This window comes from Caretta caretta, chromosome 6 (genome assembly GCF_965140235.1).
Source record: "Caretta caretta isolate rCarCar2 chromosome 6, rCarCar1.hap1, whole genome shotgun sequence".
NCBI lineage: Eukaryota > Metazoa > Chordata > Testudines > Cheloniidae > Caretta > Caretta caretta.
Genome location: NC_134211.1, coordinates 120250285 through 120321527, shown reverse-complemented (window position 1 = coordinate 120321527; position 71243 = coordinate 120250285). Strand labels below are relative to the sequence as shown.

The 71243-nt window shown below is 47.4% G+C and overlaps 1 protein-coding gene and 1 long non-coding RNA gene across 4 annotated transcripts; one reads left to right on the top strand and one right to left on the bottom strand.

The window, feature by feature from the left end:
- The first annotated feature begins 14386 nt into the window (after nucleotides 1–14386).
- LOC125637526 (uncharacterized) lies at nucleotides 14387–47147 on the top strand. Of its 2 annotated transcripts, XR_012669106.1 has the most exons (5): nucleotides 14387–14605; nucleotides 40601–40762; nucleotides 41327–41404; nucleotides 42450–42610; nucleotides 46058–47147. It is a non-coding gene; the product is annotated as an uncharacterized LOC125637526 (long non-coding RNA). The 2 variants fall into 2 exon arrangements; XR_012669105.1 differs by lacking the exon at nucleotides 46058–47147 and having other exon boundaries at nucleotides 42450–42819.
- On the bottom strand, nucleotides 29027–50044 carry LOC125637520 (potassium channel, subfamily K, member 16-like). Of its 2 annotated transcripts, none has more exons than XM_075129960.1 (5): nucleotides 49617–50044; nucleotides 46137–46257; nucleotides 42426–42592; nucleotides 40533–40617; nucleotides 29027–35111 (listed from the first exon to the last, which is right to left on the bottom strand). In XM_075129960.1, the coding sequence occupies exons 1-5, from the start codon at nucleotides 49809–49811 to the stop codon at nucleotides 34786–34788; spliced, it is 894 nt and encodes a 297-aa protein (XP_074986061.1). In that variant the 5' UTR covers nucleotides 49812–50044; the 3' UTR covers nucleotides 29027–34785. The 2 variants fall into 2 exon arrangements, with proteins under 2 accessions (XP_074986061.1, XP_048707964.1); XM_048852007.2 differs by having other exon boundaries at nucleotides 40533–40701; nucleotides 49617–50043.
- Nucleotides 50045–71243: the final 21199 nt, after the last annotated feature.

Sequence of the window (71243 nt, the reverse complement as noted above, 5' to 3'; positions counted from 1 at the left end):
TAGGGAACCTAGCCCACGGAGGAATGAGGACATGAGAAAACTGAACTCACTCATGAGGCAGCAGGGTGGGATATCCAAATCAAAATGTTTTAGTTTTTGGATGAAATATTTCAATTTTCATTTGGTTTTTCAAGGAAAAATGAAAAAAAAAAATGCAGAGAACGCAAACAATTTTTGCACATTTTGTTGAGTAAAAACCCCAGTTTTCCACTGAAGTGGTTTTGACAGAAAAGTTGAGTAGGCTGACCAGGAACTCTGAGGTGTGTGCATGGAATGGACTGGATGGGTGGGCCTTGAGATGGGGATGGGGACATGCTCACTCTTCATGTATCACTTCCTAAATCCTGACCATTTTTTCCCCAACCTAACTTGATTTGAACATGTTGCTTAGGATTCAAGCTCTCTATTTGCTTTTTAAAAAATCAAGTAATTAAAATGTGAGTTGGCGTGATAGACTAACAACGATAAGAGATCCATTGCACTCTATTATTTATGACTCTCCATAGAGCAAATATATAATTACAGTCCTAAGTTATAACATTATGTGATATTTCCTTGATGCAAGCAATTGCAGTCTATTGTGCAGGGAAGTAATTATAGCCTGGGTTAGTTTAATCATTTTTGAGGGGGTGTGTGCAATGCATGTGTAGAAAAAAAAACTCTGGGAATTGTTGGGTTCTCAGCACATCTGGAACACACACAGAAGTATGGGATTTTGAAAGGATAATAACTCATCGTATTTCTAAAATAGCAAAACATGTAATCAATTAACTACAAAACCTTTTGTTTTTAAGAGCCAAAGAACAACAAATCAAATGTTTTCTAACAAAAAAAGTGTGTGTGTGTAAATACACTTTGCATATACAGACATATAGGTGTAATGTACATTTTCTCCTGGGCTAAGACTTTAGATGTCATTTTTTAATCCAGGAGCAATTTCTTTTTTTGTTTGGTTGAGGGTTTTGTTTGTTTATTATGTCATTAAATCTTAAAACTAAGGGCGTGTCTACACTACAAAATTATGTCGCCCTAAATTGCATTGGAATACAGCTGACACAGTAATTAAATTGCTCTTATGAGTCCATGCTGTGCTCCTTGTATCAGCAGTGCACGTCCTCTCTAACAGCACTTGCATTGATACAGAGAGCAGTGAACCGTGGGTAGCTATCCCACTATGCAACTCACTACTATCCGGCGCCGGATGTTTTGGGAAGGTTTAGCAATGCCTCATGGTGCTGAAATGAGTTGCTCAGGGGTGACTGGGAACATGATTTTAACATCCCATAATGTACTGTTCTCCATCCCATAATTTCATCTGCAGCTCATAATGTTTTGTGCCTCTTTTCAAAATCCCTGCAAACCCGCACATCTGTGTGAGAAGCTTGGATCCTGCACAGTTCTGCACTATTGTGATGAGCATTGCGAGCATAGGGCTCCTGATCCTGCAGTATTTGCAGAGCAGCCGTGGGGAACATGATGATTCCTTGGAGGCTAGATTGCTGTGGGACATAGAAAGAAACAGTGGAAAGTTGTTGGCAGCATTCATGGAACAGCTGCAGATGGTGGAGTGCCGGTTCTGGGCCTGGGACGTTAGCACTAATTAGTGGGATCCCATTGTCATTCAGGTTTGCAATGATGAGCAGTGGGTACAGAATTTTCAGATGCACAAGGCCACATTCCTGGACCTGTGTACAGAGTCACCCCAGTCCTCCAGCGCGGTGAAAACCAGAATGAGATCTGCTGCACAGAGTGGAGAAGCAAGTGGTGATTGCTCTGTGGAAACTGGCAATGCCCGATTGCTACTGATCAGTCGGGAATCAATTTGGAGTTGGGAAATCCACTATGGGAGCTGTTGTGTGCAGGGTCGTTAATTGCCTCCTGGTACACAGAACTGTGACTTTGGGAAATATGCAGGATAGTGGATGGTTTTGCAGCAATGGGGTTCCCAAATTGCAGTGGGGCGCTAGATGGCATGCATATCCCTATTTTGGCACCAGATCAGCTTGCCACAGAGTACATCAATAGAAAGGGCTACTTTTCTATGGTAATGCAAGCATTGGTGGATCACAGGGGATGCTTTAGTGAGATCAACAAGAGTCTGCAGCATGTCTGTTTGCCGCTTGAGAGGCGGCAGCATCTCCTGCTGCACGTCCCTCTCCTTTTCCTGCCCCTTTCTCCTCTCCGCTCTGTCCCTGGCCATGCTGTCTGCGAGGCTGATCCTCCAAGCCCTGTGCTTGGTATCTGAAGCAGCAGAGGCCTGCAGGATCTCTTGGAACATGTTATCCTGCATCCTCTTCCTTCTCCTCCTTATCTGTCCACACCACTCGACTGGTGTGGATGAAGAGACCCTCAAAGCCACATTTCCAACTGCAAAAGATACAGTGCGACTCTTGTGAGTGAATTCACGAGATAAAAGGAAACTTGGTATACTGAACTCACTCCTCTTGATCCACCCAACTTGCAATCACTCCATTCTCACAGGCAAGAGTGTACGTGTGTAAGGCAATTGAACTGCATACTGGCCCCATTTCCCACAGCTGTGGTGATTTTTAGCTGATATCTCATTCCTGCGGGTAACGGAGGCTGAAAGGGAACAGCTCCTGCAGGCATCTAGCTGCAGACCAGGCCTGTATGCTGCTAGCCTGTGTGGGCTGCAATGGTGCCTGCTGAAGTAATTGCTGAGTGGCATGAGAAAGTGTCCTACCGTGGAGGATGAAATAAGGCAGCCCTCCCCAGAAACCGTCAGCAGAGGATTGCAGAGTACCTCCAGAAAAGTTTCCTCTATCTACATGGAGGATGCACGGGACATCCCAGTGCACATAAGCAAACTGTTCCACGGGGTCCCCTCTGCCTAACACTGCAGGGGAATGAAAAGAAGATAGCAACTTTACCTCTACTGGCTATTTCACTACCTCTTCTACCATAGGTAAAAAAAAGCATAAATCAACAGATGTGTCCTGGTACTGTGTGGGATCCATCCCAGCTATTTCAAAGCCAACTGCATATGGGGCCAGGACAGGCAGGGAGCTTGCCTTAGTGTGGCTGGGATGCCACCCGGGAACCGCCCGAGGTAAGCGCCTCCTGGATGGAGCCCACACCCCTCACCCCCTCCTGCACCCCAACCCCCTGCCCCAGCCCTGAGCCCCTCCTGCACCCAAACTCCCTCCCAAAGCCTGCACCCCCTCCTGCACCCCTGCACCTCCTCCTGCACCCCAACCCCCGGCCCCAGCCCTCAGCCCCCTCCCACACCCATATTCCCTCCCAGAGCCTGCACCCCACACCCCCACCTGCACCCCTTCCCCAGCCTGGAGCCCCCTCCCACACCCAAACTCCCTCCCAGAGTCTGCACCCCGCACCCCCTCCTGCCCCTAAATTCCCTGCCCCAGGCTTAGTCCGGATCCCTCTCCCACGCTCTGAACCCCCTGGCCCCAGCCCAGAGCCTGCACCCCCTCCAGCACCCCAACCTCCTGCCCCAGCCCAGTGAAAGTGAGTGAGGGTGGGAGAGATTGAGCGACAGAGGGAGAGGGGATGGAGTGAGTGGGGTGGGACCTTGGGGGAAGGGGAGGGGCCTCAGGGAAGGGAGCAGGGCAAGGGGGTTTGGGTTTGTGTGATTAGATAATTGGCAACCCTAAAGTAATGCAGTGTCTACACTGACACTGCATCGCCCTAACTACATTGACCTAAACCCTATGCCTCTCGTGGAGGTGGAGTTAACTTGGCATAGCCAAGCAGTTACGTCGGCAGGAATAAAATTTTTAGTGTCTACACTAACATACTGAGGTCAGTGTAAACTGCCTTGTGTCAGCCTAACTCTGTAGCGTAGACCAGGCCTATTTTTTGTAACTTAAGTGTTTGAGACAACCTCAACTCTAGTGATAGTGCACTAATTGTCATGAAAGAACATATTAGCAGTAGTTGGGGAGGCGGGAAACAGCTGAAGAGGGAATGAAAAGCAGACTGTTAAAATGCAGTCTAATTGATATTTTTATTAAGGTGGCTCTAAACTGGAAATATCCAGTCTTCTTCGCATTTATCTAGAGATGATAAAAGTTACCCTCCTCTCAGATATTTGATCCAGTCATTAACTACTAGCAGAAATTTGAGATCGGATGTGTGATGGTTTGACTCCTTTATTACCCACTAGAGATTGTTTTTAAAGGGATTTCCTGGAGAGGGATATGAGATCTTTGGGGAATATTCTGAAGCTTGAAAGCAAAACTTAAAGTTTCCGTTCCTGCCATGAACCATGTATGTCTTTCATCAAGTGCTTACAAGACTGGTAAAGGGTCAAGGAAGTGAGATGAAGAGGAGAAAAGATCAGAAAGATGCCAATGTTTATTGTGAAGGGATGGGGTTGATATATACATAACAAGCTAATGGGTCATCTTATGACACAGTCTAGAAAATAAGTCAGTACATGTTAGAATAAGATTTCTATGTGTTAGCATTCAGAAAGTTAGTTAATGTTTGGTTTTGTTGGTTTTACCTTTCCACCTCCTTAGCAATAGCTCAAGAGCTGTTGTTCTCAACTCTCAGCTATTGGAAGAAGAATCTGGGGCAATTTCCATTAGAGCTGAGGGTCAAAACTGAAACATCTTCTCAACTCAGGGGACATTTTGCTCTCGATACAGATTTGGAGCCAAACTTTGCAACTTGGGCTCCATATGCTTACAAAGGATAATTTCTGTTTTATCAAACCTTACCATTGCTTTTCCATTACTTTTTTTTTCTCTCTCTCTCCCTCTCTCTCAACTTCCACACCATCTCTGCTCCCCGATTTGGGTTCCTGAACTGTATTCAATTAATGTCATTTAAGCACTAATTCAAAGGAAACAAGATTAGAGGGAATTCTAAATCCTGCTAATCAGAGGGAATATATTTTAAAAATGAGGCAATCCCATTTTAACACTCTCTTTAAAGACAGCGCCTACAGGAACTTCAAAGTCAGCATTTCCTTAACAAATCCCCATTTCCGAGAGCCTATAACACATGTATAAAAACATGATTCAGTTGAAACTCAACATGCACAGATTGTGGGGTCTGGTCAGGAGACTTGTTCGACCATGAATGGAAGTTTCACTGTTAAATCACTGGGCACCACAATGAGCATCCAAAGGGGTCCAAACATAGGAGTGAGGGAGTCTGACTTTATAATGGTGACTTCTTTAGTGCTCTCATTTTATTGTGCCAAGACCATGGCTCAATGAAGGACAATCTTGCCATAAAGGAATTTCTTTAACTTTGTCCAGGCTTTAAATCAGAATTGGGATTACTAGGTGATAATTCTCTTGTTCAGATTTCATTTTCTTTAGAGATAAGTGTCCAGATCCTCAGCTGAGGTAGATCAGCATAGCTCCATTGACTTCAATGGAGGTTCACTAGTGTATGCCAGCTGAAGACCTGGCCCTTAATTTCATTTTCTTTTGCTTTAGATAATATAGTACAGGCATGTTTTCCAAAACATTGCCCAGGTCCTGCAAAGACTGGCATGCTTTCTGTCTGTGCATTTCCTGCTTAACACTTTGAAAATTTACCCTAACATGAAGAAATCTAGGGTTCTTCCCCCACTGATCCCCTATCACATCTTTGGTTGTGATTTCCTGCATTTATATCAAGTGAGACAAGGTCTTAGTTAGACGACTCTGAATACGTTTCCTTAATGCCATTACTGCTCTAGAATTGTTCTCTAGTTTATTACTAGAGGGGGCAGTGTAAGCAGGGCAACAGGCAGGGTGTTCATGATCATTTGTGTGTGTGTGTGTGCTTGTACTTGGTTCACAAATACACACAAATTATTTATATCCATACATCACCATAAGGTTTTAGTGAGTATGTAGCATAGCTCTCGGACTCTGAACATAGGAAGGCCATTTCTTTTCGAACAAGTTACATGAGCAAATCCGTATACTTTTTAAGAAGTAACCCTTGGAGTATTTTTCTGTAAAAACAAAAGGTGATGTGGCTTTTAAAAAACAAAACAAAACCACCACCAGTCCATCCAGAAGTTAGTTAATTGCTAGGAAACAATTTAAGTTGGATACAATAGAATGGAACTTATTTTATATCAACATATTTGCTTCACATTTCGATACTTCAGCTATTTTCTAAGGAGAGGCCACTGCCTCAACGACTTCGTCGGCTGATATTCCTCAGAGCCAAATTGTAGGATGGTGCACATGTTCCTGACTCTTGCATGTCAAGCAGAGGAAGGAAGCCCTGACCACAGGCACCAACTTTCATTTTTCTGGAGGGGGTGCTCCGCCCCATCTCCCCAGTGCCTTGCCTTTGCTCCGCCTCTTCCCACCTCCATTCCACCCCCTCCCCCAACACCTCCCACCCGCCGCCAAACAGCTGATCGGCGGGTGGCTGGTGGGTGCTGAGCACCCACTTCTTTTTTTCTTCTGTGGGTGCTCCAACCCCGGAGTGCCCATGGAGTCGGCGCCTCTGGCCCCGACTGTTTCACTTCACAAGGGACAAAATTTGTCATGCAATTTTGGAAAAAGCTTCTCTACCAAATGAGCCCAGAAAGCGATTGATTAAAGAGAATTCCCATTGGCTGCGAGGAGAGTCAGAGCTACACCAATACTGAACATATTTGCAAATCCCACCCTTATGCTCTTGTGTAACTTCACTCATGTAAGTAGTCAACCCTTGATTCCCGTTCCAGTGTCTTGACCACAGGACATCCTTCCCCTATGTAGATTTAATGCTGAGAAAGAACTTCTGAGACTTGGATTGTAGTGGTTCATAATCCTCAGAAGGGACTGTGGATTATGAAACATTACTTACCAGAACAGTTGTGTTTTATGGTTTCAGGAAGAGTATTTCAGAAAAAGATTCAGGAAAAGAAGTTTTAGGGCTGGTTTAGCTGTAGAATCACTTAGAAGTAGCTGAAGAAGCAAAATGTGAAGCAAATATGTGGCTGTAAAATACAGTTCAATTCTATCCTATCCAATTTAAGTACCGTAGCTTATTGATGATGATGTATTTAGATTCAAGTTCCATTTTAAAGGCTATAATTTAAACAATCTTGGTTACATTGTAGCTGTGGAAGGTTTCTTGAATTATTCCCTATCAAGTAGAAATTTCTTTCCTGCTGTAAAGGCTGATGTGGACAAGTCAGTTCTAACGAGAATGATTGCTGCACCTACAGTCATAAAACAATTAGCTTTCTGCAAGTATAGAATGAGCTCAGCATTTTAATGTCAACTGGGGCAGGTCCATCAAGTTATTATTGGTCCCACCATAATGAGCATTGTAATATCATTTACCTGGAGACGAATGGCACTCCATTCTCCACTGTACTCAGAGAGACCTTTTGGTGCAAATGTTGAATAATTTGGGCTCTCAGTAGGTGAAAGGAAAGTTTTCTGTAATAATTCAGGTTGAAAATACTGTTTCGGTGCCAAGAAATCAAAGCAATTTTATGTGAAGCAATTAGGAAGCATTAGAAAGGCAGCAATTTCCTGCCTGAAGGTGGTAAAGTCTGTGTCTCTTATTATGATTTCTCTGGGGATGTGAGTAACAGGCTATCATGTTAGTAATTCCACAAAACCAGCAATCTTTCAACTGCCTGCCAATTTCATAGAATCATAGAATATCAGGGTTGGAAGGGACCTCAGGAGGTCATCTAGTCCAATCCCCTGCTCAAAGCAGGACCAGTCCCCAATTAAATCATCCCAGCCAGGGTTTTGTCAAGCCTGACCTTAAAAATATCTAAGGAAGGAGATTCCTACCACTAATAGATATGACTGATGATCTGAGTGTGAAATGAAGTCCTTACTCTTTTCTGATGGCTCAAGTACCGTCTGTAACTAAAAGTCAAGTACATGTATTTCTTATTAATTGCGTAGAAGCATGTGGTTTTTTGTGGGGTTGTGGGCGGGGGTTGGTCAACTAAAAACCATTGCTTCATCTAGTCACCACTTTTGGGATCAGACACTGAGGATGGTACAAAGTTGCTTGCTTTAGAATAAAAGTTATTCGTTTAGGCAGAGCTGTCCCTTGGGTACGGCGAATCGGAGCAACTGCCCTGGGCCCTGTGCTTTGGGGGGCCCCGCACTTTGATAAAATTGGGATGGTCCTGATATTTAGCCCTTTGTCCCGCATCCCAGCCTATGTACGATCAGGACCGCATTTGTCCCAATATTCAGGTGAGGAGGCGAACGGGGAGGCGAGCGGCAGGTGGGCAGGTGGATGGTGAGAAGGAGAGCGGCAGGGGAGTGGGTGGGAGTGGGGAAGGTGAGGAGGTGAGTGGTGGCCAGGCAGGCATGCCAGGTGGACAGCAAGGAGACTAGCAGGGAGGCTGATTTGTCCTGGGCCCTGCACCCGCCCTAGGGACGGCCCTGAATTTAGGGGACGGGAGCAGCAATTTTGAAGAGAGAGAGAGAGAGAAAGAATGTGGCTTGTAGCGCTGGCTCTGGTTGTGGTATTAGGGGATGTGTCTTTAAGGGCCGAGCTTCGCGGGGGGACCAGCCACAGAATGCGGAAGTCTCTTGCAAGCACCGTGATCACTGAACACCACATTGGATTGTGTAGAGAAGGAGGCTGTTGTTTGTAGGACCCCTGTCTCATTTGTTGCCCAATTTGGAAGGTGTGTGCGAAATGAGGCAAGGATTGTAGGAAGAGAAAGGCTGGTGACATGGTTAAGCCGTGGTGCTGGAACTAGGGGTGATGGGGGTGCTGCTGCACCCCCTGGCCTGAAGTAGTAACAAACACCAACATATGGTTTCCATCACTGGCACCTCCACTATCAACATTGTTCCAGCACTCCTGTGGGTAAGGAACTAGAGCACTACCCCGGAGAACTGGATCCTTTCTGTGCTTCTGTTCCCCATCTTCTAACATGGAGATAATACCGTCCTTGCATCACAGAGGTATTCAATCCTTTCATGTTCGGCACTAGTGAGGCTACGTCTGGAGTACTGCATCCAGTTTTGGGGCCCCCACTACAGAAAGGATGTGGACAAATTGGAGAGAGTCCAGTGGAGGGCAACGAAAATTATTAGGGGGCTGGAGCACGTGACTTATGAGGAGAGGGAACTGGGGTTATTTAGTCTGCAGAAGAGAAGAGTGAGGGGGGATTTAATAGCAGCCTTCAACTACCTGAAAGGGGGTTCCAAAGAGGATGGAGCTAGACTGTTCTCAGTGGTAGCAGATGACAGAACGAGGAGTAATGGTCTCATGTTGCAGTGGGGGAGGTTTAGGTTGGATATTAGGAAAAACTATTTCACTAGGAGGGTGGTGAAGCACTGGAATGGGTTACCTAGGGAGGCGGTGGACTCTCCATCCTTAGAGGTTTTTAAGGTCAGGCTTGACAAAGCCCTGGCTAGGATAATTTAGTTGGGGATTGGTCCTGCTTTGAGCCGTGGGTTGGACTAGATGACCTCTTGAAGCCTCTTCCAACCCTAATTTTCTATGATTCTATGAAGGACTCAGACCCAACAATGAGAAGACAGAGAAAAGTTCAGTCAAGGGATGATGTGCATTAAATAAGGCCTGGGGAAAAGGGGCTCAATTACGATTGAAATATAGATACGTAAAATGAAAGAAATGATCAGTTCTAATGTGGATGGCAGCAATTGTGAGGCAGTGATTTAGTGGGTGCGTTTAACAATGAGTCTGCCAAAAGGAGGTCTCCTGATGATTGTGATGTAACATAGGCACTTGTGATACTGATGCCCATATTTCCCATACAGGAAATAAAGCAAAATGATAAAGGGAATTTTCGAATCTGTTTACAAAAGTTGCCTGTGCTGCTAAAAGCCACAACAACAAAAGCCACAACAACATCTCTAGTAGACAAAATTGCAGGGCACACAGCCCAGCACAGGACAGATTCCCTCCAGTTCCTGACTGTTACATGATGACAGTAACTGAAGTAGTGAAGGTCAAACTGCTAAGTTTCAGAAGTTCACACAGGCATCTGAACTTCTGCGGTGTATCTGTCCTGACCATCTGCTCAGAGAAAGACACCCTCAGTACATCAAAATCCCAAGTTTTGGGATAGGTCTTTGTCTTTGCTTGGCCTAACTAGTATTTTACTAGCAACAGCATCACTATTCAAGCATAACGTTATAATATCACCTTCATTAATCAGCGCTAAAAGGACAAAACTGAAATATTGCCAACCCCAAGCATGCAAAGATCATGAGTCAGGCCCTGCAGATCATGAGATTGCCTTTAAAAATCATAAGTTTTGAAAAATAATACATTGGGTTGTTTTTCTTTGCCTTCTGGGTTTTGAATCTCCAATTGAAGTGCCCATGTTTGAAAATTGGATCCTGTATCACTTCAGTCGTTCTATATTTGCTCCACTGTCTTTCTGTCTACTATAAGTCTTTCTAGAGCCTGGTTGCTCCTGGTCACCTTTCCATTAGGTCTGGCTGATCCCTGTTTAAAGATATTTAAAAGTGATGGTTGGTATGTGTTACCTACACCCTGTCCTCCTGCCTTCAGTAATGTAGATTTAAAGACTCAGGAAGCTGTGACCTTGAAGGCTTTATATGTATTTCATCTTTCCACAGATACAGGGATTTGCTGTGATTAGAGCTAGTCAAATTATCTGATGATTTTATTCATTTTTTTTTCTGTTCCCAGACCATTCAGACTAATCCTGATTTCTGTGACTCTGTATTTACTGAACAGTTTGGAAGAATAGCTTTTCACTGTGTGGGTTGATCTTTTACTATTTGCAGTGTGTGGACTCATCATAATTTAGGTCACATGTCTCAGGTTCTGCTTTCTGATTGGTGCCTGAAACTTTTAAGAGGAGAATAACAAATGACCAATAGTAAATTACGAATATGATTAGCAAGTACCATAGATCACACATGGGTGTCCTGTTTGCATGCAAAATTAATATATTTGCACCGTGGGCAGCCATTCTCCAAGCATTGACACCTCGTAAAATTCCATTTATATGCATATTAGCAAATAGTAAAGGCGGTACAAACAATGGTTGAACCTCAGAACCATTCAGAATTCAAGTGAAAGTTCATGAACACTGTTTTTTCCAGTATTTAGTCTGTTGGACTTATGCTGTCGGCTGTACTGCAGTGAGCGTGGACTCTGCGCTAATGAAGCTTGTAGGAGCTTTCGATACTATGGGCGTAAACAAAAGCTGCATTCGATTTTAGCGGCTTCTGAGTAGTTTGGGCTTTTCAGAAATGCTGAGCATCCTCAGCTGCAGTCGAATCAGGTGTACGCTGGGAACTTTTGCTGCTAGAGCAGTGCTGGTTAAAGAGGTGATTGTTTTGCATCAGTTTATATCAAGAAAAGCCCCGGGGGGGGGGGGGGGTTAACTGACATAAAAGTGCTTGTGCTGGTGTAGCTTATTTCACTAGGGAACTGGTATAAGTGATAACAGCAAAAGCACTTTTTTGGTCAGCATAAGGTGCCTCTACATTAAAAGGATTTGCTGGTGTAGCTGAACAGGCAAACCTTTTCTAATGGAGAAGAGGCCAAAATCAGTGGGAGCAGATAGGGTTTGGTACTCCAAAAATCAGTCACTTGGTGATTCAGTGTTTCAGAGAAATGCTTTGCAATGCTGTATCTTTTTTTTTTTTTTTAGAACTGAAAAGTAAGATTATTTTTTTGGCCCTGAACTTTGTAAATAAAATCCCGATTGCAGAATTAATGGAGAAGGCAATGGGCTGCCTCAGCCGGCAAATAGTTTCATCAAATGGTTTTGGATCAACCTATTGAAAATTATTGTTTTTACATTCTTTGTGCCCCCAAAATATATCGCAGCAAATTAGGTTACATCATCGTTTGAACTCTTCACATAAAATGCTAACATAACTAATCGTGGGAGAGACTATTACGCTACGTCAGGCTCTCCATAGCCAAAGGCAAGTCAGATCGCTGGCAGATCTGGGTAACATTTGCTTGAAACATGTTTAAGCCTGGTCACCACTGACCTTGCTAACCAAATACACAAAGCTAAAAATAAATGTGAGATGATGTAGACAAATGGGAGCTTTTTGGAAAAGCAAGAGAGTGCTTCTGCTGGGTTCTGTTTGTCATAGGGAGATAAGATCTAGCATCAGACTGTTTGAGTGGGGAAATTTTCTGGACTCACTCTTCCAGACAGTAAGTACCCCATCCACGTCCTCTCAAAATCCCTAGTGTTCTCTCAGTTCACATTTCCCAAATGCTCAAGGCCATTATGGGTTTTACAGCTACATAAGAAGAACGGACCAAATCTGCCATCTGATCTTTGTGCTAATGTAGTACACGCATTGCCTTAATCAGTTTAAACAGGGATTTGAAAACTCTTTGTGATCTCTACAGCCAATGGCTGGGGATAGAAAACTTCCTTTTCAATTAGATCTAAAGCCATGGCCAATGCTGTGGGCTTGTCTGTTGTGCTGTATGGGTTCACTTGAAAATCAATACTACAGTGCTAAGTGCTTGAGTTCAGCGCAGTAATAAAGGACCCAAACAAAATAAATTAGTCACAGAGAGGAAATTAATATTCATGACTGCTTTCAAAAGCAAAACGGTCATGCTACAGAAATGATACGCAGCTTTGACATGTGTTTTACGTTCAGCATTGTGATTTTTTTTTTTTTTTAAATCAAACTCCCGGTGAATAAGGAGTGGTTAGATGTACTACACTAAGGAAGTTAGAGATATTGCTGGATGATCTACCAGAGATTTGGATAACCTTGTTTTATAATGCTACACAGAGCTGAAACAGGATAGTGGAGGTCTTGGACCCAAGTCTAGGCCAACTTGGAAGAAATCATAGAGCTGGAATGCCTGACTTCCTGGGGTTGATCTGTGTCCTAACAACAATGAGAATCTGATCCATATCTTTTCATATACTGAAATAATGGAAGGCCTGCGACATTCCAGGAGAATTTGTAACCTTGGCAAAATATCCCATCTTGATTAGGCCTTGCCTTTCAGTTGCCAAGCTGTCAGATGCAAGTAAAGATCCTGTGACAGGAGACCCTGTGTGCTGGGAAGGTAGATCGGAGCTCCACTTGGGCCCGAGAGGCAGTGCCGCCTTGGCCAGTTTGGGGTGGCTCGTATTAACGTTTCCTTCTCCTTTTTTATTTTAATTATTCTTCCTAGACATTCTGAGTAGGTTAGACCCTTCCTGTGCCACTTTGCCTGCTCCCTGTGGCCCCTGGCATGAATTTCCTTGTGAAGAAGAGCCTTGTTTTTGTATTTTGACTGAGTCCACCCTAGTTTCCTGGCTATCAGCTGGAAAACGTCCTAATTCAGGGATCACTTGGAGTTCTTTCTTTACAGCTTAGCCAATGTGCTCTTGTGTTTAGTGCCCCTTTTGTGTGAGACTAAATGACTTTCTGCATTTGCTTCTATGTTTGGCCTTGAACTTCTTGCACCCCCTTGTCAGTTTACAGATGTAGCTATCAAATTATTTCAGTGCCTCATCACATGCTCTTTCCTTGGGTGACATTGGAATTCTTCAAATGGCCAGTGATCGGTTCTGGGATGTGCGTGTTTGGAGAACCTGATGCCTGCTTGGAGGGGCTGCAATTAAGCCTCAGAGCCTGCGGACAAGTCTGACTTGTCTCTGGGATTTCTTTGGGCTGTACTGCTCCAGGCTGGCCCAGAATGAGGGGGAGTTCAGGATCCAGAAACACGACATCACCCTTAGCATGCCTGTAGGGCCAAAACTCTAGAGTTTGTGCAAATGATATAATGCACTCATGTGCATATTTAGAATAGACTCATAGAATTTTAGGTTTGGAAGAGACCTCAGGAGGTCATCTAGTCCAACCCCCTGCAAATAAGTCAAGGCATTTATCCTCTCTCTGTCTGTGCCCCAGAGATTTCTCCTATTCTTCCCCTCTTTCTCTCTGGTTTCTCTCCTGGAGTTGCCCCATACCCCATCCCTCTAACTGGCTCACCCTTCCTTGAGTTTTCCCTGACCACAGATACCCTACAGCATGGCCCCCAGCCCCCTGTGGCCATAGAGATATGGCTAGAGTGACTTCCTACATAGCGCCACTCTATCCATCACAGTGTCCAGTGCTCTAATGGCATCTGTCTGTAGGAAAATTGGGAGCTAAACTCCATAGTTCGAGGGGACTCCTTGATGTCTCTATGGTTGGGAGTCCCAGGGCAGCCCCCCTCCCCCCTGGACAGAGATGCAGTCTGAGTGCCCCCATAGCTCAGCTGGGCTGTCATGCTTGTCTAATGGAGCTGCAGTTTGGAAGCCCAGGAGAGGTTGTGAACGGCCCTTTGCAATTTGGCTTCTCCCAGTTGACTGGTTTCCCCCTCCCTGCATTGATTTACCCGACCTGCCTTGGTGCTCAGCCTGTGCTAGGGGACAAGCCTCAATGCTGGCATTTCAGGGGCTGGTAGCCCTTCATACCCTGACTCTCCCGAGCCATAGCTCTGTGAGGCAGGCTCCTGCAAGGGCCTTGCTCTGCAGCGCCTACGTCCGAGGCATGCAGCTTGCTCTGCTTTGTAGCAAGCCAGCTTTGTTTTCCCTTCCCTAAGCTGTGACCCGGAGCAGGGTTTTTTTTTTTGCTTGTCTCCCAGCCTGGGAGTCTGTAGCTGTGGAAATGAACAGAGGAACAGGCACATTGTGGCAGAGCTCCAGAGAGCTGTGGTGGAAATGAAGGTAGGGGTGTGTGTGTGTGTCTTTTTCTTTCCATGCTGAAATGGAATCTTAATCATTTTACCATCTGCTCCTTTCTGATCCATTTCATCTCAGCTTTACGGTCCACCCCCAGTGGCAATGTTGCTCTGGGCAGCATTCATAAAATATCGCCATTATATTCCTAACCCCGCTGCCTGTAAAAATACTGGCGGGGCTGCGTGGGCCTGTGCGCACCGCAGCTGCAGCACCAGGGAGGAAGAGGCCGTACACTTCAATGCTGCAGGAAACAAACGTGTTCTCTCCAGGGGAGAATGTTTGCATTAGAAATGGGCTGCGGAGGCTGCATTTTGGTTTAGCAAAATCTTGCAGTGGGGGTGGGGTCAAGGTCTGGTTTTTACGAAACCAAAGCTAGGGGTGGCTGGGATCCAGCTTCCATTTTTCTCCCCGTTTCTGAGGGTGGCAAGTCAGAGCAGAGCGTCCTCTCTTCAGCTTAAATGACCGAGACGGTGAATAAGTCAGAGAAAACAGTGTAGCCATTTAGAGGGAGGAGGGCCCAGTGGTTAGGGGCATGTGGGTTCAAGTGTGTGCTCTGCAGCAGACTTCTTGGGCAGGGTCATTTAGCCTTTTGGCGCCTCGGTTTCCCCCATGTAAAATGGGGATAATAGCATTTCCCTGCCTCGCCAGGGATGGTATGAGGAAAAACACATTAAAAATTGCAAGTTGCTTGGATACTGCTGTCATGGGGGGCATGTCAATACCGAAGATAGCTAGACTATGCCCACATTTGCTTACCCTTATAGCCAATAACTTTGTCTATTGTAGTGGCTCTCTACGTTTAACCTAACAGTACATAAAATCGCTTTACCCCTGCACAAAGGCCATCCAGGGCCAAAGAGAGGCTGTTCACATGTTTAGTGTGGCATGATTAGGCCAGGCTTTGTGAGGGGAGCGTGCCTTTGTGTAACTAACGCTGATGTGTTGTCCTCAAATCTAGTTCCCTTCAAGTAAGCCAACACTAAATACACTTGAAATTGCATCGTGTCATACGGCACATAGATCACTAGGGTGTTGTGAGGATAAATTCATTCAAAGATGGTGAGACATAGATACTAGGGTGATGGGGGGCATATGATACCAGAGATACAAGAGATTAAATAAGCATAATGAATCCTTAGCAGTGACGTTCCGGCCTGGCATTGGAGTATAGCCTGTTGCTGCTTCCTGTTGAAGGTTATCGTTCCATGAAAGCAATAGGGAAGAATGCATCCAGTATTATTGGTTAGCTCCGACCTCCTACATAGGATGTGCTGAGCTGCTTTAAAATGCCCAAGATAACTAGAGTGATGACTGCGTTGTCAATGCTCACAGTTAGGCAGACTTGGGCCGGATTCTGGCCCGTGCTAAGGTCACGCTGTGTCACTGGCATGGCACACTGATTTTAAAGCTGCCTTCAATGATCAGCAAAGGATGCCACTGGCAAGAGGCCATCCTTGGCTTGGAGTAAAGGTAAGAATAGCTAATTCTACGCAGGCCACTCCTGGTCCTCCCTGTTATAGGGCTGGGAGGGCACATGTCAGGAGTGGAGGGGGCAGCATCAGAGAGCACAGCCTGGCTTACTGGCATAATTGCCTGGCCCTACAGGTCAGAGGAAGATACAGCAACACTTAGGTTATTCTAAGTTTGGCTGGGGGCTGGTCTGCCCCCTATGCAGCCCCAGGATTGAGGAAGGTAGAAAGAGGGTTTGGAGCCACCTTTTCCTCGCCTTCTTCAAACATGGGCAACCAAAGACGGGATTGGCAAATTGCAGATGGTCTTTTCCTGCCAGTGGGAAAAGAACGGTGGTGGAGCTTAGTCTGAGGAGAGACTCCGGTGATGAGCGCGGAGTTCGAACCTGTATCGAATACAAATTGGCTAGGATAGGAGAAGAGGGTGGAAGCAATCAAAGAGCCTTGAGTGGCAGGTGCTCAGGTGAGCTTCCATTTGTTCCTGTTCGTACACTTGATGGGCTTTTCTGGCTCCAGCCCTCACCCCCTCCCAGACCCCAACCACATGAGCCAACCCAGTGAAAATGAGTGAGGGGGGGGAGAGCGAGTGACAGAGGGAGGGGGGATAGAGTGAGCAGGGGCGGGGCCTCAGAGGAGGGGCACGGCCTTGGGGCAAGGGGTTTGGTTTTGTGTCAGTAGAAAGTTGGCAACCCTACCCACAGCCTGAGACCTGCCTGCAGTATTGCTAATTGTACTGAGCCCACTCTGCCTTTCCTCATTGCCTCACAGTGGGACAGTGGCTATCCAGGCTAATTCAGTTAGGTTCTACGTTTATTCAAGGGTCAGCAGGGACAGCAAAGGGTCTTGCACCATATTAGGGATGGAGCAGGCAACTCTGGTCAAATTTGACAAAGACTGGTGCATGGTGCTCTGCAAGAAACATAGCGAGCATGTACTCCAAGAGAGACCTGTTCTTCTGCATGCAGGCTTTGTAAGAAACATAACGATTCCTCTTAATATCCTGGTTGCAGATTGAGTGTTTTTACAGTGTACATCTGCTCCTGCAATGGATCATCCAGAGGGCCAGGAGGATGACTGATTCTCAATGAGTGGAATTTACTCTCTTTTGAATGCTGCCCCTCGGGGCTTAAATTCTCAGAGATTATTTCCCGGAGCCTCCAACATCTTCCGCATTCAGAGCTCTGGGCTTCAGCTGCAGGGCTGGGGGTCTCAGGGCTTTAGCCCTGCAGGGTGGGGGTGGGAGAGATGAGCTGGGGGGGTAAGCCCCCGGGGATTAGGGTTTCTGTGGGGGTGGGCTGCCAGGGCTCGGGGCTTCTGCCCCGAGGCGGTGGGGGGAAAGGAGTGCGCCACCGGGGCTCAGGGCTTCTGCTTTGAAAATATTTACCAGAGCTCCACTCCGGACAGCTCTGGCTTAATTTAAGCCCTGCTGCCATTCAAAATGAATCCGTGTCCTGAACGGATGGTGTATCTGCTAATGCCCTCTTATAACACAGTGCTGGATGAGACCCCCCTGATCCTTCTCCAGCCCATGCCATGTGCTAATCGCTGAATTTGGTGGGCTTAATACTCCTCTAGTTTACACCTGTGTAAGCCAGGAGCAACTCCACGGCAGCCAGTGGAATTCCACCCCTCTCAACCCAGCATGCAAATGCAGAATCAGATCAAGAGTGTTAGAGTACCAGGGCCTGATCCAGAGCCCATTCCAGTCAATGAAAAGATTCCTATTGGTTTCACTGGGCTTTGGATCAAAGTCCTCAGCACAGCTATGACACTGCTTCTGAACTCTGCAGGAGGCAGTCCCTGATCAACGCCCAGTCGTCCTACTGGATCTCTGCACGCCATGCTCCCAGCCTGCAGCTTTTAGAAACTAGGATGGCCGTGTTACTTGGCCACATCTGGCTATTGTAGTGGCAGCTGAGCAGGTTGGGCCTTTCAATCATGGCCTGTCTCTAATGCATATTATATGCAGATTCTGTCAAATATGCAAACGAGTTGCTGAGTTCTTTCCACCAGAGCTGGGCTGATGTCACTGCCGACTAACACTTCTACTCCCAGCCCATCTGTGCCTGGTGATAGCTTCATGCATCATACATGGATCATTTGCAACGTGGAAAAAAGTCAGCACTTTGTCTAGCATCTGAATCCGAGCCACGTCTCTGCTAAATCCTAACCTGCCTTCAGCTTCACTGACGTTCCATCTTTGGCCTGACAGACACAATGCCAGAAGATGTCGGGCTTCCTGTCTGCAAAGATACCACTGTGCTTTGAGAGACTGACAGGCCCAATCCTCAGCTGGTGTGACACAGTGCAGCTCCACCGATGCTCAGGGAGCTATACCTCTTGGCCTGCATATATTTGTTTGTGTAGCCTGGGCTTTTGAGACACACTGGACCTGATTCTCCTCTCACTTCCCTCAGTTTAACACCCAGGAACCCCCACTGATTTCAGTAGAGTTACTCCTGGTTTACAGTCGTAACCAAAAGAATTGGACCTATCCTTCTGGAAAAATAGCTCTGTGTCCAGGAACACACACTTTAACCACTAGCTTTTTAGACTCTCTCAGGAAGGCTTTGAAAACAAAAGCTCGAATTCCATAATAAGCAGAAAGTCCTTCTTTCTTGGTGGTGAAAGCTTCCTCCCTGTACTAGTCCCAGATGCAGTACAGACTCTGCATTCTGCCTCCTCTAAATGCATTAGGCACGGTATTAAATTTCACATCCCCTGCATGTTGATGTAATGCTCCTGACACGTCTGTTTGCACCATTATGAAATAAGGGATTTTCTTTCTCTTTATTTCCACTTTTCCCCGCGTCTCGAGGGAATTTGAAGATATGATCCGTTGGCATATAAGGATTAGGCCTTTTACACAGAGGACTTAAAAACAGCTCCATCCTGGTGCTAATAGTGCTCTTAGGACAGCATCCGGCGCTACTAATGCTTGACGTGACAGAAAACTTGTGGGTGAAATGGATCAATTCATCTTTTGTGCTGTGGTGTAGCTAACACTCCCAGTCCCGTCGCCGTCGGAAAGCCTGAGCCTTGCTAAACAGAATTCTCTTAGGTGGGTCTGGACCAGCACTTTAATAAACCAGTACAAATGTGTAACGTTTTGTGGTTCATTTCTTTTGAGTGAAAAGTGCTCCGATGGAGCGGTGAAATTTCAGCAAATGGCCTCTGATTTTCCTGAATTGCTTTGCTGCTTATATCAGCAGGTCCAATAATAATGTTATGCCGAAAGGTGCTAATGGCTGACAGCAGATGTGTCTGATCCAAAGGCCAATCACAGACCACATTTAACGCCAATGGGTGCCAAGCACTCTTTTGCAGCCTCAACAGAAGAAGCAATCAGACCCTTTTATGTAATAGAAACAGCTGCATCCCTTGGGGGGACTGCCTATGGCATTAGGTTCTATGGCGGGTCAGAACTGAGTCATGCAGACTTGCGGGTTTCCCTAGTTGCAAACACAGGGGTGAGGGGGCTGGTTGATGAAGGCAGAAAGCCAGTAGCAGGAGTTGTGAGTGTGACCCTAAGAGGAAGCACAGGGACACTGCTTCTTGGGCACAGAACAGGAGTGGCAGACCTAGAGATTTCTGAGCCAGGCTGTTGCTTGTTTTTGCTGTGCTCAGGGAAAGAGGACTTTGTGGACTTTTTGTAAACAAACAAGATGACACCAAGGATATATCTGACATACAGTAGAACCCCAGAGTTACGAACGCCTCGAATGGAGGTTGTTCATAACTCTGAAATGTTTGTAACTCTGAACAAAATGTTGTGGTGGTTCTTTCAAAAGCTTACAACTGAACATTGACTTAACACAGCTTTGAAACTTTACTATGAAGAAGAATATGTTGCTTTTAAACATCTGAATTTAAATGAAACAAGCACAGAAACAGTTTCTTTACCTTATCAAAAAAATTTTAAACTTTACCTTAATTTTTTTAGTAGTTTACGTTTAACACAGTACTGTACTGTATTTGCTTTATTCCCACCACCACCACCCCACACCCTCTGTTGCTGCCTGATTGTGTACTTTTGCTTCCAAATGCAGTTTGTGGTTGACTGGTCAGTTTGTAACTATGGTGTTTGTAACTCGGAGGTTCTGCTGTATCCATGATTTCTCATCCTGATGAAACCAAGCCTGCAAGGCTAACCCTTGGGCCAAAAGGGCCAAGAATAACATGTTGCAGTTTCACAGAGCTTTTCATATAAAAATCTCAGCTTTTACTATAATAATAAATATATAGCTCTTTTCACACACTTTTCATCAGTAAATCTCAAAGCTTTTTACAAAGTAGGTAAACATACAAATATAATTTAATTTAACTTCCTAGCTCTCCTGACAGGTAGAGAACTGACGTTCCCACATTGTAAACGAGTAAATTGAGACCTGGTGCTAGGAGTACTCACCATTTGACCAGTGGCTCCTTCATCTCAAGAGCCCCATTTTGCATAAACTTTTTGGAATGAATTTTGAATGTCTCCAAAAACTGGGTGGGAGGACAGGTGGAAGAAACACCCTAAAAATGGGGGAGGGCACTGGCACCTGAACCATGGCCCCACCCTCCCATCACCCCTTCCATCCCAAGGCCCCGCTCCTAAGCTGCCTCTCACCCCCCCCCCCAAGATCTTGCCCCCAGCTCGCTCTTCTCTCCTCTCCCCCCATCAGTCTCCCCAGTAAACAGAGGAAGGGCATAATCCCCCCCTCCACATTCCAGTACCCCTGGGGGAAGAGGAAGGTTTGGATTTTGTCTTTTCAACATGCACATTGACACTACCATTAAAAAAAATAATGAAAAGTGAAAATTTGCCAGATTAAATGTAAATATAGAAGCGGGCCAGTTCATCTGCTGCTGACAATAGGCATTGTTACATTGCTGTCGGCGCAGCTATGCTGCTGTGCACCAGCTGAGGATCTGGCCCAGAATATTTCCCCCTGTGCTTTAAAATCCTTTATCCCCTGGGCTCATCCTCCATCTCTTAAATGGCACAATAGGAGTGAGTGTTGGGAGAAATGTATGGAGCCGGAAATGGGGCTTGAAACTATAAAAGCCTAGAAACACTTTCCTGTAAGGCTGCTGGAAAATATCCTTGTTCTTCTATGCTGAAAAGCCAGAGCAAAGCATGTGTGCTTGTATCCCATATGGTTTTGTCTGAACTGAACATTGTTTCTGGGTTAATCAGAAGCCATCTATTTATTAATTACAAAACCAGATAGCAATAACTGTAATGCATAATTTTAAGAAGAAAAAGTCAAAGGGGTCTAATTATTCTACATGTCAGAACATTCATTCTCAATTACTTGTCTGTACTGACATCTAGAGGCAAAGCAGTGGCATTGTGCAACTGAATCCCAGCTGATCTGTGAATGAGGGTGTTGAACAAACCAGTCTCTGCACAAAGTTATGTCACTTTTTGACACAGCCACTTTAACTCCATCTGGTATTCCTTTTTATTACTCAACTCTAAGGCAGACATAGTAATCAAGATCGATTTCCAATGGAACCAGTGTGAGCTGTTAGTGATTCAAGTAGCACCATTATCCCCCTTCTCTCAACCAGTAATTCCCTCTTTTCTCTAGAAGTCATGTCACAGAATCATAGAATATCAGGGTTGGAAGAGACCTCAGGAGGTCATCTAGTCCAACCCCCTGCTCAAAGCAGGACCAATCCCCAATTAAATCATCCCAGCCAGGGCTTTGTCAAGCCTGACCTTAAAAACTTCTAAGGAAGGAGATTCTACCACCTCCCTAGGTAACGCATTCCAGTGTTTCACCACCCTCTTAGTGAAAAAGTTTTTCCTAATATCCAACCTAAACCTCCCCCACTGCAACTTGAGACCATTACTCCTCGTTCTGTCATCTGCTACCACTGAGAATAGTCTAGAACCATCCTCTCTGGAACCACCTCTCAGGTAGTTGAAAGCAGCTATCAAATCCCCCCTCATTCTTCTCTTCTGCAGACTAAACAATCCCAGTTCCCTCAGCCTCTCCTCATAAGTCATGTGTTCCAGACCCCTAATCATTTTTGTTGCCCTTCGCTGGACTCTCTCCAATTTATCCACATCCTTCTTGTAGTGTGGGGCCCAAAACTGGACACAGTACTCCAGATGAGGCCTCACCAATGTCGAACAGAGGGGGACAATCACGTCCCTCGATCTGCTTGCTATGCCCCTACTTATACATCCCAAAATGCCATTGGCCTTCTTGGCAACAAGGGCACACTGCTGACTCATATCCAGCTTCTTGTCCACTGTCACCCCTAGGTCCTTTTCTGCAGAACTGCTGCCTAGCCATTCAGTCCCTAGTCTGTAGCGGTGCATTGGGTTCTTCCGTCCTAAGTGCAGGACCCTGCACTTATCCTTATTGAACCTCATCAGATTTCTTTTGGCCCAATCCTCCAATTTGTCTAGGTCCCTCTGTATCCTATCCCTGCCCTCCAGCGTATCTACCACTCCTCCTAGTTTAGTATCATCCGCAAATTTGCTGAGAGTGCAATCCACACCATCCTCCAGATCATTTATGAAGATATTGAACAAAACCGGCCCCAGGACCGACCCCTGGGGCACTCCACTTGACACCGGCTGCCAACTAGACATGGAGCCATTGATCACTACCCGTTGAGCCCGACAATCTAGCCAACTTTCTACCCACCTTATCGTCCATTCATCCAGCCCATACTTCTTTAACTTGCTGACGAGAATACTGTGGGAGACGGTGTCAAAAGCTTGCTAAAGTCAAGAAACAATACATCCACTGCTTTCCCTTCATCCACAGAACCAGTAATCTCATCATAGAAGGCGATTAGATTAGTCAGACATGACCTTCCCTTGGTGAATCCATGCTGACTGTTCCTGATCACTTTCCTCTCATGTAAGTGCTTCAGGATTGATTCTTTGAGGTCCTGCTCCATGATTTTTCTTGGCACTGAGGTGAGGCTGACTAGCCTGTAGTTCCCAGAATCCTCCTTCTTCCCTTTTTTAAAGATTGGCACTACATTAGCCTTTTTCCAGTCATCTGGGACTTCCCCCGTTCGCCACGAGTTTTCAAAGATAATGGCCAATGGCTCTGCAATCACAGCCGCCAATTCCTTTAGCACTCTCGGATGCAACTCGTCCGGCCCCATGGACTTGTGCACGTCCAGCTTTTCTAAATAGTCCCTAACCACCTCTTTCTCCACAGAGGGCTGGCCATCTACTCCCCATGCTGTGATGCCCAGCGCAGCAGTCTGGGAGCTGACCTTGTTCATGAAGACAGAGGCAAAAAAAGCATTGAGTACATTAGCTTTTTCCACATCCTCTGTCACTAGGTTGCCTCCCTCATTCAGTAAGGGGCCCACACTTCCCTTGGCTTTCTTCTTGTTGCCAACATACCTGAAGAAACCCTTCTTGTTACTCTTGACATCTCTTGCTAGCAGCAGCTCCAGGTGCGATTTGGCCCTCCTGATTTCATTCCTACATGCCCGAGCAATATTTTTATACTCTTCCCTGGTCATATGTCCACACCTTCCACTTCTTGTAAGCTTCTTTTTTATGTTTAAGATCCGATAGGATTTCACCTTTAAGCCAAGCTGGTCGCCTGCCATATTTACTATTCTTTCGACTCATCGGGATGGTTTGTCCCTGTAACCTCAACAGGGATTCCTTGAAATACAGCCAGCTCTCCTGGACTCCTTTCCCCTTCATGTTAGTCCCCCAGGGGATCCTACCCATCCATTCCCTGAGGGAGTCGAAGTCTGCTTTCCTGAAGTCCAGGGTCCGTATCCTGCTGCTTACCTTTCTTCCCTGTGTCAGGATCCTGAACTCAACCAACTCATGGTCACTGCCTCCCAGATTCCCATCCACTTTTGCTTCCCCCACTAATTCTTCCCGGTTTGTGAGCAGTAGGTCAAGAAAAGCTCCCTCCCTAGTTGGCTCCTCTAACACTTGCACCAGGAAATTGTCCCCTACGCTTTCCAAAAACTTCCTGGATTGTCCATGCACCGCTGTATTGCTCTCCCAGCAGATATCAGGAAAATTAAAGTCACCCATGAGAACCAGGGTGTGCGATCTAGTAGCTTCTGCGAGTTGCTGGAAGAAAGCCTCATCCACCTCATCCCCCTGGTCCGGTGGTCTATAGCAGACTCCCACCACTACATCACTCTTGTTGTCTAGAAGAGACATTAGAATAGGGTGACCAGATGTCCCGATTTTCTAGGGACAGTCCTGATATTTGGGGCATTGTCTTATATAGGCACCTATTACCCTCTACTCCCCGTCCTGATTTTTCACACTTGCTATCTGGTCACCATACCTAAGAAGCATGTGCTATATCAAACCATACATGGGTGGAACTGGATACAGAATCCTCCACACTGGGACAAGCCTGTTGCTCCTTGAAGGCAATGACAAAATTCTTTTCAGTGTCAATGGAAACAGGCCCCAATGCCAGGGAAAATGGGTTCCATTTCTACAGAGGGGGTGAGGATTTGAAGTATTTAAATGCCTGATTTCCCCCTCCTCCTTACTGACCCAGCCCTGCCCCCTATTACCTCACAACATCTCTTTTGCTTAACAGTGATACCAGCATCGGCACCATCAGAGAAGAGAGAAATCACAAATGGGGCAATGGGAGGTGAGCCCTTCAGTGGGGGACAGAGAAAGCAGTTGGGATGGGGGAGGGGAAAGGATGAGAGAAGGAAAGAGAGACCTACTCTTGGGGGAAGGGAAGGCAAAAGGGGAAGGAGAATGAGCCCCAAAATGGGGGAAGTGGGTGAGGGGAACAGAATGGTGCACAGAGTAGGGGCTGAAATTTATCTAAAATACCTAGGGTTAATACTGATGGAAGGTTTCTATTCTGGCCCTCTCTGATATGTCATCTAGATCTCTCCAGTTTCTCCTGATCTCTTCTGGTTTCCTCATCTCGCTATTCCTTACTTTTCCTCTCTAGTGCTTGCCTATCTTTGCCTGACCCTCACTGCTCCCTTGACCCAGCCTGTTATGAGCTTATGAAAATTTGGAGGGGTCACCGGCATTCACCTCTGAAAGGCAGCTCACTGTACTGTGGATATGTCTTATCAGTAAAGACCCCAGGACAGACGTGTACTGCTGTCAATATTCACTTCAGGAAGACTGCATCTCCTCAACTGATTTTGCAGATTGCAGTTCCACATAACCTTTGTTCACCCTTTCATCACTCTGATTGATAGATAGCTCTGGTGACTGTGTGATGGTCTTTCAACTTGCAACCTGGGAGTTTCTCCCTGGGATCCTTGTGGTGACAGTTTCAGAGCATTAAGTCATTGAAACTACTTCCATCCATTCTCAGTATTCGGTGCAGAAGCACCTTTAGCTGAGGGAGAGGTGCTGGGGTGGAAACTTCCAATTGCACATTTCACATCACACAAGTAAGCATAACAATTTTCCGGACATAGCAATAGCCTTGTTTACCCTGACAGTGTACAATGTATGTTCACACATGATCAACTGTTGACACACTAGTTTCCTTGCACAGAAAAGTATGCACCCCTGGAGTGGGATTTAAAATAAAGAGCTTGCACCCTGCCAAGCCTGGTTTCCAAGCTCTCATGCTAAAACAACTAACCAGAGGTGTGGATCCAATTCCCATTGACTTTAAAGGGTGTTGGACTGAGCCCTTGATCTGTACAAGTGACCCCAACTCACCTGGTATTTTGGAGATTGATGGTGGATGCTTTCCTGCACCTCACAGGTCTGTCCTTGAGTAACTTCTCAGGCACAGAGTATGGCTGAACCTTTCCCTTTCGGCCTGTGTTCAGAAACGTCCTCTTAGCTGAATACACCTCTCTCCCCATTCTCTGCTGGGGCATTTCCTCGGGCTAGTTCTTCTGCTTCCCGGTCTTAGTGAATTCTGATTGCCTTTGTCCCCTAATAAATCTGTCTTTGTTTTATATGCATACATGATGCTTGTGGGCAGGGAAGTATGGCCTGTTAAGTATGGCCCAGGGAAGGTATTTAGTTTTTCCCAGGTTGCTAGGAGGGGGTTTGAGGTGGTGGTGGTGGTGGTTGAAGCTGAATGTAAAGATGATGCGTAGGCTCTTGCTGGTACAGAATGTGACCACCCACCTATTCCATGGTTTAGGTTGGAGCAGGCCTGTGCTCATGTCCCTTCACTGGTTCCCAGTCAGCGTCTGTTCCCAATTTAAGACACTGATCCTCACTTTCAAAGCAATTAATAGATCAAGCCCCAGCTATGCCAAAGACCAAATTTTGATATGTGAACCTCTGAGCTCTCTGGGACGATGCGGATCTCAAAGCTCAGGATGAAACTTGGGAGAGCTGGGAGCAAAGCATGCTCTGTCAAGGAGATCCAGCCATGGAACAGGCTTCTGGAGATCCAGTGAAGCCAAAATCTGACCATCTCTAGGAGTTATTGCCAAGCCTTCCTCTTTGAAAAAGCCTTTCCACTATAAGGGACACTCCCAATTCAATCAATCTCTTCTACTTCCAAAACCTTAACAAGTCCCGCCCCCCCACCCCCCCCCCCAAAAACAATCCCAAACTCCTACCCCAGCAGAATTTTGACCCCTGAAAGGGAGAACAGCCAGCGTCTCCATGAAGTCCTATTGCTATCGACTACATGGAAGGCACTCCAACACTACAGTGATAGGCTGCAGTATAAAACCCTAAGCTAGATAGCTAATATGGAGGTCTCCTAATTGGTTGAATTTCCTATTTTTAGTACAGTTTTAAAATTTAAAAAACCTAATATATTGGGGCAGGGAAGGGAAATGTGGTGTGACTTTTAAGGGGGTTTCAGCTAAAATGCTGACTTTTGTGTTTTGCCATAGCAAAGCCATGGTTTTTCCAACCTTTTGCTCTGGCAAACAACCAGCCTTTATTTTGTCTGGGACTCAAGGTTCATCTCAAGCAACATTTGTTCTCTCTGCGATTTTTGGCATCCTTTCCGTCTAATCCTTCTTATGTAAGATGTTATCTGAATCATGGGTCGTACCTCCCGTCAGTTTTCAATGGCATGTGATTTTTACTCCTTATCATTCTACTTAATTAATGTATTGGCTCTCTTTCGGGGGGGGGGGGGGTTATTTCATGCTCTGTTGCCTTGCTGCAAAACTACTTCCATGTCTTCCAACCACATTTGTGAGAGCAATTGGAAGAAAAATCAGGATTTTGCAGGAAACATGGCTCCCAAATTGTATTGAACTGGCAATTAAATGAATGCAGTAATTGCCTTGATTTTTAACTCAAATGAGCCACTCTGAAGTTTTTGGTAAAGGATTCCTACAGTACTGTCCAGAACCCTCCAGGAAAGAAAACCTTCAGGATTTCTAAATGGATTTGTTCTGGTTCACATTCCAAGTTAAAGGTGCAGTTAACCACCGGGATTAGATTCTGGCAAGAGTATATTTCAGAAGCTAGAATCGTTTATCATCTTAAAACCCTGTAATGTACCAAAGTTGCCAGGGCCAATTCCAAACTGTATTAACCTGTCCCTCCATAGGGGCTCTGTAAGTGGGTGAGGGCGGGCAGGGCTGGGGCCAAAGGGACACCTGATCTCCAGGGCGACCCCAGACTCTTCAAGGGATCCAAACATAAGTTAATACTTACACTTGCCATCATTAACCTATGAAATTTCCCTCATTGCAGAGAAATCCTCTGCTGCACAAGGTGGATACTCACAGTGGCAACCTGACTCTTGCTGCCCTGAGAGGGGATAGGCCGGGGGTTGAGAAAACAGGTGGAGACATCATCTTTTGCAGATTTCCCATGGCCCTGTGCTGAGTGCAGCCATCTAATGGAGCAGCCATGCAGAACTGCTGTTTGCGGAGTAGCTGTAGTTGTGTGGGTCCCAGGACATGAGAGAGACGAGGTGGGTGAGGTAATGTCTTTTATTGGACCAACTTCGACTGGTGGAAGAGAGAAGCTTTCGAGCTCCACAGAGCTCTTCTCCAGGTCAAGTCGTCTTCTTCTCACCCACCTTGTCTCTCTCACGTAGATGCTCTGCAAGCTCAAACTCCTGGGTTTTCTAGCCCCTCTCAGGGGGAATAACCTGCAGGTGAGACTTCCCTAAATGATCATTACAAACATATTGTCTGAGATTTAGCATCCACCTAATAGAGCCGCATGTAGGGCCAAGGTACATGATAATTATAATGATAGCCATATAGTAGCCTCCTGCTACAGATGGACGTTTGAACAGTGGGGCCCTAACCCTGAAGAAGGGGTTTCTTTTGCAAACAGGCCCCGGACAGTTTGCACCCATCTCTAAACATAGCCAGGGTGCAGGCGACTGGTTCTAGTTTTTTTCGCTGATGGCAATGACTCTGCTTGGTGTTTCTAATATCCCAGGCTCTGTTCCAGCTGTGGTTCGGTTTCATGGAGAAGCTTGTCGCAAAGTAAAACCAGAGCGAACTGTGAAATATATTTCAGCAGCCACGTGTTTCATCTGGTCGAATCAAAGCACTCATGCCAATGATTCTTTTAAGCCAAACAAAGTATTAAGAGCATGAGCCTGCAGGCTGCTGACCGTCCCCGAGGGTACATCTACACTACCCACCTGGAAATTACATCTCCAGCTGCAAAGGTACTTGCGCTAGCTTTGATCAAGTAACCGCACCTAAAATAGCAGTGTAACCACGGTAGGGTGGGCTAAGCACCTGAGTATGATCCTATCTGAGACTCTGAGTATGTACTCGGGTGGCTAGCCCACGCCACCACAGCGCTCTAGCTTAATCAAAGCTAGCGTGGGTCCATCCACCCGAGGCGGAATCTACACCTCCAGACTTCAGGGGGAGCTGAGTGCTCAGAACCTACTAAGACCAGCCCCAAATCCGTTCAAACCCACTGAAGGATAAACCTACTGTATTCAGTGTGTCTCAGGGTGTGAAGCAAATAGCCCTGTTGAATGGATGAATTGCGTGCATGCAATAGCTCGATGTAAAAATAGCAAGCAGTAAAACTGTGGATGGGACAATCGCTTTATATAACATTTCACTTGCAAACTCTCCCAAGGAAGATGACAGATAAACTTGGTTCCAGAGGGATCAGTCCCAGCTGGTGCAAACTGGAGCAGCTCCAAGGTTGCTCTAATTTAAGCCAGCCCCATAGGCACCATTCTGCCAGTTGGAGATCAGTGCGATTTTGCGCCAGCCAGGCCCCCGGCTCCTACAACTGACCCACACTGGAATAGCCTCTTTAGGGTTGGGAGCAGTTGGCCTAAAGCCAACAGGGGAATTTCTGGGACAGCTTTAAGCCCTGTTGGACTGGGCAAGGAGGACTTAATGTAGGCCAAGGATCTGGCCCTTCAATGTCTTTGGTTGTGACCTAAAGGCATGAGGAGCAGGTATCTTGGATGCTGGGTTTATATATCGTTTGTTTTTTAAACCAAAGTAAAAAAGATTTTCCTCTTTGAATTCCATGTTTTCTAACATGAGTCCAGCAGAGAATGCACATCTCAGTGTGATGGAGTGTGTGGCCTCAACTTGGAAATAACCGCAATGCCTGGAGTTAAAAAATGATACCCCTGGCTATTTGGAGTGTGATGTTGCATTAGCAAAGAACACATCTCAGCTGTTTCACTGCTTTAAACAGTCCTTCCATTCCACGTGAAAATAAATCCTCAGCAATTAACAGGCTATTAATTGAATGAGACCTCATGAGATCCCCAAACAATCACCTGTTTGTCTGCCATGTACTAATTACAACTGCTCAAAGTGCAGGTCTGGGTCTCTCAGGAGGAAGATCTATTAAACAAAACATGGTGGCTGCTTCCAAAATGTGCAGGGAACCGTATTGTCTGGACTGTTTATTTCCAAGTGCAGGTATTACACAGTGTGTTTGTGTTAGCACACAGCAAAGACTTGGTGGGCAGATGGGAATTGTAATTGCAGCATAGACTCAATGCCGTGAGACCTTGTTGCCATTTACTCTGTGATAATATTGTTCATGATCCTTCTCCTAGGGTATTGCTGGAACTGATTTCATGGATGGGGAAGTGGTTGGCCAGCCTTAGAAATGCTTCCCTTTGAAACTGAGCAGCAGTGGGAGAGCTGGAAATTGCATGGGAGGCTTGCCTATGAAAATTGGATTCCATTAGCTGTGCTGGGGCATCGGGTTGGTAAGGAGATTTTTGAACTGTTCTTTGCCACCACTCCAGCCAGCAGAGATCCCTCAGTGGAGAAACCACTCTACTGGTCGCCTGGGGAACTCCTGCTGCCTCGCATGATTGGTTTTTAGGATGGATTTGATTCCTGCTTTCCGGGCTTTGGGCAGGTAGGTCCCTTCAGTAGAAGCTGCTTTAATAGTGGAATCTGGATTGCATTTGTTTAATATTTCAGGACTGTTTCAAAAAGCCTGTGGCACTGAGGCGAAGCCTAGGTCTAGTTTTGATTTTGAGTAAGATTTGCTGTCAGAAGGAAATATCGCAAGACTCCAAGGGCTATTTATTGTGATCCACTTGATTCCTGAACAGCGGAAGGGCAGATGGGTCTGTTACCCAACTGCAAGATAGGGGTCAGGTCCTCCCATCTCCCAGGGGCGTTATGAGGATGAAATCCATTAATGACTGTGAGGGGATGAGGGCAGTATAACTTACCTGGATAGAAACAGGGAAGAGGGGTAATTTCCTGATGATAAAGGTACTGTGGGACTAGCAGCTCACAGCCACAAGAAGGTGCAAGGGGGGGAGGATGAAATACCAAGAGGTAGCTCAAAGAAGCCACAGTACAGCCCTATAGTGGCTTATGAGAACTACATTTTTCTGAGATATTTGTTATAATTCCCTTTTGAGAAATTCTTATTATGCCCACAGCAATCTTTTTGTCAGATAACATCCTGAGCAGGCCAGGATTTGGGGGAATCCAATGATAAGCAGAAAGGAATAAACATTCAGCAACGTCACCTAAATAAACATGGCCCAAGGGAGGAAGGATGGTCTATTGGTTAGAGGGCTTGCCTAGGACTTAGGAGACCCATGTTCAATTCTCTGCTCTGTTACAGGCTTCTTGAGTGACTTCCACCAAGTCACTTAATCTCTTTGTGCACCAGTTCCCCATCTGTAAAATGGGGCTAATAGCAATCATGATAATAAGTATAGCATGATTAACCCAGCTGCACTGGCAATGTTCCACAGAGGAAAGACTTGGGAAATAGAGCAGAGAGATGTAGAGATCCAAGGTTCTGAGGGTATTTCTTTCTCTAATACATAGCACAGACTTCCCATTAGAAATGCAAAATGTTTTTTTAAACTTCAGTCATACTTGGGGGCTAAATAGTGATTTAATTTACTGGGGGGGGCATTCGGGGGAGAGACAAACTCCATTTGTAGCCTAGTCTACGCACAGGTTTTGAACCAGTATAATTACTTGGGTTAGGGGGGTGATTTTTTTTTTTAACTGAAGTGGTCACACTGTACAATCCCTAGTGTGGACACAGTAATACTAGTATAAGGGTGCCTTGTACAGCTAGAGCTCGTAACACTTCTAAAGGCTATTTATGCCCACACAGCTGCATCCGCACTGCAGGGGTGGGGGTTCCTACTGCTTTAACTTGACTGCTATTGTTAAAGTGGCACAACTAGTATGTGTGGGAACAAGCCCGTTCTTAGGGTATGGCTGCACTACAGAGGCTATGCCGGCATAGCTGTGTTGCCGTAGTAATGCTGGCATAATCCCATCATTCAGATGCAGCCTCACCAACAGAAGGGGTTTTTCGATCAGTGTCAGAACGCCGCCTCCCCCATACGATGGTAGCTAGGTTGACAGAAGCACTCTTCCGTTACATAGCTGTGTCTACACTGGGGGTTAGGTTGGCATTGCTACATCAGTCGGGCGGGAGGGGTGCTCAGTGGTTTGAGCATTGGCCTGCTAAACCCAGGGTTGTGAGTTCAATCCTGGAGGGCGCCATTTAGGGATCTGGGGCAAAAATTGGGGATTGGCCCTGCTTTGAGCAGGGGGTTGGACTAGATGACCTCCTGAGGTCCCTTCCAACCCTGATATTCTATGATTCTATTCTATGAATGTTGACCTAACTTCTAAGCGTTGACCAGGCCTCACTAAAGACAAAAACCCAGTTCAAGGCTCCCAAAAGCTTGAAGTTCCTGAGGCCCTGGCCATCCCCTGTACCCAGGGGATGTGTAGCTTAAATGAACAAAAACTACCCAAAGTTTTGCTTCTGTTGACGAGTGCTTTGAACCCACAAAGTTCAACTAGCTGTGAAATTCCCTGAAATGGGCTCTCCTGACCCAGGGCTTTGGCTGTGTCGTGTGGTTTGGAGGGTTTTTCTTTTCTTGTTTTAAACCAGCAGAGTCGCACTGATTCTACAGAGTGGGCCGAACTCTGCTGTCAATCACAGCCTGTGGGTTGAGCTGTACACGTCAAACTCCACATTCCCATTCAGCCCCAGTGGAACTCCCATGAGCTCACAAAGGTGTTTGCACAAAGAGCAAGGGTAAAAAGTCTTAGTGCCGTAAGTAAACTCTCAGTATTTCACTGTCTCATTCAGCATCCCTTTTTATACCTCTGCTGTTTCTGCCCTTTATTTCTCCTTCCTCCTGATCCTCATTTCTCTCTCTTCTCTGTCTGCCTTAATGCACAGGGAGGAAAAGAGCAGTTTCTTCCTTGCAGCTATTCCCACCCATCCATCTTCCAGACACTTGACTCCTCCCCCTTTCCCTTTTCAGCTGCAAAAACGCACACAGCAATTAAATAGTTAATGTTGACATCATAACTGTCATCGTTGGGCTTTAGGGTCAACAAATAATGAAATGCATAGATTATAAAGCCAAAAGAGACCTTGTGATCATCTAGTCTGATAATACAGGCTGTAGGACTCCCCTGAATTAGTTCTTATTTGAACAAAAGTATATTTTTTAGGGAAAAAAACTTCCAAACCTAAAATTGCCAGTGACAGAGAATCTACCACAAAGCTTGGTGAGTTTTTCCAGTGGTTGACCACCATCACTGTTAAAAACTTGTACCCTATTTCTTCTTCTTCCTTTATGCCGCTTTTCCTGGTGAGGGTCGCAGCGGCAGCATGGAGAGTAGGGAGAATCAGACCGCCCTTTCCTCCGCAACAGGTTCCAGCTCCTCCTGGGGGATTTCCCAGTGTTCCCAGGCCAGCCGGGGGATATAATCCCTCCAGTATTTTCCTGGGTCAGCCTCAGGGCCTCCGCCCAGTGGGATGTGCCCAGTAGCGTTCCAACAGAAGCCTCCCAGGGGGCATCCTTACCAGATGCCCGAACCACCTCCAACTGGCTCCTCTCGATCCAGAGGATCACCTTTTCGGGCTTGGCCCAGCCAGGTTACGTGAGTAGCCTGAACACCAGACGCTCGCCTGACACCACCCCCAGGAGAAGGTCCAGTATTGCTAGTCCAGGCAAGGTTTGCATGGTCATTTTTGGGCTTTCATGAGGGTCTTGAGGTGGATCCTTTTTAGGCTGGAACCTCCCCCAAACTATTTGCCTCGGGTGACCCTACCAGGTGCACTAGGCTCCAGGTGGCATAGTGGGTTCGTCGGAACATGCAAGCCCCTCCACCACAACAAGGTAAACACAACAGAGGGAACTTGCCCCCTATTTCTAGTCTGAATTTGTCTAGCTTCAACTTCAAGCCATTGGATCTTGTTATACCTTTGTCTGCTAGATTGAAGAGCCCTCTGTTATCAAATTCCTGTGCCCCGTATCAATACTTATGGACTGTGATCACCATCCCTTAACAATTCTCTCTGTTAAGCTAAGCCGATAGACTCAAGGAGCTCAAACATTAAAAAATTGGAAGACAGGCCTTCTAATCAGTCTGGTGGCTGTTCTCAATCGGGGCAGGTTAGGGAGTCCAGACTCCACCAAGACAGTGTTTTCACTATTTGCTTGCAGGCTTGAGAGGACCAGGCTGCATCCTGTAGACTCAGATCAAATTTGGAAGGTTCTCCTGGCACCCAGGAGGGGCACAAATGCTTCTGCAGAACCTAAATGGGCCAGGTAGGCCCACGTGTACATCTAGCATGCATGGTGCTTGATGACACCTCCATTTCAAACAGCAACGTTTCCTCATGAAAAGCCACCCACTTCCTTTTACAGCAAGAAACTGAATCAAATCAGTGGTGATGTACTCAGTAAGCCAGAACTGTAAAGCTCTCCTAAACCAAAGGGTTGGGAGGAGGAACCGCCCCCAGCTTTGCGTGAGACAGGTAGAATAACCCATTTTCAAACAGGACCAACACCTTTTCTAATCCTGCTCATATAATGTTCTCCTACCCCAGTGATTTGCTTCTTATGTGACCTTTGATCTTGTCACTCCTTTTTTAAAGTCAGCCAGCTCATTATGGCATTTTGGTTCATATCGGGCAGCCACTGAAATCTAGCCATTTGTGATCTTTATCCAAAGGCAGTACATCAGCTAGCAGTGACTCAAAGAAGCTAGAGAATGTTTGACACTTGGGACAGGCAGAATTTTGCAAACCGTGTGTGTGGGGGGGGATATGATGTAAATCATGTCATCGTGGGTCTGCTGCAGATAAAACAGCTGGGAGAGCAGTTTTATCATCACTGTTACTCCTGGTTTGTATCACTTTTGAGCTAGAGTGTAGGGAAAATCACATCTCAGTGTGGGATCAAGAGAAATGATATTTCCACCGGACTTTCTCCTTTCGGTCTAGTTCTTACAATACTGGACCAGTGTAATCTGCAATAAACAACTCTGATCCCAGTGGGTGATTATAATATTTTGCTATAAGGAAAAAATAGTTTCCCCTTGTTTAGCATCTCCAAGATGTGTTGCTAGAGACACTGTCTTCTGTGCATCTCCTCCAGAACCCAGTAATGATGGTTCTTCTGCAGAAACAAATCCAGCGGGCTGATATCTTTTCTGGTTTTCCTCATTGTCTTTACCTGCCTTTCTCATTTTGTGAAGATCCTGAGCAATTTTTTTTTCAGTGTCTTCCAATAATGTTGTCAATAAATTGAACAGAAGAGCAATCCAGGCCAGGCCAAAGATAATCCAAATGGCAACCAAAGATCGGTAATAGGAAGGATAATTCCTGTCAGGCTGTTTACCTGAATACAAGGAGAAAAAATAGAGAAGAATCAATTAAGAAGTTGAATTCAATTTGCCTGACTACAATTGGTTGAGCTAGTGTATTGGTCAGAATATTTCATGTTGAATACTTTGAAAAGGACACTAAGATGTAGTGCGTTGCCTCATCTTTCCAAAAGGAATGGAACTGTGCTACATTTTCCACTGGAGAAATGCTTTACTGGATTGGTGTGTAGGAGCTAACACAGGCAAACCCAATAATTTGCAGTGATATACCACAATGTAACCATATTATATTAGAATTAAGATACTCCAGGATATGTTTTAGTAGCAAGCACAAGGACAGAGTGCAATTGGAGGAGTATAGCTGAAATGTACCATGTCTACCAACTTATGCCATCTCCATAGACTTACCTGGCAAAGTGTGATTGTGACCTAATAAATAGCTGTCACAAATAGCAGACAACCTTGCATGTATAGGAGAAACCTATAATTCATACGTTACTTGCTGCAGGGCCTACTCCGCTAAAAAAGAATGAAATGCAATGAAAGCAACTGTTGAAAACTCTCTACCGCATACTGAAAACTGAAGGCACAACTTTCCGCATTTGAAACCACTGGATTGATGTGTATTTCATGCAGTCTAAACCTTTTAACATCACTGGGAGTTCTCCACCTGCTGTTCTACACCGGTCATTTAGTTTGGCTTCTCAGACATAAGCAATCCTCCAACAAGTGAAGCTTTGTTCCCACTCTGTTTAGTCACGTGTAACCTTAATAGTACAATGCAGCCAGGACAGCTCACTGAAATGTAAACTTCTGCTTGGCTAACACATAAGGTCAAAACATCAGCATGGAATCTTCAGAGTAACAGGCCTCGACTCTATAAGTGTAACTGCACCGTGTGCAGTTTACATTGTGTGAATCCAAAACCTTGGCACTCAAAACTCTGCTGTTTTGCTACATTTTTGTAGCAAAATTAAGGGGGGGGGATTTGGGTAGGGGTTTGGGTATCTGTGACACTCTGCACCCCATATTCACCATAGTAATATGATTATGATATGATTATTATATAATTATGATGCATCTTGTACGAGGTATGTCATGTGAGGTGTCTATAGAAGTTATGGTTTGCTGAATATGATTATCCTATTTGTATGAATGTATCATTTTTGTATCCGGAGTTATCAGTATTGATTGTATTTGTATTTCAAATGTGCTTGCACTTGGGTAACACTCGCAAATTTTTAGGCCTTGTTTACGCTGCCACTTTACAGCACTGAAACCTTCGCGCTCAGGGGTGTGAAAAAACGCCTCCCTGAGTGATGCAAGTTTCAGCGCTGTAAAGTGGCAGGGTAGATGGTGCACCAGCCCTGGGAACCGCGCTCCCAGCACTGGTAGCTACTCCCCTTGTGGGGGTGGGGGTGTGATTATACAGCCACATTAAAGCGCTGCCGTCTGCCAGTGCAGTGTGAATGGCCTATTCTAGTTGAATGGCCTATCAACAAAGACAATGAGTCATGGGGAAAGCTTATCTTCGCCTGATGAACTGTCCTGGGGACGCTTCAGTCAGCCTCTGCATAATAGCTACCATGACTCACCAAAGCATGCAAGGGCATTTGACTAGATCACGTGATACTGAACTCCATTTTGGTTCCTGTATTTTTCCACAAACTGGACTAGGAACTTGGCTTGGAACAAAGGGGTTCCCGCCACATGGAAGAAGCTATAAAAGGGGGATGTGAGATCACCAATTGGCCTCACTCCCCACACAAGAGAACACCTGGAAACACCTGAGGAACAAAGACTGAACTGGACGAATTGCTGGTCCCAGGCAGGAAAGAAAGAAGTCTGTGTATGTGGACTGTTTACACTATCTAACAGGGTGAGACACTGCTTAATTCAAATCCTATCTAGTATATTAGGCTTAGATTGAGTTTTTATTTATTTGCTAGGTAATCTACTTCGATCTGTTTGCTATCACTTATAATCACTAAAAATCTATCTTTCTGTAGTTAATAAATCTGCTCTTTATTTTACCTAAAACAGTGTGGTTTGAGTGACGTGCTTGGCGAGAAATCTCAGCTCAGCAATGAGAGTTGGTGCATGTCCACTTTCCTTTGTAGAAGTGGTGGACTAGGTAATAAATCCATATTGGTTAGGACAGTACAGCTCCAGGGTCCTAGGCTGGGGAGCTGGGGGTATTTTGGTTGAAGCCTCTCTCTTGTTAGTTCATGAGTGGCTCTGGGAGCATTCATGCAATCTAGCTGGGTATGGGGCTCCACATGCTGTTGTGCTGAGTGATCACAGCACCTGGAGGGGCTTGCTGCTTGTCACTAGTAAGGCATTGTGAGAGACAGCCCAGGCTGGAGAGTTCAGAGGGCAAAATGTGAGAGGGAACCCAGATTGGTAAAACAGAGGGTTCAGCAGTACCCCAGTTCCAGGTTGCACCCTGGGAGGCCCATCGCAGTATCTGTTTATCTTTTCTCTGGGACAAATATGGCCCTGCAGACATGTGACAAAGCAGGAGAAACGTGCAAAAGTTTGCCTTTCTGTTCTTGTCCCAGGTCCTAAGTAGCTGTGCAGTTATGGCCCTGATGTCTGCCTGAAAACATTGTTCAGAAGGGAAGTGTAGCTCTGAGTACTGGGATTTACTCCGAGGATCATTTTTCATGGATAATTCCATGTGGGTGGAATGGAGAGAATAAGAGTAGCCCCTGGAGTGGAAGCCTGCATGGGTGTGGAGGAGCCCTAACCATTATGAAACTGGAGAGGGGCAGGATGGAGGGAACCTTCCTTGAGGCCCTGCCCCTGTCATGCTTCTTCTCGCCCCCACTCGCTCCATCCCCCTTCCCTCAGTCGCTCGCTCTCCCCCACCCTCACTCACTTTCACTGGGCTGGGGCAAGGGGTTGGGGTGTGTGGGGGGGTGAGGGCTTTGGTGTGGCAGGGATGAGGGATTTGGGGTGCAGGAGGGGGCTCAGGGCTGGGGCAGGGGGTTGGGGGTGCAAGCTCCAGGAGAGAGTTTGGGTGCGGGAGGGGGACTCCGGGCTGGGGCAGGGGGTTGGGGTGCGGGGGAGGGGGGCTGAGGGCTTTGGTGTGGCAGGGATGAGGGGTTTGGGGTGCAGGAGGGGGCTCAGGGCTGGGGCAGGGGGGGCATAAGGGCTCTGGCTGAGGGTGTAGGCTCTGGGGTAGGGCCAGAAATGAGGGGTTCAAGGTGCGGGAGAGGGCTCCAGGCTGGAGCAGGGGGTTGGGGTGCGGGGGTGTGTGTGAGGGCTCCGACTGGGGGTGTGGCCTCTGGGGTGGGACCAGAAATGAGGGGTTTGGGGTGCAGGAGGGGGCTCAGGGTTGGGGCAGGGGGTTGGGGGTGCAAGCTCCAGGAGAGAGTTTGGGTGCGGGAGGGGACTCCGGGCTGGGGCAGAGGGTTGGGGTACAGGGTGGGGTGAGGGCTCCAGCTGCGGGTGTGGGCTCTGGGGTAGGGCCAGAAATGAGGGGTTCAGGGTGCAAGAGAGGGCTCTGGGCTGGAGCAGGGGGTTGGGGTGCGGGGGTGTGTGTGAGGGCTCCGACTGGGGGTGCGGCCTCTGGGGCAGGAGATGAGTGGTTTGGGATGCAGGAGGAGGCTCAGGGCTGGGGCAGGGAGTTGGGGTGGGGAGGTATAGGGTACAGGCTCTGGGAGGGGGTTGGGGTGTGGGAGGGTGTGGGGTCCCGACTAACCGCAACTCCCAGGAAGCAGCTGCCAGGTCCCTGCAGCCCCAAGTTGCATGGACAGCCAGGGAGGCTCCGCACGCTGCCCTCACACCTGCAGGCACTGCCTTCACAGCTCCCATTCGTCACGGTTCCCAGCCAATGGGAGCTGCGGAGCCAGTACAGGGTGGGGGTAGAGCACGGGGCCACCCTGTGCCTAGGGGCCGCATAGACCTGGCGGCTGCTTCCGGGAGCTGCACAGAGGCAGGGCAGGTAGGGAGTCTACCTTAGCCCCGGGCCCCCGCTTCGCCGCTGACCAGACTTTTAATGCCCCAGTCAGCGGAGCCAACCAGAGCTGCCAGGGTCCGTTTTCGACCAGGCATTCAGTTATTTTAAAGTACCCATTTAATTTGGACCGGGGCAGATGTCACAGCCAGTTCTGTTGCTGCCTGTGCCTTAGCCCTTTATCTTGTGAGGTGCGGAATATTCTCAACCCCACACTGACTTTGATGTTCCAATCAGAATTCTCTCTCTCTCTTCCTCTCCCTCTCTCTCTTTTTTTTTTTTTGGGGGGGGGGGGGAGGCGCGGAATTAAGGGCTTGTGAAAGAAGCTGGATTGTCAGCCCCAGAGACAGGAGTTTATTTACTCACAAAAGAGGTAGAATATAGGCAATGTCAGTGCAAGTTTCCCCACACCATTCTGCCAACACACCTCAGCCCTGACCTGGAGGGAGTCCTCACAATGGGTGAGAAGGAAAGACAGTCAGTCTCCATGCCCTTCAGTTCTTGGCTGAATTTAAGCTTGCCGGCAGAGGTGGTCTTTTTGTGCTGTGAATGGCCTGTCCACTGAGAACTGGAGTAAGACCTCCAGACTCAATGCACTTAAGCCACAGATCTTCTAGTACCAATGCAAATGCTGTTTACTTGTCATTTCTCTGTGGAGAGGACGTCTGGTTGCCAACATATTACCAGGACAGGCACTGTGGAGGAATCTGTTCACTTTGACAAAATCCAAATATTGGATCATTTCTGCTGACAGTGGTTTGGACTCTGGAGTTCTCTTGTGCGGGGCCTCTTGAGGGGTTCATTCCAAAAGCAAACAGAGAGAGAATATTTTGGTGAGAAATACCTGAAGGTGTTTGTAGAATGACTTTGCCTAGCTAGGCTGTGTTTTATAGGGTTTAACTTCAGGAGAACTTTTGAACTTGTGTGATGTCCAGGAGGGTCTAATGACGCATAGGGGATCCCAGGAATTAATTTCTATGGTGACTCATGTTAGTGGAGGAATAGGTCTCCATCCCCAGGATAAGCTTTCTATTGCTCACTCTTCATCAAAAACTGAAGCTGTGAAGAACGTTGCTTAAAAATTAGGCATTTTAAAACAAGTCCTGATTATTTCTTCACTAACTAAAACACATGAGTCAGATATGCACGTAAGATTTTGTAGTTGGGACACCCCCGAGTCTCCTTTCTTGCTCCCCAACTTCCTCCCCCCGCCTACCATTGCATCTTTTTGTTCTATGGATAAAGCACCATGTTTCATAGTGTCTAGGCATTTGGGCACCCTGAGCCATTCTGGGCTACCCCCAGGAAACTGGTCATTCCTCCTAGAATTACAAAAGCTAGAGCTGGGAAAGACCACTGAATGCAGCATTGCTTCCTAATGTGCGTTCGCTTGTGCTTTGTCCCATCTCCTTTTAGTCACGACCATGGTAATTCTGCCACCTTTTAATTCAGAGAGAAGTACTGTTGTCTTTACCTACTACGTAGTCTCCAAAGCCAATGGTGCTCAGGGTGATAAATGCAAAATAAACTCCTTCACTGTAGGACCAGCCCTCCACCACCTGGAAGACAAATGACGGCAGACACAGGAACACTAGAATGCCCATCACCAGGAAGAAGAGAAGGGTCAGAAACTTGATCTTCTTCTGAAAAATAAACCAACACAAATTGCGGTCCACTTGGACACATGAGAAAATCCTACACAATGTGAGTATTTTGGATGAATAGCTGGACAGGAATTTCTCCCAGGCCTGCAGGAGTTAAAGGTTGACACAGTCACACAAAAGGACTATATTTCCCATGAGGCACCATGGCCTCACTCTCTGGTGAGGAGAGGTCACCTATTATAGCCATTTCATAGCCACGGTGCATCATGGGAGATGAAGTCCAGCCCCAGAGATGAATGACAGCATGAAACACTTGAACTACAACTCCCATGAGGCACCATGCTGACATTTCAGAATCAAAATGTTTGTTTTCAGCCAAAATATTTCAGATTTAGTTGGATTCTGGGTGTTCAGTTGTTTGACCCAAAAAAATTTAAATTTTCCATGGAAAATTTCCAACCAGCCCAAATAACTGTCACTAAGGCCCAGACCCTGGACTGGGTGGCGCTGGCTTTCCATTGGGGGAGCACCCCGAGGCTGGGGGAACTTCTGGTGGTGGAGAGACAGTGCAGCAGCTTCGGCACCATCCCTTCTCTTTGCAGTCAAGAATGGGGGGGCCTCGCTGGGTTTGGTATATGCTAAAATTTCTCTTTTCTCTTTGTAGGTATGACATTTACAAGTAGAAATTGGGCTAAAGGAAAGGAAACCGGACAACCGTGGTACCCACACTGGAGAGAGCGAGGTGAGCTGTGTACTCCCCAGATCCCTGGTTGGTGCAATCCTTCCATTCCATGTCTATGGAATTTTTGCAGGCCTGGGGAGGGAGGTGTATCTGTTTGAAGGATGAAGGGAATTGGCTTTAGTGCTGATACTGCTTTTTATGGGAGAACTCAGATTACTCATTAGCCCCAGAAGAATAACTCCCACCACCTCAAAAGCAGTGGGGAGAGCAATAGGAGCTGCTAGAGACTCTGGGTATGTCTACACTGCAGCTGGGATCGAGCCTCCTTGTGGTAGCGGAGCTTGGGCTAACATGCTGAAATCACTGGGTGGGCATTGCTGCCCCGGCAGAGGCTCAGGCTGGCCACCTGAGCTCTGACGAGGGGGGTGGGGCAGGCTTGAGCCCGGGTGGCTAGCCTGAGCCTCCACTGGGGTGCCACAACCACCAGGCAGCTCTTTGTAGTGCTGTAGTGTGAGCCCTGCTAGGACAAGCCTGTCTGCCTGGGGTGGAAGGCTCGCACCCGGCTGCAATGCAGACTTATCCTCTGGGGCACAATCAGCCTTGAGAGCCCTTGCCTCCAACTCCGAGAGACCCATTCCCATCTTTCAACACGTTGACTAGAATGGCCCTCTTCTGGTGGGCTGTTCGTTCTTTGTCTCTGACCCCGTGGAGCGGCTGGCTCGTGGTGTGACAGCAGGCAGTTTAGGCCATTAGGATACAGGAGGAGAGGGGTGGGGTACTTGGAATCTTGGAACTAACAAGCCATGCAGTGCACCTTGCATCACCCCAGATATTTTGCTCAAATTTCTCATATTTTTGTAGGTGTGGAAGATATTTTGCATGTATGTCTTTTTCCCCACACCCTTGTCTCATCTCTTTAGAGTATAAAATGTTTAAAGCAGGGACTCTCTCTTCATATGCATTTGTACAGTGCCTAACACCGGTTGGGTGCATAAGTAGCGTATAAAGTAACTCGGATATATCTGGAAGAAAACCCAATAGCCAGCATACAAACAATCCTGGAGAGAATGAAACTGATTACCTTTTTCATTCCTTTCTCATACAGCCATCTCCCAAGCCTTTCACACAGCAGAGAAAGCATCTTACTGACCCGGTGCAGGAAAACGATATTAAAAGGGATTCCAAATGAAGCAAAAAAGACACAGAAGATCTGGCCAGCAGACGTTTTAGGACACAGGGTACCATAGCCTATTGAAAGACAAAAAGGTGACAGGGAGCATTCCAGTGAGCCTTCTCCTTAGAGCTTGGGCTTCTAATCAGGTCGCACATATAGACACATTCACACATGTCCCACTTCTTGCATTCATGCCAACACAGCTTTAGCACATCATGAGCATTCCTCGTGCTCCAAAGTCAGACTCACGCTCTTTCCAATCAAAGCAGAGAGACTGATTAAATGACATGTTCTGCATATTCTTAGGGTTCAGAGAGTGCTGTGTTTGGCTCCAGCCTGGCCTTCATTTGAACTACATTATAATCTGAAAGCAATCTACAAAAACACACTATCCACTGCTACAAGTATGCAAGTAGATACAACATGGAAAGAGAGAAACCAGAAGTTAGGGGATCTGGAAGATGTCAAGGCTGGAGTTTGGGCTGTTTGCCGCTCAAGGATCAGATAAGCCCCATTCCTGAATCTTAACTCCCATCTAATTTCTTGTCACGCCATCCCTCAAGGATCAGCGTACAGCACTGCACTAAGAAACCCACTGATAATTTTGGAATATGTGGAACTGGCATCAAAATCCTGTGCCTTCTCTTAATTTAGTGACTCTAAAATTTGCAGTCCCACAACTTCCCTCTTATTTCAATGGCTCTGGGAATCCCAACTCTTTAACAGCTGTACATAATATAGTATCATCTTATAACAACGGCCTTCATCCCAAGGGATTGTAAACATGCCATGTATAGGTGTCACTTCCCCCCACCACTGAAGTGCAGCCACCTCTTATATCCAATTGAAAACACAGAGATCAATTACATAGGCAGAAAGTGGAATTTGGCCAGGACACCGGGGCTAATAACCCTCTGCAAAAGAATCTTAATGGTTATAAATGGCCAGGACTTTAACCTTAAGTTTCATTAGAAAAATGGGACATTCCAACATCACAGGCCTCCTCCCACCCCTGCCTGAGTGTAAGGCCGACAGACCCCAGCCTTCTGCAGGCGGGATCGAACCTGGGGCTTCTAGAGCTTAGTGCATGAGCCTCTACCGCGTGAGCTAAAAGCCTCTTAGCTAAGGTTGTAGAGCAGACTCATTTTCTCTCTCTAAGTGGTCTCGGTGCCACTAGATGGGACAGAACCCCACACCCAGGAGGTGTGTGGGTTACAATAGCACCATACTAAAGTACTGGCTCAAGTACAGGTCGGAGGGAAGCATGCCACCTCGGGAATGTACAGCATCCCATTCTGTAGCACAGTGGGTTTTCCTTGAGGGAAAGGGGCAGGGTCTGACCATGCTCAGCTTGTGAGATCTGATGAACCGGAGCCTGGAATGGAATGGGCTGCTGGGAATAAACACACAGCCGTTAATAAAAACAAGCGAGCAACACCTGGGATCCAACGTGTTCCTGGTGTTCCGCTGACGTCACCGAGAATGCAGCACCATTCTAATGGGGGAGAGTGGACAAACGTAGCCACGCATCAAACCCACCCAGTTAACTCGGATCCAGTGAACTACGGCCTGAGCAGCTGAGTTACAGTGGTACAATCCCTCTACTGTGGACACAGTTATATCAGCATGAGGGTATGTCTACACTAGAAACGCTACAGCGGTGCAGGTCCATGCGGGAAGGAGAATAAGCTCTGCAGGTGAAAGGCATTGTTATACCAGTATAAATGCATCCACACAAGGGTTTGTACTGCTATAACTACATCCGTTTAAAAAAAAAAACCCACACCTTCCTGACATAGTTGTACCGGTATGAAATCGGTGTGTAGACCAGGCCTTTAAAGATAAAGAATTTATTTACACCAGGGTTGAATTTGCTATCAGGTGGTTTTAAAGGGGAGCAATACCTGAAAAATGAGACAATGGCTGCATAACTCTAAGAATTTACTGTAGCATGTCCCCTCCCCCATAGCCATTCAGCTGCTGCAAGGTGTGCGTCATATAGGGATAGTCCCAGGTTTTGTTTGTGTCCTTAGTGTGTCAGTGTCCCTGAGAAGTGGCGCTGTTCCAGCACAAGTCAATCTCTGACTGATCATACAATGGTCCTATTTACGGGGGAAAGAAAATAAGACAGTGCCCTAGTTCATTGGCCTTTAGGCCATGGGAACTTTCACTATTGTCTGCCTGTGTTACCAGAAGGTTGTTGCATTCTCCGTTTGGATGAGACAGAGCTATTTGTCTTCATCTCACTGCACTTTTGGCCTCTTTTGGCCTCTTTCATCCAGATCAAACACCTTCGTAATAAGGATGTAAACATCGGTTAAAAAAGTTAACCAGTTAAACGATTAAAATTGTATTGTTTAACTGGTTAACTGTTAACCAAGGTCACTCCAGCCAGCCTGGCAGGGCAGAGGTTGGGGCTGGGGACCCTCCGGCCAGCCAGCTCAGGGCAGCCAGGGCTGGGGTCCCTGTGGCCAGCTGGTGCCTGGGCTGCTCTGGCCTGGCTGAGGCTGGGGTCCTGCTGGCTGGCTGGCCTGGCGTGGACAGGGCTGGAGTCCCTCTAGCCGACCAGTATGGCCAGGGTTCCTCCTGCCAGCCCAGTGCAACCGGGGCTGGGGCCCCTCCGGCCGGGTTAACCGTTAAGGTCCATTAACAGTAAGCCTAATGCTTACCCGGTTAACCGTTTAACCTTTTACATCCCTACTTCCTAGTTAAGCACTGACCAGGCCTCTCTCTCTAACTGTCTGTGATATCCTGGGTCACAAGATGGTTCTACCAGGTTGGTGGAAACCTCTCGGCCACATGCAATTTTGGACACTATTTGTTTTTTGTCTCCAAGTCCAGCAGCCTCAATTTCTGTTAGCTTTAAGGACAACACTGTGCTTGAATTGGCCATGATGGTATTCACCTTGTCCCTCCCCCATCTTTTCTCCTGGCAGCAGTGAAAATTGTGGGTATGCTGGTGCAGTATGTACTATAGTAATGGCCTTCTACAGCCCAGCTGCGTTCAGTTGTTTCCTATCATTCTTTGTTGCCTTACAGCTGCCTTGGAAAAGATTTACAGTTAGTTTGACCTAACAATGAAAACCAGGGAAAGTCAAGTCCATCTTCCACCTATGACTGGCGGCTCAGCTAAGGTTTTAACAGATGATTCTATGGCTAGAAAGAAACAGACAGAGAGGGAAGGGGAGGTTGAGATGTAAAAGGTCGTTGTCACGTTATAAACTAAAATAATACTGTGAACGATGAATTGTGCAGCTGTAAGGCCTCAAGGCCAAGTCAGTTGCTGCTTCTCATCCTGGCCCATGAAAAGCGGTAATTCATAGCCATGGCTTGCAAGGCCATGATAATCTATCGTGATCATCTGCCTGTGTAGCACAGGCCAGAGAACGTCCCCAAAATAATCCCTAGAGCAGAGCTTTTCGAAAAACATCCCGTTTTGATTGTAAAATTGTCACTGATGGAGAATCCACCGCCACCCTGGGTAAATTGTTCCAATGATTAATTACTCTCACTGTTAAAAACATATGTTTTATTTCCAGTCTGAATTCGTCTAAAGCACAGTCACTTAGAGCAATAATAACTATATTTGGCAGAGGGGGAAAAAAGCACCAAACCTACCTATGGTGGATACCACTGCGCCCACAAAGAAGAAGGAGTTACTCAAATCCCAGTTGCTGACCTCAGTCTGTGATTCGTTTCCGACGGGATATATTCCTCTCTGCACAGCGTCAGTCAGGTTCTGCGAGCGAAACCCATGTTTGATATGAACACCTCCCTGTTCTCACAGTCCATTGTGATAAAACAGAGGAATCAGCCCGCCACGACCCTTTTCCTGTGAGTATCCATAGATCGTATGCATCAGTATGCAAAGTTATAGGCAAACTCTGCTGCCAGTACGAGTAGCACTCCTGCTTCCAAGGAGGCCACCGACTCACCAGCAACCAATCAGCATTTCAGATAGTGCCATGTACTTACCTGATCATTTAGGTGGGAACTGGAATGGGCCCTATGAGAGATCACTTGGTTTTTTAAGAACTAAGTTTACTGCCACTGACCTAGGTGGGAGCTGGAATGGGCCCTATGAGAGATCACTTGGGTTTTTTAGAACTAAGTTTACTGCCACTGACCTAGCATTACAGTGTTTTATCCTAAATTATTTGCATCAGAAATGCAGAATCATGTAAAAGGCTTGTGTAGGCTAAAGCAATTCAACCTGCTGCATTTTTACATTACTGCCCTGTTATTTTCCATCCCTTGGTCTCTTTGGTTGGTTCTTCCTCCTTGTGTCCCATAGCTGGGCCCTGGCAGTTTGGGAGATATGGTTCTCCATGGTGCAATTGTAAGGAACACTCCCCAGCACCTCAATCATTCCTCTGAATTCTTTGACTTTATTTTAGGAGACCAAAGCAAAAAAAAAAAATTGATGCCCTATTAGCTGTATGTTTTCCCTCCCTTCCAGATTCTAACTGTTCAGTACTCATTAGGGATTGTAGCTAGTCTGCCAAAAGAAATGGAGACAGCAGTTGTTAAAACCATAGGGTGATGACAATTATGGTTCAAGGCTCACCAGCGCTTTGGAAACCTTGTTGACTTTCACACTAGAAAAATAAAGGGAGAGAATTTATCACATGGGATTTCTCCTGAACGTGAGGTTTTTTTTCATGTGATCTCCCAGGTTTACATTTTACTTACTATTTGTAAATAACCTGCCTGCAAACATACTCTATTTTGTGAAGATAAATTTGAACACTGTGAATCCTTTAAGTGTACAGCCAGGTTTTCAAACACCAACCCTGATCATTTAAAACGAAACAACATGTAACGAGAAATCCTCACTTTGGGCCTGTAAAATATCCTGGGCCAATGCAAAACAACACAGGCAGATGCAAAATATACTGACCCCGATTTTCTGATCCAGCTGAGCTGCTCCCAGGGCAGGACCAGAAATAAAGGTGGCTTTATGCCACGTTTGTGGATCCCTGATCATGGTCCCAGCTTATGTCCAATTCAGGCCGTGGCGAAACTTAGAACAGCCTCAAAACTGCTCTAAGTTATGCCTAGCTGCCAGTGGCCCAAAAGGGCAGTTCCAGCAACCCAGGATTGCCAGAGCAAACTCTCTGGCCTTGCTCCTCTCATCCAGCCACAATTCTGTGCTAGGAAGTGCAGAGCTGTTCTGCTAGGCCTATATCATTTAGGGATTCCTATTGTACACCGAGAATCTGAAGGAGAACTAAGCCAGCTTTATGGTTGCTGTGCACCACCAGAATGAAATAAGACCACTGCATCATCAGTGAGACTCAGGGCCACTCTGTTAAATTCTGTGCACTGTTATATCCAAGCAGTCCCACTGAACTCAGTTGTGTGCGGACATGGGTGTGAGAGCAGAATATGGAAATTGTATCTCTTGTTCATTCAAAAATACTTAGGAAGGAAAAGGTTCTCCTAGTCATAAAGTAACAACAATAATATACTTTATTCTTAGGGCATCCATACAAATAGAAAGCTAGTAACCTCTGTATTCATGCAAATCAATATACACCACTCTTCAAACGTACTTTGCAATCCCCTACCTGACAAAGCAACGGAAAGGCTCAATTTAATTCCTACTTTGACATACATGAGCTTACATCAGGGACACATTTGGCTCTGTATGATATCCACTTAGCAAAATTTTATTTTAAGGCAAAGGGCCAGATTCTGCTTTTTTACCCCAATATAAATCCAGAGGAACGCCATTGACTTTGGTGAAATGTATCTAGATGTACAGTGGTGTAATTGCAATCGGAGACTAGCCCAAAGTGTGTCATACTATCCCGTTATTAATTGTTCTCCATGTCCGCTGAAGGTAGGACAAGAAGGAATGGGCTTAATCTGCAGCGAGAGAGTTTTAGGTTAGATATTAGGGAAAACTTTCTAGCTGTAACGATGGTTAAGTACTAGAATAGGCTTCCCATGGAGGCTGTGGAATCCCTGTCATTGGAGGGTTTTTTGAAGAACAGGTTGGACAAACCCCTGTCAGGGATGGTCTAAGCGGTTTAGTTGATCCTGCCTCAGCACAGAGGGATAGCTTAGATGACCTCTTGAGGTCCCAGAAAGCTCCAGCCCTACATTTCTATGGTTCCATGAATATCCCCCTCCCCCCGCGAAACACACACAGGATATTTTCAAAGATGAGTTTTCTGACACCTTCCGTCTTTCTCTGTTCTAATGCTAAGTGAGGTGCATCTTTTAAGATAAAGCTTTAAACAAAAGCTGCCTGTAGCTGAGCCTGCCCTTAGCAGCCTTGGGAAGCAGGGCTGGACAACTTGCTCTATGACTGATTTGATACAGACACAAGCCTAGATACATTCCAGAGATGAGACTGGCCAGAGGCTAGACACAAGATCCAATCAATTGCACCAGAATGATCTCACACCATGGCTTCGCTCCCCTGTCCCCGAGAGTCAGGAATGGCAGAGGTGGTTTTTATTTGTTTTTATTTGTGGTCTTGGTTTTGAACCTTTAAGGGGTCACATTTTCTGGCTTTTCTTCCCAAGCCTGGAGGGCTAGAAACTTACATTTTTATTTCAAATGAAAGCTGAGATTCTCATGTAATCACATGACTCCAGGACTGGGGCTTTAAGAAATGCACCAAATGGCACGGGATTCATGATAAAATTGTGAGAGTTGGTGACGCGGGGTGGTGCTTCTGTGGAAGGTTTTGTGGGGAGCCGCAGCAGAATTTAGGGATCCATGCTGGGGCTGCGAGCCCAGCTTTTTGTGCATGGCAGCATGCCCAGGGGTGGGTGGGAGCAGGCCCTTGTAAGAATGGGGTCAGAGAAGCCACTGCTATGCAGATGCCCCAGTCCTTCTGGGGACGGGAGCCGCTGCTGCTCTGGCCAGCTGCCCAGTGTCTGGCCTGTCTACGCAGACTGTACGCTGGGCTCAGGATTCACCCATCAGTGGTTAAATTAAATCTCCCCAACGGATGCACAAGAAAAGGCACAACACTCGTTACCTGCATGCGGCACAGAAAACACCACGTAAGTGAAAAGCAGAGGCTGGGTTGCATGGACGGCCAGAAAGGCCACCAGCCTACGCTGCCGCAGCATCCCTTACCTTCACAAACTGCTCAACCTCTGCCACAGTGAGGTGGGTGAAGTTCTGCAGGAACGCCTCCTTCATTTGGATTACTGCCATTTTCAGTTCTTTCTCGGCATTCTTCTCCAGAGCCCAGAATCCGATTGTACCCAAGAGTAGGTAGGTGGCGTAGCTGACCACCAGCAAACCGGTGTGGATTGTGCCACCGCACATGGTACTCTGCAGGCAAATGTGAGGGAGGATGGGGAATGGTCTCTATTTGCACATAACTCTCTAATGTAAACTCCCCGTAGATCAGAGCCCAGGAGTCCGGGCCCCGCCCAGCCGCGAGAGTTTCCCTGGGGATCACACGCAGACACAGACAGCAAGCTGTTGAAACCATTTAGGGGGAGAGAAAATCTCCAGCTCCCTTGATGTAGCGCTAGTCTGCAGTCTGTGAAACTTTGCCTTGCTGAGTTCTCAGAAAGTGGGTCAGAGTGCAGGAAGCGGACTGGCTGGATGCCACCTCCTTCTGCTGAAATGGTGCTGGGGAGGTGGGGGGGATGGAGAGGAAAGGGAGCAGGTGAAAACAATACCCACAATAATAGATCAATGCGTTGCACCTCATGGTAATTGTCTTTGACCTTGTTGAGACTACAAGGTTCTCACTCCACGTACTTCGGTTCGGTGAGCTGTTGATCAAAACACTGCCGCACAAGCCTGAGTTTCCACAACACCAGACCCTGTGGCCAAAGGGAGATGCTTGGTGATGGGGAAGCCTGATTGTGGGACATGACGTAACAAACTGGCTGTCAGGAGAAGCTCGTCCCAACTGTCTGAAGTCAAGCAGAGCTCAAATCCCCAGCCCGGCAGTCACTTTGTAATGATCTCACCACCACAGGCTCCGAGCAGGGAAAAGAAAGTAGGGCCTTCATCCCCAAAAGGACATGGTTCTGCCACATGAGCTAAACCAGGTATTCCTTTCATTGGGAGCAGTACCTGGCTGTTATTGTCTGTGGGCCATCTGTTAGAGGGGGATATGACACTCACTTTGCCCGTGTGTTACATATTAGGACCTGCCCTACGTTCGCACGGTGCTCCTGGCCATCTCCCCATTTGTTTCGAGGAGAACTAGCATGTAACAGAGTCTCCACTCAGCCAATTGATGTTAGCTCAGTCAGACCTCCTCAGAAATTATGTCCACAAGCCCAATCTCCAGCACTTCCCTAGCTACGCAGCCTTGCCAGCAGTAGGTGATTACATCAGTGACTTCACAGAGGCTTGGGGGCAGGTGAAGAGTCCCAACAAGGGGGGTGAAGGAGGCAGTGGCCCTGTCCCCAGAGCAGTGGGCTTCCTGGAATGCCACAGATAGCCCTGCTGCTCTGTGTGTCTTGTTCACATACAAGACCTTGAAATTATGTCCCTCTGAACCCTTCTAATCTCGCTATTGTGCAGCACCTTCATTTATGTTTTACCCCACAGAACTACAAGATGTTTCAGCCCCGTACATAGACATTCACACCAACTCGTAGCAGAGTGCTCCCTGCCCTGCCTTTTGTGAAGGCATGGTCACGCTGCACTGGTAACTCAGGATCAGACTCAAGTTTAAGCCCGACCATCCACACACAAATCTTTCTGACTGGGTCAGAAAGCCCTTCGGACCTGGACCCATGGACCCACCTGGAGGCGGGCAGGAGGTGGGGGTTGAGTCCGAGTCCTGCTGTGACAAAGGTCCAAGCCCCTCTCTTTTTTATTTGTCATCTTGTTTTTGAACCTTTAAGGGGTCACATTTTCTGGCTTTTCTTCCGAAGCCTGGAGGGCTAGAAATGTAAATTTTTATTTCAAATGAAAGCTGAGATTCTCATGTAATCACATGACTCCAGGAGCTGAGGCTTTAAGAAAAGCACCAAATGGCATGGGACTCATGATAAAATTGTGAGAGTTGGTGATGTGGCATGGTGCTTCTGTGAAAGGTTTTTGGGGGAACAGCAGCAGAATTTAGGGGTCTGTGCCTGGGTGGGGCTTCCCAGTGTGGAAGTAGCTCAAGCCACAGACCCAAGTCATTTGGTCAAATGCTCGCTCATTTTAGCCGGCTGGACTGCTGGCCCAGGGCTCCTTTCAACCCCCGGCCCCGCTCTCCGGCTCCTCCCTGCCCCTTGGCTGCTCCCGCCTGCCCACTGCTTGCTCCTATCAGCCGGCATGGCAGCCAGCTGAGGGCTCCTCTCTGCCCCCATCACCAACAGGCAGCCGCCAGCGGAGCTGAGGGCAGAGAGGAGCCCCCAGCCCTGCCGACCTGTGACCGTCTGCTCCCCGGGGGCAGTCCTCTCCCTGCCACTTAGCGCAAGAGCAGCAGGCTGGGGAAGTTGGCGCCTGCCTCCCCCCACACCCATGCAAGGAAATGCCTCCTCCGTCACGGGCACCACCAGCACCAGGTGGGTAGGGCTGGGTGGGGCCCTGGGAGACGGGGCCACTCTGTGTTCCCGAGCTTCAGCTGTCCTGCCCCCTCGCACTGTGCTGGGATGGGGGATCCCTGCTCTGCTCTGGCTCAGCAGGGCCAGGGGGCAGGGGATGGGGGAGTGGGTCTGTGGCGGGGTATGCTGGGCAGTGGGGGAGGTTTGTGTGTTTTGGGATGCTAGGCGGTAGGGGTCTGTTAGAGGGGTGCTGTGTAGTTGTGGTGGGGCTGTGGGGAAGGGCAGTGGGGGTGGGGGAGATCTGTGTGCGTTGGGGTGCTAGGGAGTGGAGGTTCTGTGTGGGGTTCTGGGCAGTTGTGGGGGAGCTGTGGGCAGGAGGCTCTGGGCAGGGGTGCTGGTGTGCAGGGCACTGTGCATTTGTGGGGCGCGAGTGCTGGACATAGCAGGGCTGGGGGGTGCTGGGTGGGGGGGCCTATGTGGCGTGGCATGGACCCGCCCCCAAAGGGAAGGGACACATGCGCAGAACAGAGCCGGGGGCCAGTGTCCATCTGGCATCTGCCAGTTTGTAAACAGTGCCCTCGTGCTGGGCGGAGTGGGACTGCCCCCGCCACACCATGCCCCATTCCCCTGGACGGCCCCTCGCTCTGGGGACCGACCTCCCCATGCCATGCTCCACTGCCCCCATGGGGGCCCCCACGCCATGCTCCACTGCCCCCAGGGGGGCCCACAAATATGTTTGGCGCCAGGCCCACAAAAGATTCATCCAGCCCTGCTCTGTTCCCGAGTACCTGGGCACCTGTGCTGTGCATTCCCCATGTTAGAGATGGCCGGGTGACCTTTGGGCCTCCTGGAGACAACGTCTTCTGTTAAAAACCTACCGGGGATCCCCTCTTCACCTTGCACCCTATTCTCTTCTAGCTGGGTTCTTTCACCAACCTTTCCTATTCTCCTACCCTGCCCAGAACCCCAGCTTTATGACTCTGATTCAGCTACTTCAGCACATGCTCAGCTTTAAGCACATGCCTAGATCCATCCCGATTCAGGAAAACACTTAAGCTGGGGCTTAGCTTTAAAACACATTGAAGTCCCTTTGAACTCTGCATGTGCTTAAGCTTAAGTTCTTTGTTGAATCAGAGTCTGTGGGCCCAATTCCAGACCTTACGCAGGCAAAACTCCCATTGATTTTAGTGGGAATATCTCTCTCTCTCAATAGATCAGACCCACAGTATTATAGCAGCTGTTTTTAAGGTTTTGAAAGTACTCCAGCTCGGAGCTGGCTTGGCAAAAGACTTATTCACTTAACACAACCGGCGAGGTGTTCTCTAAATAGCCAGTGATATCTGGTCGCCCTGGCGGTTTGCTTTAGGCCTATTATTTCTTAATGCATTTCACTCCCATGATGCTCTTTTTTTACACCATCAGAGGAGGAATGTTTCCTGAAGATGGTGTATTATTAGATGAAGGACAAAATTAGTTGCTAATCCTGCTGCTGCTATTATTGTCTGGCAAAGCAATATTCACGTGGGACGTGATTGATTCATAAGTAGTGATCTGGAAAACAATGTTTCCAAAGCCAAACGTGTGATGATTTGCTTCTCCCAACAGCATTCTGTGCAGCGTCTGTACCGCCCGACAGCTATGTAGACCTTGGTAGCCTCTTTAGTACTTTCTCACTTGTTGCACATCATATTAACTGACCCTCTCTGTGTATCTGGCAGTGGGATCATTGCTTCATTTCCCCCCATCCCCCTGCACCCAGTGGCCTCTCTGTTTTAAAGCAAGGGTGGAATTGGTATTTCACTGACCCTTGCAGTCTTCTGCCTGGGCGCACACTCACCGTTCCTCTCCCTGTGTCCAGAGCGGCCCCTCTGTTACACTCACGGCTCCACTCCTTGTATCTGACAGCTGGGCTACTGCTCCTTCACCTTTGTATTAGGTGGGGCTGCTTAGCTGCCCCATGGCCTCTGTGAGGTCACTGCTATAGTCACCCCCTGTATTTGGTGGGGCTGCTTAACTGTCCCCCTAGGTCTCTATGAGGTCATTGATATACTCACCTTCTGCTCACCTGCCCCATCCTTTAGCACTCATATGGAAGATAAGCTTAGATTCCCTTGGAAAAATGATAAGGGCCTGACTGTGTAACCTGTACTCCCATTGATTAGCACACAGTTATGCAAGGAGTTTCTGTTGACTTCAGAGGGACTATTCACATGCATTCAGTGCTCACCAGCATAAGTGAAGAATGTGGAATTGTGCTTAGAGGGTCAGAATCTGTTCCTACCAAAGTCACTGGGAGTTCTGCTGTACTTGAGAACTTGCTGACTGGGAGGGGAAAGCCCCTGAAGGCAGGCATTGTCCTTGGACAGCAGGACAGAAGAGAATTTGGCTAGGCTAAGCCAACCCATGTATCATGTACATCCTTAGAGACGTTTCAAGTGAAGTTGCTGAGTCTTAAGATTTACAACCTTGATGGCTGAGTGTGCACAAGCTCTTTGGCTGCTAGGCGGCTGTTCTGTTTTTGTCTTAAAATCATAAAAGTAAATCAGCTGCTGATGAAGGATTTAAGCATGCTGTCCGGTTCTGCTCTCCAAGGCCCCATGTTTTCAGTGAATTTGAGAAATGCAAAGACTCTGGGCTTGCTTCCAGTTCAGTGGGATAAACAAGAAGTGACAGACGGGCTATCGTCTGTGGAGTGCTGATTGTCCTTTAACACAGAAACCTGCAGCTGACTCTGGACAGAACAGAAAAACAGGAAAACTGTGAATGGAGATGGCTTTCTTTGAAGGGCTTGCAAAATGCCATGGTTTTTTAAAGGTGGCCTGTAAGGGATTAGGGAAAACATAGGGCTAGTTGACCTTTTTCATCTTTAGGGTGTATAAAGAATGCCTGAGGTTTTGTTTTTCAGATATTTTCCCCTCTGTTTTTATCTTGGCAATATTATTATTAATTATTGATTTATATTAATGTAGTGCTGTCAAGGTTCCTTCCCCACTCTGAATGCTAGGGTACAGATGTGGGGACCCACATGAAAGACCCCCTAAGCTTATTCTTACCAGCTTAGGTTAAAACTTCCCCAAGGCACAGATTTCTTCCTTGCCTTGGGAACCAGCTTAGATTAAAACCTGGTACACTGCCACCACCAAGCGATTTAACGAAGAATCTGGAAAGAGACCACTTGGAGACGTCTTCCCCCAAAATATCCCCCCAAGCCCTTACATCCCCTTTCCTGGGGAGGCTTGAGAATAAACAAGATGAGCACAAACCAGCCTTGGATTTTTAAGACCCAAAAAACCAATCAAATTCTTAAAAAATAGAACTTTATTAGAAGAACAAAACAAAGATAAACGAAACACTCTGTAAAATCAGAATGGAAGATAATCTCACAGACAGTCAGATTCAAAACATAGAGAATCCCTCTAGGCAAAACCTTAAGTTACAAAAAGAAACAAAAACAGGAATACACATTTCCTCCAGCACAGCGAATTTACAAGTCAAAACAAAGAAAACCTAATGCATTTTCTAGCTAGATTACTTACTAACTTTACAGGATTTGGAGGGCTTGCATCCTTGATCTGTTCCCGGCAAAGGTATCATACAGACAGACAAAAGCCTTTTTCCCCCCCTCCAGATTTGAAAGTATCTTTTCCCCTTGTTGGTCATTTTGGGTCAGGTGCCAGCGAGGTTACCTTAGCTTCTTAACCCTTAACAGGTGAAAGGATTTTGCCTCTGGCCAGGAGGGTTTTATAGCACTGTATACGGAAAGGTGGTTACCCTTTCCCTTTATATTTATGACAAGTGCCCAGAGGCCCTAGTCACAGAGCAGGACCCCATTGTGCTAGGCACCACACAAAGACAGTCCCTGCCCCTGATGGGCTTACAAGCTAAGTACAAGACAAGAGACAGCAAATGGATACAGACAGACTGACAGAGGCTTACCAAGAAACAATGAGACAATATTGAGCAGCAGTGGGTTCTGCACATTGGCAGCCTAGTATCAGGAATGCCAAATTGAGTCTTCCATGGTTTTTCCGGGACCTCTCTGGGAGGTCTCAGCAATGTTTGCCATAAACTCTAACACTTTAACTGAAGGTGCATGGGTGATAAATCTTGAACAAAGACTCTCTTTATCCAAAATGCTAATTAGGCCTTGGAGTTTAATAAGTGTAAACCAAAGGCTAAGGGCCACCTCTGGGGTATTAGTAAAGAGGCCTAAAGCTTTCCATGCAGGTGGATAAGGAGTGTGCAGAGGCTAGGGCTCCCCATAGCCCCTACTAGTATCTGGGCCAGCACAAAAAAGGGTAGAGAATAAGACGTAGAATATCTTATTGCCCTTATATAAATGCCTGGTACACCCTCATCTTGAATACTGTGTACAGATATGGTCCCCTCATCTCAAAAAAGAGATACTGGCATTAGAAAAGGTTCAGAAAAGGGCAACTAAAATGATTAGGGGTTTGGAATGGAGAGATGAGGAGAGATTAAAGAGGCTGGGACTTTTCAGCTTGGAAAAGAGGAGACTAAGGGGGGATATGGTAGAGGTATATAAAATCATGAGTGGTGTAGAGAAAGGAAATAAGGAAAAGTTATTGACTTGTTCCCATAATATAAGAACAAGGGGCCACCAAATGAAATTAATGGGCAGCAGGTTTAAAACAAATAAAAGGAAGTTCTTCTTCACTCAGCGCACAGTCGACCTGTGGCACTCCTTGCCTGAGGAGGTTGTGAAGGCTAGGGACTATAACAGGGTTTAAAAGAGAACTGGATAAATTCATGGAGGTTAAGTCCATTAATGGCTATTAGCCAGGATGGCTAAGAAATGGTGTCCCTAGCCTCTGTTTGTCAGAGGGTGGAGGTGGATGGCAGGAGAGAGATCACTAGATCATTACCTGTTAAGTTCACTCCCTCTGGGGCACCTGGCATTGGCCACTGTCGGTAGACAGGATACTGGGCTGGATGGACCTTTGGTCTGACCCAGTGTGGCCATTCTTATGTTCTTAACTGGACCAGTGCACTGGCCAATGTACATTGCCCCAATTATAGGGATGGCCCAGGAACAGTCCACATGGAAAGCTGTAGGGTGGGGGGCAAGAGACAGATTGTGATTCTCTGAGTCTTGATTTTCTTCCCAATCTGTTCCATGCATGGGACCTAGCCTAGCAAAGCCACAATTTAGCCAACATTCTTTTAAACTCACTAAGAAAACCCTTCTCTCATTTGCTCAGATTTCGCTCTTTCGGCTCTTGTGATGTCATCACTTCACTTGCCCACTCGTCTTCACTGGGGTGGATCGTCAGCTGGTGTATCTTGTCCTAGCTCCATTGCCTCCAATAGCAATGCATTACGCCAGCTGTAGACCTGCTCCCTCCTGCCCAGACAGGCCTGATTTCTCATGTAAAAAAACAAGCCAAAACTAAAATCTTTGAAAAAAACAAAGCACCCATTTAGTCAGCCAACCTTGTAGCCTTCTGTAGCCATCATATAGAAACGACACAGGGATGAAAACCCATTTTTCTTTTCCCTTACTGGTCTGCTTTAAAGCACTTTGAATGACCAGCAGGTGCAGGTTTCTGATCTGCACCCAAATACCGTGCTTTTACATACACAGACATACCCACCAAGGGCCTGATTCCAATCCGACATATGCCAGCAAGGAAGCATTGCTAAGTAGCTTCAAAAATGCCTCCATGCCAAATCCTAGGAGATGTTGAGCACTCAGTATCTGGTCCCACATAGATGAGAACAACACAAATAAAGCGGTCCAAAATCTGTCACATGAGACAGTCTGAAAATGGTTAAACTAACAGATGAGAGGAGATACGTGGGGTGCATTTGACCATCACGGCAACAACTAATAGCAATGAAAAATGCAAACAATAATCGAAGCAGACAGGTGCTGACTTGTATACTGTACAAGTGAGCCATTCTGTATTAATGAGGGTGTTGTGGTGAAGGTACTGGCCTTGGACGCAGGGGATCTGCGTTCAATTCCCTGCTATGATCTTTGAGCAAATCTCTTAGTCTCTGTGTGCCTTACTTCCGTCTCTGTAAAATGGGGATAATAGCACTTCCTTCGTCTGCCTTTTCAGCTTAGATGGTGAGCTCTGTGGGAGAAAGGGTATCTCTTACCCTGTGTGTGTACAGCCCTGTGACCCAAGGACCTCTTATGCCAACTGGGTAGAAGGCATGGGGGTACATAGGAGTTACCTGGATCCCCTGGATCTGGTATCTACATACTAGCCACCCAAAGGGTCATGTAAGGTCTCTAATGAAAGCCTGTTTCACACTGGTCATCACAATCATTTTGAGATGCATGGGTGGAGAATATGTGAAGAGTTATGTATACATACTACAAATTATGTTCTCTAAGATCTGTGAGGTCAGACAGGTCACCAAAAGGCAAGCCACATACTTCTGGCAGAGAAAGGGGAAGAAACATTTGCCTCTCTCTGGCTGGTCCTGTGCAAATTACGGATTGTATGGTTCCCAAGGCATGCCCAAGTACGGTCTGAGTAAAATGTTGATCAATTGATTGTGGGGGCTAGAGGAAAAGAAAGCAGCAGGGGGTTTCCTGTCTCAGAGTAAGACAATGAACTGTTGGAACTGTATCTGGGGTGCAGATGAACACCCCATTATCCTTCCATCTGTGAAGACAAGCTACCAATGGGGTCCCTAGCACAGTGGGGCCCCAATCTTGATTGGAGCTTTGAGACACCAATGTCATACAAATCATAAATATGGGTCTGTATTCAGAGTAGCAGCCGTGTTAGTCTGTATTCGCAAAAGAAAAGGAGTACTTGTGGCACCTTAGAGACTAACAAATTTATTTGAGCATAAGTTTTCATGAGCTACAGCTCACTTCATCGGATGCATTAAGTGGAAAATAAGTGGGGAGATTTATATACATAGAGAACATGAAACAATGGGTGTTACCATACACACTGTAATGAGAGTGATCACTTAAGGTGAGCTATTACCAGCAGGAGAGCGGGTGAGGGGGGAAAAACCTTTTGTAGTGATAATCAAGGTGTGTCATTTCCAGCAGTTGACAAGAACGTCTGAGGAACAGTGGGGGGGGGGAGGGGGGAAACAGTTTTACTTTGTGTAATGACCCATCCACTCCCAGTCTCTATTCAAGCCTATGTTAATTGTATCCAGTTTGCAAATTAATTCCAATTCAGCAGTCTCTCCTTGGAGTCTGTTTTTGAAGTTTTTTTGTTGAAGAATTGCCACGGTTAGGTCTGTAATCGAGGGACCAAAAAGATTGAAGTGTTCTCCAACTGGTTTTTGAATGTTATAATTCTTGACATCTGATTTGTGTCCATTTATTCTTTTATGTAGAGACTGTCCAGTTTGGCCAATGTACATGGCAGAGGGCCATTGCTGGCACAGGATGGCATATGTCACATTGGTAGATGTGCAGGTGAACGAGCCTCTGATAGTGTGGCTGATGTGATTAAGCCCTATGATGGTGTCCCCTGGATAGATATGTGGACACAGTTGGCAACGGGCTTTGTTGCAAGGATAGGTTCCTGGGTTAGTGGTTCTGTTGTGTGGTGTGTGGTTGCTCGTGAGTATTTGCTTCAGGTTGGGGAGCTGTCTGTAAGCAAGGACTGGCCTGTCTCCCAAGATCCGTGAGAGTGATGGCTCATCCTTCAGGATAGGTTGTAGATCCTTGATGATGCGTTGGAGAGGTTTTAGTTGGGGGCTGAAGGTGATGGCTAGTGGCGTTCTGTTATTTTCTTTGCTGGGCCTGTCCTGTAGTAGGTGACATCTGGGTACTCTTCTGGCTCTGTCAATCTGTTTCTTCACTTCAGCAGGTGGGTGTTGTAGTTCTAAGAATGCTTGATAGAGATCTTGTAGGTGTTTGTCTCTGTCTGGGGGGTTGGAGCAAATGCGGTTGTATTTAGAGCTTGGCTGTAGACAATGGATCATGTGGTGTGGTTTGGATGAAAGCTGGAGGCATGTAGGTAGGAATAGCGGTCAGTAGGTTTCCGGTATAGGGTGGTGTTTATGTGACCATTGCTTATTAGCACCATAGTGTCCAGGAAGTGGATCTCTTGTGTGGACTGGTCCAGGCTGAGGTTGATGGTGGGATGGAAACTGTTGAAATCATGGTGGAATTCCTCAAGGCTTCTTTTCCGTGGGTCCAGATGATGAAGATGTCATCAGTGTAGCGCAAGTAGGTCTGTATGGATTTTTTTCCTCAAAGTGGCTGAAGAAAGGAATGGGGTGAAATCCTGGCTGCCTTGAAGATAATTGTGAGTTTTGTCTTTGACTTCAATGGGGTCAGGATTTCACTCCTGGGGGTTAAAGCCCCAGGAAACCATATCTTTCCCTTGCTGTTTCCACTGAGGGATGGATTCCCTTTCTCTGGGTGATTAACGGAATTCGTCACCACCAGCTCTGATGCTGAGAAAGCAGATCTAATGTGTGTATAGGAGACTCTGTAGAAGAAGCAAATTGAGCAGCCCCGGAATACGAGCAGCCTGATGGCATGTGACATTCATCCTCCCCCAGCTCTGGCAATAGATTATGTATAGTACAGATGCATTATTCTTTCCCGGCATGTTTCTTCACACCAGCCTGAGATTCTTTAAAAGCTGCAAAACGTTGGCTTGGCACAATGTTACATCCAATAACATCGCGTCATTTACATGGGGAGGGGGATGTCTGCTAATAAAAAGAAGTCATCGTGGAGAGGCAGCAAAGTATTGGCTCACCCCTAGAAGCTCTGTAATGATCACAAAAGAAAGCTGGAGGGTGGGGAGAAGGGAAAACCCCGCTTTGCCTTCTTGCTCAGCTATTTGGAAACGTTTCTCAGACACTTTGGAGTCACTTTCACCGTGCTGGGCTGTGCTCCTTTCCTCTGCTATGGCCAGGAGGGCCTAGCATTGTGCCTTTCAATCTTTGTTTAAACCAGATTGGATTGCACGGTGTCAGCAGACCTACTGCCTTGGAACACACATCGGGGACGTCTAAGCTGACCCCCCTGGCAATGGTGCGTAGGGTACACGTCACCACCCGCTGCAGTGGAAAGCAGGCTGCGTCCATACTGCAGTGTGTAGCCACGTGTTAGTGAAAGGCTCTGGCACGGGAGAGGCAGCAGGGAAAGGCTCAGCCCCTGCCAGAGCTTTTCCTCCCACCGGAGCCTTTCCCTGCAATGGGGGATGGGCTCGGGAAGCAGTGGGACTCTGCTAAAAACAATGTGGCTGGAGAGGCACCGCTTAGTAGAGAGCTGCATAGGCAGGTCCCTCACGCGTGTCTTTACTTGCCTAAACAGTGCCAACACCGCTATGTATACCTGTGCTGGGGGACTATCCATGTATGTACGCTACATGCTGCTGAGAGAAGCCTTAGAATAGACTAACTGAGAGAGAATGGTGTGGCACAGACATGCCCAAGCCCGTGCGTCTGACCATCTTCTCAACATTTCACTGAAGGAGGCTGTGTGTGGTCTCTGCCGAAAGCTAAGGACTAGCTGATTGTGACGGTTATTGCAAGACGGTTGTAGGCGACAAGGGCGCCGACTCTGTGGGTGCTCCAGGGCTGCAGCACCCACGAAAAAAAAGTGGGCCCCGCCAATCAGCTCCTCTCCCTCCTCCCCAGTGCCTCCAGCCCACTGTTGATCAGCTGTTCAGCGGCAGGCAGGAGGTGCTGTGGGGGGAGAGGGAGAAGTGGGGCAGGAAGAGGCAGAGTGAGGGTGGGGCATGCTCAGGGGAGGGGGTGGAGTGGGGGTGGGAAGAAGTGTGGTGGGGCCTTGTGGGTAGGGGTGGACTGTGAGCGGGACCTGGGGCAGAGCAGGGGTCGAGCACCCCCAGAGAAATCAGAAAGTCGGCACCTGTGGTAGGCGAGACAATTTTAGAGCCATGGAACATGCAGGTGATTGCGTTCCAAAACTGTTAGAAGTGAAATAGGCCCCAGAAATGGGCGAGTCTCAAAGCTGAATCAGTCAACACTGAGAACAATCTACATCCTTTGCCCCAGCGGAGCCCTGTGTTTATAGTCTTGGGCAGAAGCAGACTTGAGCATTTACGAAGTCAAAAGAACCTGAAGAAAAGTCTCTGAGTCGGGGGGCCCCCTGGGCTGAGAGACAATAGTCTGTAACTGTATGTAAGCAGGGTCTGAATGAGCTCTCCCCTGACATCTAGTGAGGAGCTGGGGAAGAGGACTGCAGGAGCCGACCTTGTTTGCATGGACACACCCACGCTGCCTGATGAGATTGCTTTGCCCAAATGATCATTTTTGGCTGGTGTTGGATCACAAATCACTTTGTTATTGGGGCAGGAGTACTAAAGGGTTATTATCCTTGTTATGTGAATCAAGGGCAGCAGAACTCTGCTTGGCATGCCCTGATTGAGGGAATCACCCTCAACTAAATAGCACTTGCTAGGTAGGGGACAAGGGTGCCACAGCCCAGTGAAGTTGAGAGAGGGTGGAGGTAGGTGTTTGTCTGTGGTGGGTTTGGTCATAAGTACTGTTTAATCTATTTTCTCCTCTCCCTTTATGGTATAATAGTAGTGCTGATTAAGACTCAGTTGAGGGTCTTGTTACATGACTATAGAGCTGAAATCATGGATAACCAGGTGTAAGCATTAGGGACGGTGTCTCTGATGCATAAGGCTGCCCAGTCTGCTCTAGTAGTGAGGCTTCCCTACTGACAGCTGTGATAAGTGGTGGGATCTCAAGACATCCCATAGGGTGGAGCAGTGAGTGGCTGGCAGGGCAACTGATGCCACAGTGAGCACCTGGACAGCAGAGTGAGCAAGGTGGGTGGGAGGTGAGGTCACGCAGATGCACCTCTGAACTCTGGGTCTTCACTGACCACGGACAACAACTGTGAGTGGAGTGGGGTGGGGTGGGGTGGAGGGAGAAGGGAGGGGCATGTTAAAGGAACTTTTGGTTGCTGGACTTAAGAACCTGAGGCAATTGGATACTGCCCAGCCCACTCTGGGGTGGGTCTTAGAATCATAGACTATCAGGGTTGGAAGGGACCTCAGGAGGACATCTAGTCCAACCCCCTGCTCAAAGCAGGACCAATCCCCAATTAAATCATCCCAGCCAGGGCTTTGTCAAGCCTGACCTTAAAAACTTCTAAGGAAGGAGATTCTACCACCTCCCTAGGTAACGCATTCCAGTGTTTCACCACCCTCCTAGTGAAAAAGTTTTTCCTAATATCCAACTTAAACTTCCCCCACTGCAACTTGAAACCATTACTCCTTGTCCTGTCATCTTCTACCACTGAGAATAGTCTAGAACCATCCTCTTTGGAACCACCTCTCAGGTAGTTGAAAGCAGCTATCAAATCCCCCCTCATTCTTCTCTTCTGCAGACTAAACAATCCCAGTTCCCTCAGCCTCTCCTCAGAAGTCATGTGTTCCAGACCCCTAATCATTTTTGTTGCTCTTCGCTGAACTCTCTCCAATTTTTCCACATCCTTCTTGTAGTGTGGGGCCCAAAACTGGACACAGTACTCCAGATGAGGCCTCACCAATGTCAAATAGAGGGGAACGATCACGTCCCTCGATCTGCTGGCTATGCCCCTACTTATACATCCCAAAATGCCATTGGCCTTCTTGGCACAAGGGCACACTGTTGACTGTTGTCTTTTGCTTGTGGTTTTATGTTTATGAATCCTGCTTGCAGCATTTCCCCAAATTAATGTCGGGTGACTTCCCTCCTTTTATTAAAAGTTTCTTTCTACACTCAGACTCAGTGCTTGCAAGAGGGGAGGTATTGCCTCTTAGAGGCACCCAGGGGTGGTGTGTAATTGTCCCAGGATACTGGGTGGGGGCTTGAGCCAGTTCTGTGCTGAAGAGGAACCCGTAGGTATTGAACCCGGCCCTGGTTGCTGCTGACTCCAACTGGCAGATGGGTTACACGTAAAAGAAAAGAGGGCACAAATGTTACCCATTATGGAGGACATACTCTGCCAATTTGAATGTCTCGGCTCTCTGGACTGGACAAGCACTGAAAGGTCTGACCACTGGGTGAGAAATACATTATTGGACAGGAAAAATACTTGTTAATACATATAGGCAGTGATGAGCTGCCAAAATCTTAATGCATTCCCTCCTCACCCCACAAGGGGGTCATTGCCCACCCCCGCCACCCAGGACCCCTGCCCCATCCACCCCTGTCCCCTGACTGCCCCCAGAACCGGGCAGGAGGGTCTCGTGGGCCACCGTAGTGGATGCCCACCCCACCCCTAAGAGCCAGATGCACCTGCCAGGGGGCGAGGTGGGGAGTCCCAGTGGTGCTTACCTGGGGAAGCTCCCAGGAAGCATCTGGCAGGTCCCTCTGGCTCCTAGGGGTGGGGGAGCATAGCTGGGGGGGGGAGCAGGGGGAGTGGCCGCTCCCCCACTGATCACATCAAAAATGGCGCCTTAGGCGCTGACTTCCTGGGTCCTCTGGGGCTGGAGCACCCATGGGGAAAATTGGTGGGTGCAGAGCACCCACCAGCAGTTCCCTGCCCCGCCCCCAGCTCACCTCATCTCCTCTCCACCTCCACCTCCTCCCCTGAACCCACCACCCTGCTCTGCTTCTCCGCCCCTCCCCCGGCTTCCCACGAATCAGCTGTTTGACGGGAACCCGGGGAGAGCTGAGAAGCAGGCCGCGGCTTCCCGCTCAGGCCGAGGGTGGCGGAGGTGAGCTGGGGTGGGGAGCGGTTCCCCTGCACGCCCCACCCACCCCGGGTTACCTGCTGCGGCACGGGCAGCCCTCCTCACCCCCCCCCCCCTCGCCCGAGCTCACCTCCGCTCTGCCTCTCTGGGCCTGAGTGGGAAGCTGCCGCTTGCTTCTCAGCCCACCCTGGCTTCCTGCGCGAACAGCTGTTTTGCGAGAAGCCTGCAGGGGCGGAGAAGCAGAGCGGGGCGGCGCGTTCAGGGGAGGAGGCGGAGCGGAAGTGAGCTGGGGCCAGGGGTGGGTCAGGGAGCTGCCGGTGGGTACTCTGCACCCACCAAATTTTCCCCTTGGGTACTCCAGGGCTGCAGCACCCGTGGAGTCGGTGCCTAAGGCGCCACTTTTGGCCAGTTAAAGCTAGAAGCCCTTTTAGAACCGGTCGTCCCTCGCGGAACAACCGGTTCTAAAAGGGCTTCTAAATTTAACAACCGGTTCTAGTGAACCGGTGCGAACCGGCTCCAGCTCACCACTGCATATAGGCTACAGATTGTGAGTTACATTTTTCTTTTACCTATATCATTGTTTCCAAATCCTTCCTTTTATTTGAATCTTTCTCTCAAGCTCTGTTAAATAAATTTCAATTTTGTTTTACTATAGACATAGCTAAGTGCCTTGTGCTCAGGAGAGTGTTGCACTGAGGTGAAACAAACCAGTAAGCTGGGGTGCTCTGTTTCCATGGAGGCAGGAGACTGGTGTACATTTTGGATGTCCAGGAGATCAGGGACTGGGCACTCAAGTGTAAGAAGAGGTGTGCTAATTGCCAGGCTGTAAAGGGAAATAACGGCACTCACAAAGCCTGGAGTGGAGCAGTGGTGTTGCCAGCAGTCAACTGTTGGCGTTCCCCTGAGATCTCATCCACAGGGTTCCATAAGAACTCAGTTGGACTCCAGTCTCATGACTCAGGTTCATCACAGCAAAGCTACCGTGTTGGCCTATATAAACCCTATGCTGGGCTGTAGGGCATTAAAGAACAGTACTGGGACCAGCTAGCCCCGCCCCTGCAACACTGCAGAGCATGCTCCAGCTGGAAAACAGGTTGAAAAGGGAGCAGCCCAGCTCAGAAGGGGGAGGTGGGAAGACCTATCCTGACGGCTTCTGACAAGGGTGCCGGAGGAGTGTCCTTGAAGGAATGCGACTATATACTGGACCTAGTTGGGGCTGATGGTGTGGCTGCCTTATCTTTTCTTTTCTTTTCTTTTCTTTTCTTTTCTTTTCTTTTCTTTGCCTGGATGCTGGGAGAGGAAAGCAGCAGTTTCCACGGTATACATCTGATGAAGTGAGCTGTAGCTCACGAAAGCTCATGCTCAAATAAATTGGTTAGTCTCTAAGGTGCCACAAGTACTCCTTTTCTTTTTGCGAATACAGACTAACACGGCTGTTCCTCTGAAACCAGCAGTAGGAAGTGACCCAGGAAGCGTCACTCACAGGGCACCTTTGGGGACCAGACTCTGTTAACCCTCCTTGGGCCCTGGATCGGAATATGATGGAGTGGGTGGACCCGGGATCCCCAGGCACTACAGGAGGGACCCAAACCACCTGCCTATCTCACCAGAACACTCATGAAAGGAAGACCGGGACTGCAAGACCTACCCACTGTACATAGGGCACTATGTACACTAACCACTAGGCTACCTAACCCACCAAGAACTCTGTTACAGCTACACTGAGTTGCTCAGACTCATGCATAGGGGATCGGTATAGGACGTACCGCACGTCCAAAGTTACATGGCAAACCTTTTCCTTTATACACACTTACCCATGACATTGCATTTACTATACACTACATCACACGCTCTGTGATTGGCTTGGTCACTTTGTAGGAACCAATTGCTGTGCAGCACGCACAACTTCCTCTTTACCTCATCTTATATTGTGGGCTTATCTTATCCATTGTTATCTTGTCCACTGTAAATGGTTCCCTGGGTGTCCCCCCTTGTCTTTGCTAGTCCAGACATTCTGTTTCCAGTCTGCTGATTCCCTTTACTCCCTAATCCTGTCTCCCAAGAAGTGAGGCCTCATCCATGTCCAGTCACCCATGTCAAGCCGGGCCTACAGCAATCTGTGGAGAGAGTTTTCCTTGGTGAGCAGGTGGTCGCCACTGACCTGGGTTAACCCTGAAAAGTGTCACCAGTGGGTACGTACAATGGGTACATTTCTGCAAAGGGACCTGCGGCGTTCCGTCGGTGTGCATTAATAGGTAACTGTGTTTGCAGTGCCTATACCATATACAGCTCACCACTGCTCACCACAAAGGGGTGTGTTTTGCACATGCTGATGCATGGAGTGCAGGTGTAGCGGGGTAGACACCCGCTCCTGCCCTGAAGGGCTCAAAAGCCAGCCCTTGGAGTGGGCTGGGTCTGTGGGCTAGAAGCTGGGCTGATTGGGGGAGTAGCTGCAGCTGGGCCACGCCCCAATCAGGCCGCAGCTGCCCTGTATAAGAAGGCCAGGGCAGCCAGGAGTAGTAACACACACACTCACACTCTCTCTGCCTTTAGAGGAGATAGGGCCTGGCTGCTGTGGTGCTTGAGAGAGTACTTGAGGTGGAGCAGGGCTGGGGGAAGGCCAGAGGGGCTGGGGAGCTCCGGCCTGGAAACCCTGCAGGCCAGATAGGCCCTGGGATTGCAGGGGGCAGCCCACGGGTAGGCAGAGGCAGCAGGTCCAAACCCCTTTGTCTGTGATGAGTGGCTGATACACTGCAGTCTGCCCAGGGAGCGGGGCTAAGTAAGGACTGGCAGTAGCCAAGACTGAGGTGAAGTGGAGATAGTGGGTGGGGGGTTCCTGTGGGTGGGGAGACCCCAAGACTGAGGGGTTACTGCCAGAGGGGCAGCACCCCAGTCAAAAGGGCACCAGGTCTTGGAGGGACACAGTGGGCCAGTGACAGGTGGATCACCAGACGGGAGAGGGGGCTCTGGAGGCTGGAACTCTAATTCTCTGAGACGACCAGCAGGAGGTGCTGCCGGGTGAGTCTGAGCCTGGTTACAGCCCCCAAAGGAGCACATCTGCACCTCAAGCTATTCAACATGTTTTAATGATGATGTGTGCGTGTGTGTATGTATGTGAGTTTTTAGGCTGGGCTTTTCAAAGGTATTTGGGTGCTGAACTGCCTTAGCTCTTTGCAAATCCCAGCCCTAATGCTTTAAGCACAGGCTGCAGGACTGCCAGTCCCCAGAGTTCAAAATATCCTGAGTCAGTCTTCACAATTCAGGAGAGCAGCTTAAAATCATGAGATTACAAAAAATAATTCTGTTCTTTCTAAGTGTTTCCTGGTTTCTGAGTGCTCATGGCTCACGCTTTCAGGCTTTTCTCTGCAACCGGGCTGGCTAGAAATGTACCCGTTTAAAAATGAAAGCTGAGCCTCTCCCCTCCTGACAGGAGGCCAGGCGCTGGGCCTTCAAGAAAACCACTAAATATTGTGAGATTTGTGATGAAATCATGAGTGGTGGCAGCCTTGAGTCTAGCTGTCCACTGAAGGCACATTCCTGAGTAAGTGTGCTGCAGTCCCACGGCGGCTCGAGTGATGCCTGGGGAAGGCATGCTCTCTTCCTGGAGTACATGGAGGCTTTGTGGGCCGACGTGGAGTAGATGCAGTCCATTGGGATGACGAGTTCTCCTCAGGATGGCTGGAAGAAGCAGTGGGAATGTGGAGGCTGTGACTAGCTCATGGTAGGTCATTTGCAATGTGGCTCTTGGATTTCTGCAAAAGGTGTCATACTGCAGCGCTAGAGACTGGAGTCTTCTATTTGTCCATTGCCTAGGTACGTTCCCCATCCTTCCCCTCCAACATCCCTCATCCCTGACCTGCAAGGGACATTTACTATACACTACATCACACGCTCTGTGATTGGGGAAGAGGGTGGCTTTCAAATTTAACAATTACATTGTTTTTCTGTGTTAGACTGAAATGAAAATAACAATTAGTCTCAGGGGCACCAAGTCTTTGCAGCCGTTCAGGGTTATCCATAGAGCCCCAGGCACCATAGTAACTGGGGCATCAAAAACATAATTACTTTTTTGGCTGTTTTAAAGGAAATAGGACTTCACAAATATGCATCTGCTCCTCACCCGGAATTCACATAGTCCCAGTAAAGACTGAAAGAAAAGGAGTACTGGTGGCACCTTAGAGACTAACCAATTTATTTGAGCATAAGCTTTTGTGAGCTACAGCTCACTGCATTGGATGCATAAAGTGGAAAATACAGTGAGGAGTAGACTGAGTAGAGAGAAGGATTTAGAAAGCAGCTTTTCATTAAAACAGGTTTATTCAACGTGATCTTTGAATGCTGAGAATACCAAACCCATTCTTAATTCTTCACTTGCCTTTTTAAATTGTCTTTGGTGTTGCACATGTAAACATTGTGCTGTCCCTGCACTTGATTTGACACTGGCATCGTTGGAGGAATCATTTCCTTCCATGCCCCCTGCTGGACATTTGCTATTTTACATCCTACAGATTAGAAAAAAAAATGATACTGGTGCATTAAACATATGCCATCCTGTGCCAGCAGTACCCTTCTGCCATGTACGTTGGCCAGACCGAACCGTCTCTGCGCAAAGGAATAAATGGACTCAAATCTGACATCAGGAATCATCACCTTCAACAACCGGTAGGAGAACACTTCAACCTCCCTGGCCACTCAGTGAAAGATTTAAGGCTGGCAATTCTGCAACAGAAAAGCTTCAAAAACAGACTCCAATGAGAAAATGCTGATCTTGAATTAATATGCAAACTAGATACCATTAATTTGGGTTTGACTAGAGACTGGGAGTGGCTGGGTCATTACAGGGTTCAGAGTAGCAGCCGTGTTAGTCGGCATTCGCAAAAAGAAAAGGAGGACTTGTGGCACCTTAGACTAACATTTATTTGAGCATAAGCTTTCGTGAGCTCCAGCTCACTACATGTATTGAATCTATTTCCCCATGTTAAGTATCCTCACGCCTTCTTGTCAACTGTCTAAAAGGGCCATCTTCATTATCACTAAAGTTTTTTTTTTTTTCCTCCTGCTGATAATAGCTCATCTTAATTAATAAGCCTCTTACAGTTGGTATGGCAAATTCCACCTTCTCTGTGTGTGTGTAATATATATCTTCTATTCAATGTATCCAATGAAGTGGGCTATAACGCACGAAATCTTATGCTCTAATAAATGTGTTAGTCTCTAAGGTGCCACAAGTACTCCCGTGGTTTTTTTTGTGTGTGGTGGTTTTTTTTGTTTGCGGATACAGACTAATACGGTACTCTTAAACCTGCTTTATTATTATCACATTAAAAATCCTATATTAAAGGAAACTTCAGGTTGCAAAGCCAAGCATTCAAAAGCTAGGAAATGCCAGAAGTAAGGCTGCCTGTGAGGTGATAATGGTAATCTTACTGAGAGAGGGCACATCTCATACCATTTTAGGTTATTTCTGGTGATAAAGCCTTCGGAGGCTCCCCTGTTTTGCATTCTGCAATGTGAGTGCACGGGCAGTTGAGCATCTTGGGCGGGAAGAGAAAAGACTTGCATTGAAGGACTGGCTGAACGACCCAGGCAGAACTTGGTGACTACTAGTAGAAGGGGGGAGATTCTTTTGGCATGCACCCACGGGGGAAGGGAAGCTCAAATGTGGATCACACCCAAGTGTCACCTGTCATGCACATGAAAGTTCCAAAACCTCTCTCCTCTGGTACCACAGCACAACTGGTATCACTAATGATGCAGCCCCCAGTTGCCAAGACTGCGCTGTGCTGAATCAGGATGGTTTTTGAACTTAAAGTTCAGCTTGTGCTCAAATTCTTCGCTGGCTCGGGGCCTCTCTCTTGTAGTAGCACGGGATGCAATACCTAGGAATTCTCAATCCTTCTGGAGCAAATTACATTAGTGGGGAGGACCAAAAAAAAAAACCTAAAAGAGGGACCCTCATTAAAAATCAACAATCCCCTCTTGCTCTCTTTTACAGTAATGATCTGTGATGGTGTGTATAAACCCCACAGGAGGGGGTTAAAGAGCAGGCATTGCCTCAATTAGCCCCACCCTGCTACACCTGGCCTGAGAGGTGGCCCTAAAAGGAGAGAAGCCCAGCAGCTGAGCCCTGACAGGGAAGGAGAACAGACCGGTTGCTCCTGTGTTGGGACCAGAAGTTCTGCTGGAGATTGGTCTGCAGCCTGCCCGAGCCCCTGGCAGGGTCATATTCACAGATAGGCCTATTGGCCCCAGTCCCAGAGGCCCTCAGAAGACTAAGGGCCTCTTAAGACCTTACATATTTCATCTTCCATTGTTTTATGTACAGGGCCCTAAGATTCACATGGATCCTGAGAGCAGGAAATGCTGTGAACAATTGTACATTTTTCTTTAATAACACTGGACCCCCTCTCCCCCCCAACATACCTCTTGAAACTGTTTTGTATTTCTGACATGTGACTTGACTGGTTTTAGACGAACGCCAACGTGCTTGAGCTGTGACGTTAATATGCACATTGACGCGTGTACCACTGTGTGCTTGCCCAGGCCATGCATGCTGATGTTAAAGACGCATTCTAGCTGTTCCTGCTATGTTACTTTTGCAAATCGTGGCTTTGTGTGCCAACCGCTGCTACTTG

Coding starts and splice junctions, on each gene's coding strand:
- LOC125637520 (XM_048852007.2), bottom strand. CDS start 49,811: ATGTGCGGTGGCACAATCCACACCGGTTTGCTGGTGGTCAGCTACGCC. Junction 42,593..46,136: donor CGCAGTGGTATCCACCATAG/GTAGGTTTGGTG, acceptor GTCTTTCAATAG/GCTATGGTACCCTGTGTCCT. Junction 35,112..40,532: donor CTTTGGAGACTACGTAGTAG/GTAAAGACAACA, acceptor CCTTGTATTCAG/GTAAACAGCCTGACAGGAAT.